Source organism: Orbicella franksi, chromosome 1 (assembly GCF_964199315.1).
Source record: "Orbicella franksi chromosome 1, jaOrbFran1.1, whole genome shotgun sequence".
Lineage (NCBI taxonomy): Eukaryota > Metazoa > Cnidaria > Anthozoa > Scleractinia > Merulinidae > Orbicella > Orbicella franksi.
In genome coordinates this window covers 6,544,740-6,603,616 of record NC_138145.1, presented here as the reverse complement: position 1 = coordinate 6,603,616, position 58,877 = coordinate 6,544,740, and the positions used below count along the sequence as shown (strand labels likewise).

At 38.8% G+C, this 58,877-nt stretch overlaps 4 protein-coding genes, 2 long non-coding RNA genes and 1 other non-coding gene across 9 annotated transcripts in view; 3 read left to right on the top strand and 4 right to left on the bottom strand.

Annotated features, from left to right (window-relative positions):
* Positions 1-3,749: 3,749 nt before the first annotated feature.
* Positions 3,750-5,007, top strand: LOC145493396 (uncharacterized). The gene is made up of 2 exons (XM_081473162.1): positions 3,750-4,243; positions 4,602-5,007. Exons 1-2 carry the CDS (start codon positions 3,750-3,752, stop codon positions 5,005-5,007), a joined length of 900 nt encoding a protein of 299 aa, XP_081329288.1.
* Positions 5,008-14,568: 9,561 nt separating this feature from the next.
* LOC145472375 (vesicle-associated membrane protein 4-like) lies at positions 14,569-21,693 on the top strand. Of its 2 annotated transcripts, XM_081454960.1 has the most exons (6): positions 14,569-15,182; positions 16,467-16,510; positions 17,906-18,072; positions 18,758-18,837; positions 20,131-20,182; positions 21,323-21,693. In XM_081454960.1, the coding sequence occupies exons 1-6, from the start codon at positions 15,120-15,122 to the stop codon at positions 21,370-21,372; spliced, it is 456 nt and encodes a 151-aa protein (XP_081311086.1). In that variant the 5' UTR covers positions 14,569-15,119; the 3' UTR covers positions 21,373-21,693. The 2 variants fall into 2 exon arrangements, with proteins under 2 accessions (XP_081311086.1, XP_081311081.1); XM_081454955.1 differs by lacking the exons at positions 20,131-20,182; positions 21,323-21,693 and having other exon boundaries at positions 18,758-20,118.
* A 2,195-nt stretch (positions 21,694-23,888) lies between these two features.
* On the bottom strand, positions 23,889-23,975 carry Trnastop-uca (transfer RNA opal suppressor (anticodon UCA)). Its single transcript has one exon. It is a non-coding gene; the product is annotated as a tRNA-Sec (tRNA).
* A 435-nt stretch (positions 23,976-24,410) lies between these two features.
* Positions 24,411-29,502, bottom strand: LOC145473101 (allograft inflammatory factor 1-like). The gene is made up of 7 exons (XM_081455016.1): positions 29,419-29,502; positions 29,292-29,353; positions 28,893-28,968; positions 28,672-28,713; positions 26,981-27,079; positions 26,240-26,303; positions 24,411-25,790 (listed from the first exon to the last, which is right to left on the bottom strand). The coding sequence occupies exons 1-7, from the start codon at positions 29,435-29,437 to the stop codon at positions 25,706-25,708; spliced, it is 447 nt and encodes a 148-aa protein (XP_081311142.1). The 5' UTR covers positions 29,438-29,502; the 3' UTR covers positions 24,411-25,705.
* Positions 29,503-33,021: 3,519 nt separating this feature from the next.
* LOC145474109 (uncharacterized) lies at positions 33,022-35,173 on the bottom strand. Its single transcript, XR_014045210.1, has 2 exons — positions 34,546-35,173; positions 33,022-33,570 (listed from the first exon to the last, which is right to left on the bottom strand). It is a non-coding gene; the product is annotated as an uncharacterized LOC145474109 (long non-coding RNA).
* Positions 35,174-38,174: 3,001 nt separating this feature from the next.
* LOC145473954 (uncharacterized) lies at positions 38,175-40,360 on the top strand. Its single transcript, XR_014045083.1, has 3 exons — positions 38,175-38,392; positions 38,523-38,593; positions 39,415-40,360. It is a non-coding gene; the product is annotated as an uncharacterized LOC145473954 (long non-coding RNA).
* An 11,911-nt stretch (positions 40,361-52,271) lies between these two features.
* LOC145463661 (uncharacterized) overlaps positions 52,272-58,877 on the bottom strand; it is a 21,537-nt gene continuing 14,931 nt past the window's right edge. Inside the window, exons 10-14 of one of the 2 annotated variants that reach the window (XM_081447469.1) lie at positions 58,616-58,783; positions 55,740-55,907; positions 54,799-55,082; positions 54,208-54,346; positions 52,272-53,897 (exon numbers count right to left, since the gene is read on the bottom strand). In XM_081447469.1, coding sequence (XP_081303595.1) covers positions 53,542-53,897; positions 54,208-54,346; positions 54,799-55,082; positions 55,740-55,907; positions 58,616-58,783 — 1,115 coding nt within the window. In that variant the 3' untranslated portion in view covers positions 52,272-53,541. Of the gene's footprint in view, positions 53,898-54,207; positions 54,549-54,798; positions 55,083-55,739; positions 55,908-58,615; positions 58,784-58,877 lie in introns of those variants that run through there. The other variant, XM_081447539.1, reaches the window with a different exon arrangement.

The window sequence follows — 58,877 nt, the reverse complement described above, 5'->3', positions numbered from 1 at the left end:
ATAATCGAAAACCTCGAAATATGAGAAAGTATTCGATGGAAAACGCTCCCTTACAAAGAAATTTAAGCTATCAAGTCATATGCTGAGTTGGAAAGTAAATAATGCACCAAAGAATTATTTTTCTGCCCTAAATTATCCGCAAAACCGTCGAAGATAACATTTTCTTCTGCGAGGCCAACCAACTGACGCAAGCTTCCGAGCAGACGTGTGGATATTTTAGATGGTAAAATGAAACAAAATCATTGTATGGGAGACCTAGATGAAACAGATGATATTCAGAATAACAGAAAGGTGCTTCATTTCATGTGAAAATGTTCGTCAAATATGAGATCGGAGCAGGATCTGTTTCCTCGGGCGTCCGCATGCAGTGCAAAGCTCTTTCATGTCTCGCAGCTTCTTCTGAACTTCTAATAATAATAATAATAATAATAAAATATTTATATAGCGCCAATATCCTAAAAGTTCAAAAGCGCTTTACAGTTAGAAATATTAAAAACACTTAAGACTAATAAAGTAAAAATTAAAAAATGTCGCTAAAGAGTTATAAAAATGCTTTCCTAAAAAGGAACGTTTTTAGTTTATGTTTAAAAAGGGACACTGAGGAGCTGTTCTTGATGTCAGACGGAAGAGTGTTCCAGAGTGTAGGAGCTGCTACAGAGAAAGATCTTGCGCCATATGTTTTCAAATTGAAGTGCGGAATGGAAAGAAGTTCTTTAAAACTTCTGACAAGAAAGGCATCCTAAACTGTTGCTTTGGGTTCTAATTTTTTTTGTTAATTTCTCAGTGAGTTCACTTAAACCTGTATAGACTGTAAAAGAAAACTGTGAAGGATGTTACATGGAAAGAACTAAAAAATAGAGAATCTGGTTCCAAGCAGCAAGTGAATTGAAGAGGAAAGAAAATATGCAATGGGACACTTCTTATGCTAAGCCATTGGCAATAAGAGTTAACTTATCCAGGAGAAACCTGTTGAGCCAAAATGACTTACCGCCAAAACAGAGTTCAGTACCCTAAGGAAGGTTGTGACAAAGGTGATCTCTTATTGTAACCAAACCCCTTGTTTTCTAATAGTATCTGTCTTGAGACACCGTGAAAGCTTTACTGCCTCTAAGTTTGAAATAATCAATTCTTTTCTTTATACTTAATGCTTTTAATTTTCATCACAGTAAATCGTATGTAAATAAAGATAGCTTCAACAGTTATTTTACATTAAGTTTAAACTGACCTACAAAGAAATATTGTAAAGAAGAGTGTCACAGAGGTTGTACTTTTAAACATGAACCCCAAGCTTGATTTCTCCCTAGCTCCATCCATCCTAGGTTCCCTGTTGCTTTTTGCATTGATGACTTTATTTTTGGCTTCAAGAGAATGCATCATGCAAGTGATAAGCGTACATTTTCCACAAATAACAAAAAAAAAAACACACAAGATTGGGTTTTAAATGTTTAATTGACAGTACATTGACAATAAATAGATAGCTTTATATGGTCAGAAAATGGGCCTGCTTGGATGGTCTTGCAGAGGTAGTGGAAGATGGTAACCTACAATCAAATAAAACTCCCCTTAATATTCACCAGTTGAAAATTGAAGTAAATGTTGATGTGACCTCCCTTCCCTCTTTGGTTTTTATTTCGCCCCTAACTCTTTTCAACACAAAATGTAAACTAAAAGATAGATTTCCTAATGAGATCTAGCACCAGGAACTCAATATGTATTTACCATTAAAAAAACTAATTCTCACAATTAAATGATCCAACCCCATCCACCGTTTAAGTCCCGTCCAAGCAGATACAATGCGGTAATGTACATGGAGCTAATATCATAATTTATAAAACATTATATAGCTCATTTCCGGTATCAATGTATTGAATTGAGGTCTTCAGATTTTCACATAAAGAATTTTTTTCAGCGCCCTCACCTGCACAAAGAAAAAATAAAATTTCTGAAGCATGTCAAACAAACTACAACAAACACTCTGCATAAAGCATTTTTGGATCCTGACATAAACAAAAGTTACAATATTGTTTAGGAATTAAAATAAATCAAACTTCAAATTCCTAAATTGTTGATCCAGTTGTGCCAATTTTGTAAACATCATAAGATCAGCAACAGGAACTCAAGGTGCCAGAGTTTGGATCTCAAGTTTTGTTATATAAGCATACATGTACATGATTACAGCCGACAGTGAGGTCCCTTATTTGGTCATAGGTAACAAAGAAAGCCCTCCCCCCAGTGACCCTAGATGAGTTAACTTTCACACCATTTTGTTGAGAAAGCGAAACACAAGTCACCCTTAGCAACATAACCAGGGTAACCCTGGTAGGCCTGATAACCTGTTTTCGTCAAAATACTGGCCTACCTGGGACAACTCATGGTATGAAGAAATCAAAATTAACTCACAAAACCCCACAGTGATCAAATGACTGAAAGGAAGCCAAAGGAAGAAGGACAACTGAGCATTAGAATATGAAAAAAGGCTTAAGTAATCCTGGAGGGACAACTTCATTTCATATAAATACTTGATAAAGTTGCCTCAGAAGGGTCTGATAGTGTTGTCTCCAGTACCCAAGACCATATAAATGGGGCCTTGTACTCTCTCCTCCGTAGAGGCTCCCTAAGGGAAATTGAATATACTATGAACTACCAGCCTAAGGTCAAAGCAGCACAAGAGAGGCCTATGCAGAGGAGAGAGGGCCTTGTATGTCATTATGTTTAAAGAAAAGTCTTACAAGGCTAGACTGCAAACCATGGGTAAAATGTAGACTGCAGGCTTTTTAAGAATATCATATTCCCATTTTCATTTATAGAGAGATCGAGCTAACCATACACTGGCTAATTTGAGCCGTATACTTCAGGCTAACAGGAGAACTAAACTCTCTATAAAGGAAATGGAAATACAATATTCTAAAAAAGTCCGCAGTCTTCATTTTTATCCTCTGTCTGCATTTTAACCACCGTTGTGCAGTAGGTAGGCTTTAAGTCTTATTTAAATAATTGAAGTTAAGTTCTTGTTTGTGAAAATTCTCATTTCTGTCATTGTGGATAATATTTCTGTTTGCTAGGCCTGTTGCGGAAAATGTCGAAAGGTCTTAGTTTTCTGAAAGAACACTCCGAGCTCGAGACCGCAGATATTTCATACTCAAATGGACTGATCATTTTTACTGCTCACTCTTCAAAATCATCCTCAATTACAATGTTTTCCTATACATATAAACTATTCTGTGACCAAGTTACACGTTTCTTTAGGCTACCGATCACGTAAAAAACGCAATTTTACAGGGCGGACAGTCAAAATTTTGCCCCACATAGTTCCACCACAGAGCGATGACTGTAACTCTTTAAATGCACTTTGTGCGAGATTGTTCGGTCATAATTAAAATCTACTTACCTCTCAAGAAAGAAAAATGATAGTTACTCCTTGAGATCCAACTACAATACCATTTGAAGCTGGAATGATCGGAGAAATCTGCCTCAAAAAGTTGTATCAGCGAGAGGCGACGACGCCATTTTCGAAAATTTTGTGCATTTGCGCGCTTCTTTCGCCGTGACGTCATAATAGCCATGATCATAGGGTCAGCCAAATCTGACGTGTTCACCTCTCCCTCCTGGAACGATCCGATTCAAGCACATTCTCGACCCCAGACCCTTCGCTTTCTTGATCGCGCGCGAAGGCTCTGGGGAACTCTACGCAAGCGTAGCCAAAATCTGGCTATGCTGGCGTCACAGCGCATGCTCATTGAAAAACTAAAATGGCGCCTTACTTGGACGCAGCTGTTGTGTCTGCCTTAAAGAAAGCTGGAAAAGACGAAAACTTTCGCTTAAAAGCTGAGCAAAAGGCAATTATCGAAGCCGTAGTTTGTTCTAAAAAAGACGTTTTAGGTGTTTTGCCGACGGGTTTCGGAAAGTCCCTCGTTTTCCATCTTTTAAGTGATGTTTTTGACTTTGTTGATGCTAAAGGTCCACCTACACAGACAAAAGCCATCACCATTGTCGTATCGCCACTAAATGCCCTGATGAGAGATCAGATAGGAAAATTGGATCACTTGGGAGCCATTATTCTCGACGGAACGAAAAGTACCAACCATTTAGCAATGTCCTTAGTAACAGACGGCAAACTACAACTGATATTTTCACACCCAGAACTTCTGCTCGAGAACAACACAAAAACGATGCTGAAAACAACCAACTTTCAGAGGAATGTGCGTTGCATTGTAGTAGATGAGGCGCATTTAGTGGACGACTGGTGAGTGCTTTTCTTTTAGTGATTTCGTTTGGTTTACACAGATACAACTTCTGTTATAAATTAACTAAAACGTATTAAAGCATACTTTAATTTCAACTGAACTTCAATTTGTTCTACCTTACATCTAACTTAATTACTTGTCAAATTTATGCTACAAATTTCAAAACCGTTTAGTGGCAGGTTAATGTGTGTACATGCACAGTTTGGCGTTAACTCAAATATATGGAAGGTTGCAAACTTTTAAACCAAGAGAATAATGTTAATCATTTCAATTCAATCAAAGAAAACAAAGCATAGTATAAAATGGATGTGACCCCTTTTCTTAAAACCCATCTATTATATTTTTTGTGCAACTCAGGAAAGGGTTTCGCCCAGCATTTGGGAAGCTTGATACCATCTGCAGTATTTTCCCTGATGTGCCCATCGTGGCTCTAACTGCCACAGCTACCAAAAGCAAGAAAGAAAAGATTGTTAGCTCCATTGGTCTTCAGCTTCCTTTTGTTGTTGAGGTTAATCCAGACAGAGAAAATATTTTCTTTGAGTCAAAACCCCGACCAGCTGCTAAAGAAGAAAGAATAACAATTCTAACACCTTATGCTCAGGAGTTAAAAGCTAAAAGATCTGCCATGCCGTTAACAATATTTTATGGGGACCTGGAGGGCTGTGCTGAAAGCTTTCTTTATTTCAGCTCTGAGCTAGGTGATAATCAGTATGAGCCACTCCATGCAGACAAAGTGGCCAAGAAGAGGCTATTTACACAATAGCATGCACAATACCCAAAACATGAACAAGAGCGCATTATGGAAGAACTTACTAACAATAAATGTAAGCACAGAGTTTTTTTTGTGACCATTGCATTTGGTATTGGCATAGACTGCCCTAACATTAGAAGGGTAATTCATCTCGGTGTACCTTACACCATGGAGGAGTACTTCCAGGAAGCTGGCCGTGCTGGAAGGGATGGTCTACCAGCCAAAGCTACAATTTACTACAATGCATATGACATTAGTAAAGCGAAACGTGGCCTACAAGATATTATGATTAAGTTTGTGAAATCAACATCTGACTGCAAACGCGAAATTATTCTCCAATATTTTGGGTATCAAGCCCCAGACAGAACTGATGGTGGTCATGATTGCTGTGACTACCACAGAAACATATGCTCCTGTGAACTTTGTGTAAGTGAAGCTAAGAAACCAAAATTTGTCACTGAAGTTGATCTGCAGAGTACAGCACCTACTGGTTCCATCACTGTTTCCAAAGAACAGAGAGACCTTTTTCGTCAGAGGCTTCTTAGTTTTCGAGATACCCTGGGTACTTCCAGGTCTTGTGTTGGCAGTGTGAGCTTGTCAACTGGTTTCAGCTTAGAGTTAGTTGATAAAGCAGTGCAAAACTTTGAGCACTTAGATTCCATTGGGAGTATTTTATCCTATTAACCTGTTTTCAGTGAAGACAATGCTAAAACTATTTTTGACATCCTACAAAGTGTCCTAGGTGAGCTACAGACCTAGATGGAGTTATGTTCCATTCTTATTTTTTAATAAGTCATAGTGAAGTGGCTGGTTATAAACTATGCAAATGTCAACTCGGAGATGGGAGGTGCTCTAGTTTACTTGGGTGGCATCACAATATTCTTGTCAAACCTTTACACTAAACTTCATGTGTAATTCATTAATATTTAAGACAGAGAAAACATGGTCTGTTTTTCTATCAAGTTTTAGTATGAATCTACTAGTGTTCTATCATGAATGCCATTCTCTGATTGGCTACGCTACTCACTGTCTATTCTGTGATAGATAGTGAGTAGCGTAGCAGTGTGCCCTTGTTAACAAAATGACTGCTGCTTCTTGGCATTTTCTAAGTGTCTGTGAAGAGGATTTAGATAGAGTTTAGAACGACTAATAGATTTATACTAAAACAATTAGATTATTCGCTCTCAATTTCTATGCGTGATAGTTGACTCTGGCTGCACCCTCGTCAATTATCACATGATAGAAATCTCAACCTCAAAAACACAAAAGGAAGTTTGGGAGAACTAGAAATGTTGTGTGACCACAAGCTGACAGGCGAGTGTTTCCACGGCTTTTTCACATCCTCCCAAACTTTCACAAGTTTTTCTAATGTATACCCCAATAGAAACACCAAGAAAATGTTTTTATCTTATTTAGAAAAGAGCCCAAAGAAAATAATAAACAATGTGACTAGGACAACTTTTTTGTTTTCCTATTGAGTTACAGAAATATGATTTTTAACCATTTAGGGCACGTATTTTCTTTGGGCTATTTTCTAAAATATGCATTGTTATTCATGGTTTACCCTAAAGAATGTTAGGATAAATGTGAGTGGATGGAAATGGCTTCCTTGGAGGTTATAAGTACATTTATGTGGATTACCTGTTGTTCTCAAAATATCAATGGTACATGTACTTACTCAATTATCTTGGAAAACTGAGCACATTTAAGATACTATGTGTATGCAAGTGTGTAAACTTACATAATTTGTAAAATTCTTATAACAATGTAAGATGGCTGAAGTTATGTTGGACTGACAATAAACTTTGTCCTTTTTAGGTAATGTGCTTATGATTTCTAACTTTACACTTTTTGTGTGACTAATCAGGACTGATCTCATCCACATCCGACTCTTCATCAAAGTCGTTGTCACTCTCATCCTCAATATCACTGCTGCTATCCCCATCACTGTCAGCTCCCGCAAATCTACAGGCTGCCAGTTTCCTTTTATGTCTAGTTAACCAAGCATCCAGTTTTACAATGTCCAACTGGTCGAGGGGACTTTTTGGGATGGTGGGGAAAGAGTTGTGTTTACGACCTGAAGTAAACACAAATGGTCTTCTGCTATGTATAAGTTCAATCATTTCCCTCTCGTCATCTTGCTTACTCAGAGATGTGTGAAGGGTGTAGTCAGGAGCAATTTGACACTGTCTATCAAAATTATCTGAAACACCTTTCAAACCACAAGAAGCTTTTGTAGCTCTCTCTACTGCTGCGAGTGTCTTGTTAGCTACAAGATCCTTCAGAACAGTTTTGTGGCCTTTAACAAAGTGCTCTTGTTTAAGGTCATTGGCAACATTCTTCCCTTCACCACCTCTCCAGTTAACAAACTGTCCATGTATAATCCTATGGGCTACTTTCTGAGTGTAAAGGGCCTTAACACATGTTATAAACCGCATCATTTCAAATGCATACTTCATTCCTCTTGGTCTAGATCTGAAATAAAGCATTAATAGTTTTGCATTTCTTAGATTACGTTCACCATCCCCCTCCTTTTCTGTATCATGCAGTTGCATCAGTAATGTGCCAAGTTGTATCACTTGCAAGCCATAGTTGAGTACCCTGTCATCCTTCTGTGGATCCTGTGGTGGTATGTTTGATATTGTAGGTTCTGGCTCAGTAAATGGTTCAGACTGAGGTTGTTGTTTGTTGTCTTCTTGACTTGCTTTGTTCTGACCACATAATGCTAAGAGGTTTTCTGCCAAATCACGTACTGTCCAACATGTAGGTTGTGTGTGTTTCTTTCAGGACTTACAGCCTCAACATGAGCTACATACACCAATGCAGTCTCAGTGTTGGTCACAATGGTGGGTGGAGGAGTTATTACTTTCCCCACTCCTAGTACTATAGGTCCCTGGTTAGGTACTTGTTGGAGAAGAGCAACAATGTGACCTGCAAAATGCATAACAGTGAATGCAAGATGCATTTTATTCTTGCTCAAAAAGTGTATCTTAGTACTACATGTATATATTAAATATTACAAATTTTTAAAACTTCTCAGCAATTAAGTCATCTGTATTACCATTAGTTTTATCTGAAGAGTGAAATACATGTAGCAGTTGTACCATGAAATCTTTAAATAATATCGTGAATTAAAAAGCCAATGACCTGTAACAAAAAAGAGCCAAAACCATTTGTTTTTAGTGTACATAAATTTAACTTCATATAAAATGTAATATATGTAATATGCACCTGGTTGGATGGATGGTCTCTTTGCTATGTTCAATGAATCTGTGTTTACTTCCCTTTGCTCTTGATCTTTTTGAAACATAAACAACAATGAGCCAAAAAAAATGCCTATGTGTAGTTGATTTAATTAGTGAGGTTTTAAGTATGTTTTATCATGTATTATTATATGCATATTGTTGTGCACATTTATTAACTCATTTTCAAAATTATGAGAGCTATTAAAAAAAATTGTCTTTCACTCGGTGATATCCCTGATTAATTATTATCAGTAACAGATTGGGTAAAAACTATTTTAATGTCCACAAAAAGTTTTGACATGGTTTAAGTGATTATATTGTATAATTTCAAAGTGTTTTGTGGGTGTTTAATTTATTTAACTTACCCTTACATATGCATGTAGCTGTCCCTTTCTCTACCCATCTCCCTTGTTTGTTCCTGACAAGCCCCTTAAGTAATTAGTAGCTAATGGCTGTCTCTTTCAGATCCGAGCCAACAGAAAATTATTGTTCCTTCTTAGGCTTGTCAGAAGTACCCAGCTACCAGCAAAAATCACTATCTACTTCATGATCTCCCCCAGCTACTCTACTTGCTAATCACCTGATTCTTTAAGCGAGATGGCAAAATCAGCTGCCTACTCCAACAATAAAGCTGCCTACTTCAAACCTATGTAACAACTGCCTCTTATTTCTTTAACTGATGACCAAGAATGTTAACCTCAGCTAATAATTAACAAAATAATGCAGATAAAAACACGGCTCAATAATAAATTTCATAAGTATTCAATTCTGTACCTGCTGAGTAGATGGGTGATTGCTGAAACCTGGGTTCTGTAGCAGCAGCTTCAGCCTGTGGCTGCTGCAGTGCTTGCTCTTTCTGTTGTCTCAGAGCTTTTTCAACATCAAATTCAAGCATCACGTACTCATCCACAAAACAACCAATGATCCTTTCCAAGTCCTTCGGGTCTGAGGAAGTAATTTTCTTTGGAGCACCATCCAATCGTTCTAGACCAGCATATTCCATGAAAGCACTACACAAGTAGGCTTTTGTTGCTGATAACATAAGGGAATTGGCACTCTCAAAGTTGCTCTTAACTTTGGTGGAAACATTTACTAAGCCAAAACGTTGCCTCAAGTTGTAGAGGGAACCTACATCTCGTGCAGACTGTGTATTGTACAGCTGCTCCCAGATGTACTAAAGAGAGAATTAATTAAAAGAAAGCAGTGACTTAATGCATCAATCTCACACCAATTGATTGTATGATAGCTAGACTACTACTAAAACTGGTCAGTAACATGGAGGACTTAGGACTGTGATCTGGTAATGTAACATGATTGAAATTCAAAAGTCATACTGACATTTCAATCTCATACATGTACCTGCGTAGTTTTATAATATCATTGAAAATATTAAAGTCGATCATTTATGATGTTAAATCATCATCATTATTATCATTAGTTTCACCTCCTATTACAGTACATTTGACAGTTGCAATAAGTGATTATAGCCTGAGAACTGAAAGTCCTCTGAGCTGGTAGCAGGACAGAAATCTCGAGTCCAGATGTAGGCTACGCTAGGCTTTGCATTAAATGCATATAGAATTGTTATTTTTTATATTCATTAAATAGCTTTTTTTTTTTCTTGACCATCTAAAAACCAGTACATCAAGTTGGGAAAACATATTGTAAGCAGCTGTGCATGTATACATGTAAATAATGTTACAAAGTACAATTTAGTCCCTTTTACTTTGTAAAAATCTTATGCACTGCTTGCACAAGGGTCAAACAACCTATATCTTCAGGAGGGGTTAGGGAGTTAGGATATCAGAAGGAAAAAGCATCAATGGGATTTTTGTTTACTTTAAATTCAGTTCCACCACCTCCACCCACAGAGGTATTTCAGTCTTACCCCAAGGAATGACTGCTTAGCATGCCAGACAGCTGCAGCTTCTATAACACATTCAAACTTTTCACATGAATAGTCGCAGCCTGCTCTAGTTTTCTTCGCTCCAGTCACTTGTTCCCGACCAAGAAGGTCACCAAACAGTGGGATATGCTTTCCTACCAGTTGTAGAACACCAGAAAATTACTTTTTGAAAACAAAATTCATGTATTGAAGTAAATCTATTTCACTGTTTATACATTCAATACATATATTCAAAGCAAATAATTTCTATGTTAAAATATTTCATATTTTATTATATACATTAATTTCTGTCATAAATTTACCCAACTGATTATTGACAGAAACACATTAATTTAAGGTGGCTGAACACAGTTTTTGATATCTGTGTTCATTCACCTTTTTCTCTAAAACCCTTAATCCTTCGCTCGCCAAAAATAGCAGCAGGCAAGTTAACATCACAAACTTTGGTTTTTTGATGGTTAAGCTGACGTAAGTGCCATTGCCATGGCAACATGAATAAATATAAACAGGCCTTTAAAATCAGTTTTGTTTATTTATAGAAAATCTAATCATTAGATTTTCTTTACAATTTGCATGCAACAAGCTTGTAGCGATTCTCACAAGTTAACACCATTTTGCTAATAATTTAACAGAGAGATCCTTAATTATCCGTTGTTGAAGGTTCACTGGAATATCTAGAATTTCCTTTGTTAAAGTTCAATCACTTTTAATACTCCAGTTACTTATTTCCTTAAGTATTTTTGTGCCAAATTTTGTGAAATTCTAATGAGTGGTTTTCGAGTAAAAGGCGTATTTCCGAGAGTGCAATTTTCATTCAATCGCAATTTTTTGACCTACTATGCATGCGCTGCATTTAACTGGGTTCTTTCAGTAACAAAGAAAAAGCTGAGAATTGCTGGGTTCTTTGCAGCGTTACCTTTCCTAACATATCTTTGTAATAAAAGACTAAAGCCATCAACACTCCGGGTTCAATTATAGAGAAAAATAACGCAGATAGTAAATAAAATGATCGTTCTATTGATGGCATGCTTGTTTTTAGCAATCCTTGTGCGTGCGCTGAATGGCATCAGCAAAAGCACGCATGAAAACTGTTCGGCCACCTTAATTGTTGTGTGTAAATATTTTTTGCAAATTCATTAAGACGGGAAAATGAAGAAGCAAGCATTGTCTCAGAAAGAATTCCATGTGACAGAATTTAATACCTCATTTAATAAAAATTGCTCTTTTTTTCTTGTTGTTATAACTATAGTTAAAACAGAAAATTTTAAGGTACACACCTAGGGCAGATCTAGGGGGTTTTGGTTGAACCTCCTAAATTAAAAGAAAAAAGACATTTATAACATGCTGACTTGGTCTCAGATTGCTGGAAATTCTCAATTTAAAAAAAAAATTGAGGGAGGATGCCCCCGGGCCCCCTACAGGGGGGTGCCTTTGGTAGTCCCCTTCTCAAACCCCCTTCTCTAAAATCCTGTACTCACCCCTGATACACTACAGGTTAGTAATTGATTGTCAAAAAAATAAATAAAACTTATTGTGATATTCTTTTCACACACCTTTTAGAAGTGTTTCTGTTCTTTCCAGTTTTTCAAACTGTGAAACTTCTTCTGCGATACTTCCCTCATCAGGGGCGTACACCTCAGTGAGTAGCTCCTGCAGCACTTCAAGATACTGCACAACATCGGAATGCTTCGACTGATTGTATGGAACAATTGGTAGGTTGATGACAATAGATTTCTTTGCCATTTCTGCAGAGAAGCGATGCTTTATATGCTTAGGGATAAAAGATTCCAAGGAACTGAGACATGGAAAGAATTCTACCAGTATTCTGCTAACAAGGACAATGAACTCTTTTCTGAAAAGCTGAAGCTCATCCTTACAAAGCAAGTAATTGGAATTGCTGAAAGTGCTAATGTCATTCACCAGTGGCTTTGTATCATCAAGCCCAGCACTTGAGATCCGATCAAATGTTAAATAATGCGTTATCCAGTGAAAATCAGAGTTCCTATGATTTTTCAGGATGACATTTGCTAAAATTTTGAAATCAAAATTGTCAAATGTAGCTCGTAATTCCATAGAACTGTTTTCCTTCATTACGTCACGAACCTTTTGTACAAGCCCATCACCTGCAAAGAAGGGAAGAAAAAGTCCTTAATTTTCAAGAAGGAAAATAACAATAATACATATATTTTATGCCCTTTAAAATAATTTATGATTTAAGAAAAACTGTTGTAAATGAATGCTTACCAATGGCATCCATAGTTTTCGAGTAATTTGCCCTTGACTGGCAGATACCAAGACTCCTCATTCTTTCAAAGGTCTGCATGGTACATATTGCAAGAAATAAAAAAAAAAAACAGATAAATGTGAAACAAGAACTTAATTAAAAGCTATACATCAGCACCTATAAAAAACTTGTTAATAACTTTTGAGATGATTGCTAAATGAAAAAGTCTGTGAGTACCAGTAAGTCTTGACACAGTTTTCTTATAAAACTTCATCCCTAACAGAAGCTAAGGTATCTCTGTCTTAGACACTCTACATTTTAAACTTCTCTGACCAAAAAGGTGGACACCCCCAAGCAGACACTTCTATGTAGTTTCATTGGGTTTTACTTGTGGCTAGGGAATGGTTATAATTACATTTTGATGAGAGGTAATGTACTTCTTGGAAAAAAAAAAAGTACAGCACAATACAGTTTACCACTAAGTGATCAAATATATTGATAAACATCACCTTTGTCCACCCCTTTTTTTCTTGTATTTTTAAAAAAAAATCCAACCATCTTTAGAGGGGATTTTTTCATTCTGTTTGGGGGGGGGGGGGGGTTGGCTTGCACTCTGCAACAATTCCTTTGGCCCCTTCTGTTTGAATATTTTGGATCTGCCCATGGCTAAATTTACCTTTTTGCTGCTGTGCCCAACTCCAAGAATAATTGTAGCAATTTTTTTGGACCAAGCTAAGCTCTTGCCACCTCTGGTTCATCATCATTGCATAAACCATGCACACTGGAGGGACTTGAGCATCCACATTTTTCTTTAGTCTGGGAGCAGCCACTGTTGCAATGAAGTCTAGTATATCTGGTGCCCTGTTCTTCATTTCTTTCATAACATTGCACCACTCAACACTTTCCAAAGCTTCCACTGATGTGTCTTTAAGGACCGACGGCTCACCACGAGTCCTTACACACAGTGATTGGCACTGGTCATTGATTTCTTTAAGTAGCTGTAACTTGATGGCCCCCTTGATGCTATCAACACTGAGAACTTCTTTGGCAATGTCCTCTGGAATTCCACACTGCACAGTACTCAATACCTTTGTAACTGTTGCTTTTGGTATGGCGTCTTTGCATGACTTGATGAGCTGGAAGGTCATTAAATGAAAACAATTTTGTCCATTATGTTTCTTTTCTTAATTTAACTTACGTATAATATCAACAGGGGTAGTTTATCCAGACTCGGATGGAAATACCGGCGTAACAATTTTGTCGAAAATCGCACAAGTTCTTCTTTCCTGGAACTTTTTTCACGAGCTCCGTTTAATTTATTTTAAATTTTAAAAATAATATAATAAAACGAACCTGTGAGTTTCGAAGACCAGCATCGGTTAATATCTCCGAGGCCTGTTGTTTGTTTAATTCGTTGTCTGGACTCGAGGCGCTTCTCGCGCTTACCACAGGTAAGGCAAGGATATCGCGACTGTTTGTAGGAACTTGCTCGCCGGAGAAAAGTGAAGAAATCTGAACTCTCAACTCAGAGCTACACTCTTCATCAGCCGCTTGATCGGCCGGAGTAAAGGTGGTGGTGTCAAAGTGCCGTGTCGTAAACTCAGTGGGAACTGTAGGCCTTCGTTTTCCATGCGGTTCTTGTGTTGGTGTTGAAGGCTTTCTGCCACGTTTAAGCCGAGCGTTATCTAAATCCGCTATCTGGATTTCTTTGGATTGCGAGCAAATGTTTCGGAAGTCATCGATAGCTTTCGCAAGTCCTGTGACCTTTCGGAAACATTTCCTGCAGATTTTTGTTGTTAGGAAATCTTCATCGCTCTCTTGCACCTGGATCTTTCCCACTTCTTTTAGTTTCTCGATCACATTTTCCCTTTGAGCCGTTTTTCCAAACAAATCTATGCTATCATATACGTTGGACAAATGAGAATTGCAGCAACGGCAAATTTTGACCTTCCGATTGCACAGTTTTTTCGGTGTTCCGTCCATTTCTTTCACTGTTCCCTGCACGCACTGTAAGTTTTCCCGTAAATTCACTACAAGTAGCGCGTAATAAATTGACCAATCAGAAACGTTTTTATTGTTTCACTCATAAACCAATCAGAACAGACTTTCTGGCCCAGTTCCCCAGAGCTCTTCTCGCCGTCCGTCATGCGCAAAAGAGAAGAGCTCTGGGGTCGAGAATGATTCAAGCATAGTCGAAGGAGATGAGCGCGCGGTATAGGCAAACCAACAACGACCCTCCCGAGTATAGAGAGTAGAGTTTCCCTAATTGCATTGTTTTAGATTCTTCTTGGTATTTTAAATAATATGACATCCATTTCACATGTTTAAATAAAACTTTAGAATTAACGAATGCCAAAAAGTAAGAATCTTTGGTATTTCTGAAGTTTTTCGGTGGGAACAAGTTTCCCAGCATCCCTCCCAACGGAAAAGCACTGATCTAGGGAGAGGTTACCTAGCTCTTTTTTGTGCAATCTGTTATTTTTCGTCCTGACTTTGGAGATTTGTTTTCGAAATTGTGAAATCGCGAATCAAGCTATTAAGTAGAGCAAAAAGTAGAAGAAACGTTTCTCTTTTCGCTAAGTTGATCGTGATTTCGGTAATTTTGTTGCTTCTGTCGCGTTGGTGTGAACTCTAGTGACTGCCACGTGGATCGTTGAAAAATGGCCGAGTCCCAATATTTCAGCGCATGACGTGAGATACCGAGGAAACACGACTAATAGTTCCTTTTTATGTAAATCAATCAGCAGTTATGCCTCCCAAGTTTAGTCGAGTTAACGGCGAGGACAGAGGATCTGCAAGACCTTCTGAAAGGGTAAGCACTGCGTAGAAAAATAAGGTTACTTAATTCTTTTAATGTCTGGAACACAACGATCGATCGTTTTTGAAACGTCAAATTGATTATGACTTTCCCGTTACAGTAACTTCACGATTGTAGTACGTGTATTGAGTAGCTTCAGCATTTTTCATACTCTCACGGATCGTTTTGGTTGGATTTAAACATGCACTTGTAAGCTTCTTCAATGATTAGCACACGAACAGGCCAGTGCATGTACCTGTAGTTTGATCCCTACCACCGTTTAAACACGTACTATCGTTTGATTCATTTGATATTTAGCAACTAATGACTGATCCTGAGGGAAATGGTTGACATTGAGATTCAAGGGAAACAAAATTAACTACATGTAGGGACCAGTCATCGATTTGTTATTTAGCACAACAAAGACATAAAAAGAATTTGTTGCAATGGCAGTCATCAGACGAGTTAACATTTGCAGAAAACAATGCACTGTTACCCTCTGACTCAGGGCTAAAGCTAAAGCTGTTCAGTAGTCTGAGCCATGTACAGTCGACTCCCAATAACTCGAACCTTCGAGTGAAATTCAAAAAGGTTTGAGTTATTGGGAGTTTGAGTTATCAGGAGTTGAGAACAAATGACTGGAAATAAAGAAAAAAAGGGTGTTCAATGTTTTTCTCTTCGTGCAGTGTACATTTTAACCAAATTTAATTGCAGAATAGAGAATTCAAGTGAAAATAAAACAACACATCTCTAAATAAATATTATTACTCTATAAATCGGAATGTAATGTAATGTGAAAAATATAGCAAAGGGAGCAAGAGGGAGAAGTCCAGGAACTGTGAACTGTACAGGTTTTTTCACACGCTTGCCTCAAAATAAATTTAATGTTTTGGACTAAATGTACAGTACAGTGTTTGTTTTGACTTGTCACGTATTGACAGATATGGTTCGAGTTACTGAGAGTAAACTTATATAGAAAATGATCTGAAGTAAACGAAAATTGCTTCGAGTTAGCGGGAGGTTCGAGTTATCAAGGGTTCAAGTTACCAAGGGTAAAATTAAAGTAAATGTACGACGGAAATCCAGGGGAAATCGATTTTGGTTTGAGTTAGCGCGAGATACGAGTTAGCGAGGGTTTGAGTTATCCGGAGTTGACTGTATATGTTCCAGCCAAACAAGTAACTTTTTATTCTCACTTGCCCCCAAGCCAACATGTACATGTACAGTCATGTAGATCCATAAAGACTAAACTAAGACTTGCTGGGTATCAGTGGCTCAGTGATGCTTTTTCTATGACAGGCAGGTTTGCTTGACGACTCAGATGATGAAGATGGCTCCAACATGTAAGTAGAATGATCCTCTTGTGTCAGAAGTTCTTATTTTTGAAGTGGTCTCTAGACAGTTTGTAACTCTGGCCTGTTGGGTCAAATCTCAACACACTAACTCTTTGTCCACTTCAATACCTGTAGTTGTTATCCCAGTTATCGGTGGTTTGTCAAACAAACAAGGCAAATCGGGTCAAATCTGCCTTGTGAGGACCCTTTCACCTCATTTGTTCAAAAGGATGACTGACTGCAGACTCAATTGCATGAATAATAGCAGCTATTCTTTCGTTATGTACACATATTTAACAATTATGGGATGAGGTTCAGCAAAATATCGTGATTTGTCAGTGGGGAGCAGATCAGTTATTTGCTGAAGCCAAATGCTGAGGCAAATAATCAATCTGCAAGACACTAACAAATAACTATATTTTCTAACAACCAGGTTCAAGAATAGGCCAATTTCAATATATTAGAATTCAACCTAAAACAGTAGACCTCAGCACGAGGCTCTTGGGAATACATGTAAACCTCACAAACTCTGTAGTTACATGTATTCCCCAGAGCCTCATGCAGACGTCTGTTGTTTTAGGCTGAATTTTAGTATACTGAAATTGGTCTATTGTTTTTAATTATCATTGGATCACCAAATTTGTTTTCTTATTTAAATCACTCTCTGGCAGCTCAGGGGAGCAGTCTGTCATTTTGACCAGAAATTATGGTTGTAATTTGCATGAGCAGAATATCATTTGCAGTAAAACACATCTAGACAGTACTTTGCATGAGTGGACCATTATTTGTAGGCAGTTATTTGCAGGTCATGTCGTTGGTTCTTGGCCAATGAAAGGGAAGAAAAAAAAATGCATCGAATGATACATTTATTAACTATTGAAAAATTATATAGAGTTCTATAGAGATTTAGAGGGTAACTATTAAGCTCTATTTATTTAACACAAATGGTGTCTTTTTGACGTCAATAAATTGATATAATTTGGTTGCTCATGTATAATGGATAATTTTGAAAGTGTTGATTAGAACATATGGGTTATTGACCAAGCATGAGGTTAAGATGGATATTTTTTGTCTAGGGCAATATCTTGCCTTCATGACCAAAATTGTAAGCTTGATCAACAAGACTTAGTGATTTTTTTCTATAGCATACATGTAAATAATAACATTTTCTTGCAGGAAACAGGAGCTACTGTAATCCTGAATGGGTGAGATACATGTAAGTTGAACATCTTGCCCACTCAGGTAGCCAATGACAACACAGAATTTGATTTATATTGCATGCTAGCGCAGCTAGCCATATTATAAACATGTACATGTATGCCTGTAATAAATTGCACTAATCAAATCTGTTCAATCAGCAATTAATTTTCCTAAAATACCTTTATTGTGTTCTGTCTTGTTAAGTTTTGCAGCACCAGATGGATTCCATCACATAAAACCAAAGCCCACAATGAAGGATGGCATATCCAAAGTCAAATCTGAAATTAAAGGTGTCATGGGAATAATGCAAGGCAATATATCTAAAGTCCTTGACAGGGGTGCGAAATTAGAAGACCTGCAAGACAAGTCAGGTAATGTATGTAGCATGGTGTTGACAGTGTGCATACATACATGTAATATACAGGTATATTGCATGTTTTGATGGTTACGTTTACTTTGCTGGTAGTGTTTTGGGTTGGCTGTTACGTTCTTGTTTCTAGAAATTTAAAACCCAAGCAGCAGGTACATGAACATTGTTGTCAAAGATGTTGTCAGGACATATGCAGAGCTGTCTTATCAGTTGGATATTTTTTGAAGTGAAATCTTAGATATCTCTCAGATAGACAGCAGGGGTTTCTAGAACATTTTCAGCAAGATGGAAACTGGTTTTCATGTATTTGAACTGAACTTCTTTATAAGAAAAACTTTTCTCCAGGGGGTCAAACCTGGTGGGAAAGATCATCCTCTGTTGTCTGGTGCCCAGTCCTTAATGAAACCCCTGGGTAGCGGGAGAATTCAGTAACTGAGAGAAAAGATGAAAAACTATCATTCTGTACTTTTAATAAAATTACATACATGTACATGAATGTGTGCATGTGCAATCATTATGTAATTTATTCTCCTCTCACTCTGTTTGTTACAAAATGAATCCCTTGCTTTTCCTTTGGACCATTTTTGTTAGTTGACTTTAGCTTTTAAACTGTTGGATAATAACACACACCTCCAGAGATTTTTACAGTGTAATGAGTTATACTGTACTCTTTTGGGTCTCTTCAGAGGATCTTGAGATGAGTGCATCACACTTTAGATCTGGATCAAGACGACTACAGAGAAAGTTATGGTGGCAAAATTTCAGAGTGAGTACTGTCTATAAAGCTTGTCAGAGTTACGCAAAATTGTTAATGTTTCTAGTCTGTAGTTTGTACTTTGTATTAGCCTTCTCTGAGTCATTATTACTGTTATCAGCCAGCTGGGAGGTCGGGAATAGTGAAAAACTGTGACCGAGGTGTTGAAATTGCTGCCAAGGCTGCAGGCAAAGGGCGGCATTTCAAGTGTGTAGTCATAGCTTTTCACTATACGAGCCAACCCTAAGCCGGTAAATAACAGTTTTTTCATTCCTCTAAAATATTATATGACTGAGAAAATTACGTCACTTGATTGGCTGAGAACAGGCCAATTTATTGTTGATTCTTAATATGCAATGCAGTGCAAATTAATCTGTGCATGTTCGCAATTTTCTCAGCCCTATAATAAATGAGTAATCATATGAAAGCTAAAGCGATTAAGGATTTACACTACTCGTGACATTTTGGAAATTCTTTCAAATTGCACTTGCTCAAAGGCTCGTGCAATTTTGAGAGAATTTTCAAATATTACTGTCTTGTAGTGTAAATCCTTAATTGCACTCACATTCATACGATTACCAATAAATACTAATTGCTGAGCTTTTCCACACACACATTGCATTTGTATTACTGTGATCGTGGTCAAAGGTAGGAAAATCCAGACTAAGCTGAAAACCAATCAGATCACCATATTCATTACCATGCCCTCTCGGAAAAAAATAATGCTTTTTATGACCGCACAGGACATTTAAGGTCAGCTTGATTGTGTTAAGTGTTGGTGAGAGTTCTTTGTACATGCATAGCCAGGATTGATGAATAATTGTCATCGTAGTTGATCAATTGATAAGGTTAATTTTGCATTGTCTGCTTTGACAGGCCAGACTTATTTTTCTTGAGATACTGTAAGTTGATGGGTTTGAGCACACATGCACTTGTAGCCACAAAAATTGCCATACATAAGGAGATCCAACCCTATTGCAGTTCTTTGACATATTGTGCAAAATGATTTTCGCATGTGCTTGCATGCATGCCCACTTGATTGACTCTGAACAAAATGAGGGACTATTGTACATGTAGAATAAGCCAGATTGGAGTTAAAATTATTTCAATTCTGTATCTAAATACAAATATCTTACTACATTGTACATTGTAGTACAACATAGAAGTGGCAGCGCTTAAAAAGGTCGCTATGTATGTTAAGGCCTTGTGCTTCTCATGACACGATAAGAGCTGATGATGATGATTATGACAATATGTACTAATAGGTTTTTGTCTTAATATCTTGCTTTTGGTCTTCCTTTTCAGCTCAAGTTGATCTTTGCCTTCATTTTTATCGTTATTCTAATTGTTATCATAGGTAAGTTCAGTTAACCCCATGCTACAACAAAATGGATTGACAGAATTGCACTGTTAAGAATCTTTTTTAAGATACCTATTTTTGTCAAGTATTTATATGAAAAAAAAAGGTTCCAGCTGACTGTGCCAAAACTTGGCCTTTCTTGGTTTGCACATGGTCTATATGTCTCCACTTGTCCCTGATACTTAAGATGAGACAAAGCCAGTCAAGTTGAAAGTTCAAACTGAGTGGCACTGTTCATCAGGTCAGCCTGCACGTTACGCCGACTTTGTGATTTGACCAGTATGCATTTTGTTGCTTTTGGTGTAAAAATATCAATGTATAATTATGACATGACACACTTGAAGTTCTTTTGCCTGGGTGCCTTGGGATGTAACCAAGGTCAACCCACCACATGGGAAAACTTTCCTCCATATGACAAGTCCCTTACTCAACTTTAAATTCACAAATTCCTGCCCTACAGCAACAGCACATTGCAGTTAATAGTTCATAAACCAGTGTTGTTACTGTGTGCATACATGTTTATGCTGTGGAACAGTAAGATATTTAAAAAGACAAATCACAAACCAAGCACTGGTGGTCTTTCTCAAACTACCTTAGTGATTCAATTTAGCACCCGAGGTGCTTATTACCTTTGGTACCTCAAGGGAGGGCGCTTATTCGCAACAGGGCGCTTATTTGGGACAGGGCGCTGATTTCTTTTTTTGAGAAACAACTGAATGCTCAAAACAAAACTTTAATACGGTAAGACCCTCAGTTGATAGGTACTCTGATGGCACTGTAATATTATGATATTAGAATAGGGGCCCCCTTTTGAAATGGGAACGCTTATTGGAATAGGGGTGCTTATTAAAAAAAAAACACATTAAAAAGGGGTGCATATTCAAAAGGGGGCGCTTATTGGAAGGAGGGCATTAAATTGAATCATTACAGGATTAAAACTAGTTGTGTCATGTAGTTCGTCTAGGCTGAGCATAATATAAACTGTAGGCTGCATGCATTGTGAAGCAAAACATAGTATAATATATCTGTAAAAAAATGAGTACCTTACCATCATTTTCATTGTACACTGACTGTACTTGGTTATTGATCATTTATCTATATTTCTTACTGATTTTTGTTTTGTTTCTTTGTTCGTAGTTCCAATCGTCCTCAAAAGTAAAAAGAAATCAGACGACCCCGGCAGTTGAAGAAGTGTTTAAGGAAATATTAATTATTTGTATAACTACATGGATATATTTACAGTGAGGGGGCCTACAGATTTGTCCCTGGCCTGCTGATGGCATATAGCAGAATTAATTACCCTGAAGTGTTGAAAAATTTATTGCAGACGTGTACTTGTACATAGAAATATTATTGTCAGAGTGTCAAGATCAAAGGAAAGATTGTCTTTTAAATGTTATGCAAGTCAGTTATTTATAGTAAAATGGATTTATTGGCCCTACATGACCCATACGTATAGTAAAATGTGATCGGTGATTTTCCAAACAGAAAGCAATCTTTTGAATGAGTGGGTTGAATGAGTGGGTGCTTCCCGAAAAGTGTAGCCTAATATTTCTTTTCAAGTTCATTGTGTATAAACCGTGTTAATCTTCTCAATCCTTAACCATCCTAGTTTCTCTATGGTTTATTACATGTATTATCTCTATTATTTCCGTCAATTTAAAGTTAATTTTGTACATGGGCAGAATAACTCAAAATGCCGTGACTGAACTCCTTTAAGTGTGAATGAAATGCATACAGTACATAGAACTCAACCTCGATGCCAGGCTTTCTCTCCTACTCCTCTCTTCTTGAGGGATAGAGGAAAGGACTCTGGAAACAAGGTTGTATACAACAGTATGAGTGGTACCATTTATCGCATTATGCAAGAATCTTTTCGTTGGGAGTGAGGATAGAGTAAAATGCAGTTTGAGATTATAAAGAGGTTGACGATGTGACCCAATGTAATTGTTAGGAACTTCCGCCGTAGAGCAACATAATGCTTTGTTTTTTGTTTGTTTGTTTCTGTTTTTGTTTTGTTTTTTGCCTTGCTGTTGTTAAGGGTTGCTTACCATGTGTGTTTGATCCAATCTGGGTCAGACAGCAATTGAAGTGGCTCATATCAATGAAAGAATAGTTTTCGGAAACGCAATGTCTCTTAAGATGTTTATTTTTTTCCGCCGTTTTTGGACTGTAAAGATCTTGTCAAACCAAAATGTTATTGCACGGAATGGTACAATGTCCATTTTCTCAGGGGGAAAAAATGTTCTGTTGCATTTGTCAAATAATTTTCACCTAAAAATGCTACGCATGTGGTAATCATACGGCATTTGTTTTTACCAGTATAGAGGTCCATATACAAGTAGACTGTAAAGGTTGCGTCAAACTTAAGTGTAAATGCACCGATTGGTACAATGTTCATTTTCCAAGGGGAAAAAAGTATGCATCGTTGCATTTGCCTAATGATATTTACTGAAAAAGTCCATGCATATTGTAATCATACGTCTTTTTCCAGAATACTCTCAACTTCACGTTAAAATCATAAGTTTTCTATTTTATAAGAGCGAAATCATATGAGCTCTTTTCGAGGACGATTTTTTTTTTTTTTTTGCACTTACACCTTTTCCTCTAATGAAGTAAATAGTTTCACTCGATAGGTTTACGTAATAATATCCAAACCTTGCTCCTTCATGGCAGGATTGCCACAAGGTAGCTATTTCAATGAGTCCTGAAACAATAAAAACAAACATTTTGAGTCAGTCAAGTTGCATTTCAATGCTTGATTTTTCATTTCAAGACTTCTCTGTTTGTGGTCTTGAACACCACATTGCAGTGAGTGTGAGTCATTTTTACCTGTCAGCTCCTCACAAACTGTGTTATCTTTTCTTAACTCTTTTCACGGTTATAGAGGGGAATAATTATGAAACCCGACAAATTTCTTTGTTGCAGGTTTTCGTTCGCTTTTTTGGCCTTGACCGTGTACAAAACACAATAGTTATTTACTCCGCACCAAGGATTTAACCAATATAAACGTTTCGGTTACGGAATTCATGCATAGTGTATGAGCCCGAAACATAAGATTGAGTACGGTCATATGGACCTTCCAACACAAATCTTGGCATATTTGTTTGTTCTACAAGTAGATTTTAAAAATAGTGTTAAGACACTTAATGGCGGTATAAATCAACCCACCACCACTATTAAACGTCATCAAGCGTCATTAAGCGTCTTCTTAACACTATTTTTAACATGTACTTGTAGTGTAAAAGACGCTACGCAGTTTCTTCAGTACTGTATTTGTTTGCTCCTTTGATGTTTGCCGGGCTTCATAACCATTTCTCTTTCAAAGCTCTGTCACGGTTAACTTTTCTCCATAGCATTTCATATAAATCCAACATGTATGTGAGGAATTTTTTTCAGTTTCTCCCTGAAATTGCAACGTTGGATCCATCAACGTTGGATCACATTGTAGTGCAAGTGACAAAAGTTGATCAACAAAAGGGCTATTGTTCCTGATCCTTTACGCAAAGGTTACCTGGTGCGAAGAGAAAACGGAGCAAGTACTTTCTTCTGGCATGGAAAACTATTTTATTAGACCATCGTTGTCACAAAAAAAGATTGTACTGATACATTAAAACTTGCGTCTAAGTCAACGATTCATTGTTGATCAGGACACCAGTCAAAATCCTCTTATTTTAACTTCGCTTGATGGATCAAAATTTAGCGCGCAGAAGGCGGAATCGAACCGCTCCGATGCTAATCGGCTACAGGTTTGAAGCCTGTACCCCACACCAGTGAGGGTCATCCGCGCACCCTTTCATAGTCTACACCTGCCTTTATATTTGTCACAATATTTAACACCTTACAATTGTGGTACGACAAATCCCACACAAGCCTTGTATTTTTTTTATTTTATTTATTTTATTTTATTTTATTTTATTTTATTTCTGCCTCGATGGTGAAGTGTTTGGCTACCAAAGGGATCTTTTGTTGTTGTTCTACTAAAAAAAAAAAACCTGAACCGATTGAAACAAAAATCTAATTCGGTTTGAAATTAATGATTGTGCGCATGCGCTTACAAAACAAGCTTGTTCAATCTCGTTCCCAGAGCCCAGATGTCTGTTGGTTGGCGCCAGCCAAAAGACACGTGGGCCCTGGGAACGGGATCGCCATGTTGTAAACCAAGGCACGCATGCGCCGTGAAACCGGAACTCCTAAAATCTTGGAGTCTGGAAATTGATTATCTAGAGCTCCGTGTCTTGGCGCTGACCAAAAGATACGTGGGCTCTGGGAACGAGATTGAGGCTTGTTTCGTCGGTTTCACCAGCAGGAAAAATAAAATAAAAAACGTTAAGGTGAAGTTTTCAAGTAATCTTTATTTCTTTGAGTTAATAGCATTCCAGAACATTTTTTGACCCACTATAAGCCGTGCAATCATAACTGCTGGCAGAGTGAGAAACAGCTGTCTTCTACCATTGGGGATTTGTCAATAGAATTGCCAGCTAGACTCCCAGTTCAGACTGAGGAAGGGAACATAGAAAAAGAACGGCGAAAAGTCTAGCCCATTTGTCACACCTCATCGAACCCAATTTCAAGTACATGTATGTCGACAAAGTCAACATTCTCCTCCCGAACGAGAAAGGGACGGAAATCCTACATTAGAGAATCGTATATGGGACTTCTAACGAACCTTCCTGATCTTATCAAGTCAATGATTCTCCAAGAAAACCGAACAGAAACAATTCGCAAATTTCATCACAGTACGGTCAGTGAAAAGAGTTGATACCGTTCTAAATCCAGTTTAAAAATGTGTCACAGACTTCATTTTAGGATGAACTAATTAAAGGGCTTTACAAGGTTGACACATAAAAAGAAAGTGACTAAGTTTGGATCGCGAAAATTACTTGGTCACAGAAAAGACTTTTGAGGGGTAGGGGCTCTGAGAGGCCAGTTGCACGCACCCAGCAAAAAATTGACCCGAGTACCCTCCCCCAAGGGTTCTTAAGTAGTTTACCGTCTTAAAAATTTGAGAAATAGATATTGAACAGTCTTACAGCGCCGTGAGAAAATAGAATTTTAATGTGTAAAACTCACACTCTGTCACAAAACGAATGAGATACGTAATTCATTTCATCTTCTTACTTTCTTTAAAGACGGATATTTCATTAAAGCTAACACGCATACAGCTTTCATAAAACATGACCGTCAAGTAGTCGTTAATGTTCTATTGACAAAACACAAGTTCAGTGTAATTTTTGACTAAGCTTTAAAAAAAAAAACTTGGATTCATTATAATTAATTTTCCTGAGCATGATCGTTGATTTCCGGATAAAACACGCATTTGTAAAAGGTTTCTCATCGTTAAAACGACTAAAATATCATTAGAAAATTACACGTAAAACGTTCAGCCCATCATTCTATCTGGTCTCCTCCGAATCCGATTTTGGTAGTCACGCAATATTTGTCCAGTTCCTCTAAAAGCGTGACCGCCCAGAAAAAGGTTACGAAACTATTACAGACTAACACCAGATACGTTAACGCTTAAGGTAAGCTAGCCAAATCTCTCTTTGGAGCCACGCCAGTTGGCTTCGCTTTCTCCTTCTTCTTTTCTTCGAACATCAAGATCCTACCAAGAGATTTGAGATGCAATAAGTTAAGTTTCGTTCCTCGACGGTCAATGGTGTGGTGTGTCGCACATGGAAAACAATTTTACACTTGTTCCATTAATTATATCGGGTGAAATGCCAAATGGTCTGGGCACAGATCGAAAAGTGTATACTTAAACGGCAGTTTTGGCGAGTTTTGGGGTCATTTTGGATGTTGGATACTCCTTTATAGGTCAACTCGAAGACTTTTTTTTTATACTTTCTGTGCTTGTCCGTTTTCAGGGTTGAATCTTGAAGCACCCCCTTACTATTATTACTGTTGTATTGTATTTTCTTTCTCTGCGCTGGAAACGTTTTTAAATAGATGCGAGAGGGTTGTCCCTTGTTTTTTTGTACAACACACTAACGTTAGGTGTTACCAGAATTATTGCCTTCCTATTTACAGAAGAAGTATTTAACATGGACTTACAATTTCAAAACAGATGACTTCTTTCCAAGCATCATAGTTAGAAACTCAGGATAAGTAATCGTTCCTGTAAGAAAAATAAACTTCTCCTTACTACGAATAAACTAAATATTCACATAATAATATGTAACGAAAAAGCGGCGATGTAAGAATTAGCGTTTTTATGCAGTACAAAGCCAATACAAGGACCAGTAAAGCGATATTCGGATTGGGGTGTTGGTGGGAAAACAAGCAGAATGAGGAAATAGATATCAGTAACGCAGTTGTAACCAAGACCTAAGGGTGTTCGCCATTTGTTAGAAGCAACCCCTCGGGATGACTGTTCAATAATGGTGACGGTTTCTCCAAAATCAGCAAACAAGCCGAAAGTGATGATTCTTATTACGGTGGAATCCCGATCTTTCGAACCTCTAAGAGAAACGAAAATTTGGTTCAAAAAATCGGATAGTTCGAGAAATCAGGGGTAAAATTGCAGTGTTTGACTGAGGAGGGGAAAGGACTTTTGGTTCGAGTTATCGCGGGGTTCGGAAAAAATGAGGGTTCGAGAAATCGGGATTCCACTGTATTTACAATTCGGATTTTGGTTATTGTTTCGCCTCGATGTGATATTGAAGTGATTCATTCCGGTCTCCAGAGGCTACAGTTCCTGGTGCTGACCAAAAGGACCGCGGTCTCTGAGGATATTGATTTTGACCAAGAAAGTGCGCATGCGCAACTTTCGGCCCGTCCCCTTTTAAAACGGACCTGAGTTTGTTGTGTCAACCTCAGCGATCATCTTCTTGAGTTCAAGGTGGGTCTTCGCTTGTCCGAGCTTTTCCATCATTCGTTTGAGCTCCATAATGTCTGAAATGAAAAGGATACAGATACTAATAGGGGAAATGAAAACGGGTAGGTTGGTGTTCTTTGCGCCTGTAAACTTTTTTACTTTACATCTTCAATCGGGTACACCAAGAATGATTATTGCTGCCGGCTGTTGAAAACCAGCCTTGATAGAAGTCTCTGCGTGGCGCATAAGCATAAGCCGAATTCCCGAGGACGCAGTATTAAGAGACTGATAATTAGCGCCTTTTGTAGAAAATTTCCCGAACAAAAGACGCTAATTATCAGCATCTTACTGCGTCTGCATATGTCGGCATGTGCTTACATGTATGCTTAAGCGCTGTGAAACCCAGCTTTAAGTAATCAAATCACAACAACATCAAATCTACAAGGGAAGGCGCATGCTGCAGCCGAGTTACAAAGCCACGCAGGAGAGAGGGAAGGGTGTTCCGGGTAGCTTTGTCTTGTGTCACTGCTTTCATGTGTAAATGTATATGACATGAATTTTTTTCCTGGTTTTTTGGTTCTTTGAAACATGCAATAAAGGTAAAAAAATAGGAAGGAAAGCTTTTTTTGTTATTTTCTGCCGTCTGATGAAGTTCACTAATTTCTGCATATAAAATTGTTCCGAAGACTGGGAACGAGAATGTCTGCCTGTGACGTTGTGCAATATTGATTGAAGTCTCTGCGCGGCGTAAAGCTTTGAGTCAGTTCACATTGCCCGTGGTTACATGTTGGGTTTTATTGCTTACAATGGCCAGTGACTCGAAATGTATGCCAGCTACCGTACAATGAAAGAAGGTTGTCGAAAGGAAGCGGTTTGCCACTTATTTCATTTTATCTGCTGTTGACTAGCTGTCAAGGATAGGGCATCTTTTGGTTGTTAATATTTATCATAAGTCAACTCAACTCGCAAATGCTTTAGTAAGAAGAGTTTTCATGACGCCACAGGGGGAATAAAAATGTCACGCCTTACATGTTTAATAGCGTGACGCATCACTCCCTCCTTGCTCGCCTTTTGTTTATATGCGTTTCACCTCCCTTGCGGTTTCGTAAAAAAACCCGAATGAATCAGTGGTCCGATTGCATTCTATCTCATGCTTCTTGAGATGGTCGAACTGGAAAAAGCGCGATCAGTTTTGCGGCTTTTGTTACAAGTGACAATCTGGATGAAACCTTTGTGCTTGGATATAGCGTTGAGAAAATTTTTCCCTTAGCGGCGCGTATTCCCGAGGGTAAAATGGCAGAAGTAGTTATTAGTTGCGTTTCAGACAAAGTTCGATCGATAACAAGCGGAGATGTATTGTTACTTCATACAAACCACACAAAACATAAAAATAACAAGCATTAAATTGCTCACCCGTTTTACTTCCTTTTCATCTATAAAGGTTCCGAAAATAAACACGGACTTAAATTACCATAAATGATAATGGCCTGGTTTGAAATACAAAACGAAATATCCAAATTTATCTGTTGATTCCAAACAAAGCTATATACATAATTGAGAATATTGCTCAAGAAAGAAGTAGTAAAATTTCCAAATATAGCTAGACGTCTCTATTGACATAACTTGTCATATTTACTTCGCATTTAGATCAATCAAGCGGACAACTCACCAATGTCACCCGAGTTATCTTCGTCGAATTCCATGAACTGTTCTGCAAACGACGAAAAGATAAAAATATAAAGAAAATAGATTAAAACCACGGATGAAATTACAAACATAGAAAACTTGAATAAAGGCGTTTTGTTTCACGGCAATCATCTTTTTGCATTTATATAAATTTAATTATTCAAGTGAATTTAAAACAACGTGACTCGCCCGGACAAGACTTACTTTTGTACGATTCCAAACGTTCATTGAGATCCGGATAGTCCTCCTCGTCATCGTAATCGCCGCTAGTCACGAATGACTGGAATTAAAAAATGAGGAATTTATCATTTGACTTATATGTAGGCCATTGACAAGAAATGATTAAAATGCAACTTTAACCCCGACGGGTTGAAATTACGATTAAGGTTTCAATTTCGAAAATCACTTGGCGTCATCTTCGCAGCTTAAGCTTTGGAGGCGTTTAATAGAAGCAATGTCTTGACCACAAATGCAGACCAAAGAGAATTAAAACACAGTTTAAAAGTTTGAGCTGAAGAAACCGGAAACGCAAAAGATCAATAGATGTGATGCGATTTATTGGTTTACATATGTGCTACTCGACACGCTTCCAATCTAAGTTACCTTGTTGATCTCATCAAGATCTGTCTCTTGTACTTTTCGAAGCTGGCCGTAGCGCTTTCCACCTAAAAGAACACATGATCAACACGAAAATTTATGAAACAAGCACTGATCGAAAACTCACACAAACCTTGATAATCAGAAGTCATCTCTTCGCTGGTTCGACTGGCCTCGGAACCTAAACAACTCTTGACTACCGCGGACTGGCCCTCAACTCGTCATTTAAAAGTTATAAATTAGGCATGGGCCAATGAAAAACGTACTTTGATTGGCTTCAGTTATAATTATGCAAACACCCTTGAGCTGTACCGGAAGTCATTTCATCCGTGACATGCCTTAATATTCGGTTTCTACAGCTGGCTTTCTGAGCTTACGAGGACTAGAAACTTTAAATATTTGATTGCTAAATTGTTTATATTGAAAAGTAGCGATGGTTGGAAAAGCGTTTTGTAAAGAATGTACACGTTTTAGTCCACTCCGAGTGAACCTGAAATGCGAGGAAACAGGAGACCGTGATATATTTCGGAAGAACGTCTGGGAGTTGAAAGTTGATCATCTCTTCTGGCAGAAGTTCAGCTAAAAACCACTAATATATTAAATTTCATGTCTTTGGAAGTATTGATCGGTCATATCACGAGCAACGTTATCTCATAACAGAAAGTAAAATATTTCTTGTGCTTCAGCAAATTTCTTCCGTCGCCTATTTAGTGAAAGACGTTTCGATACTTCCTTGTTTATTTTTTATTTCGGAAGGGGTGGGCGCCAGCTTGATTTTAGGGTTCCTTCAGTAAGATTGTTACCTTTTATGGTAAAGCTTTGTTTCGGAGCTGAATCCAATACTTTCCTTTCATAGTGTGTTAGAGAAAGAACCGGTGAATATATGCCTTGTATTGTTTGGCTACCTAATGGAAACCCCTTCAAGAATTGTGCATTTTGAATATATCTTTATCATTTATGTTTGTAACTTGGTACACTTCCATTTACATCATTCAAGTGACACTCGGCATGGGTGACGTTCTATGAATCATCTGATGGACAAGGGCGCTAGTCCGAAGTCACACGACGCTAGGAAGAGCGTTGCGTGACTTTAACTTGCTCTGCGTACGGCATGTTCTCTGACTGTAGCTTAACCTCTTCGTTGACCGCTTGCCGGCGGTCTTTTCTTGATTTTTTGGTCTCGACGAGTGTTTCTTTTGGCGAGCGCGAACACAAAAAGGGTGCATGGACGAAGAAAAGCTGGGATCGTCCAGCAATCTTTCCTTCCTCTGAGAAGGAAAAATGACGAACCCAGAAAGCGTCTGAGTAGCAAGCTATTAAGTCTATAAAAGGACAGAGTCTACACTGACACGCTTTCTGGGCCACAGCATACCCAAGCTCAAGCTGTGAATCGGCGAAATTCTCGCGCATTTAAAATATGAAAGAATGCGAAAACATGCGGACACTTGTTCACTGTGATGATAAAAAAAATGGGTGCCTCTCGGTATAACTGTATAAAATCTTAAAACAAAAACAAACTGAACGTAGAGTGGTTGCATCGCTGCACGGTTCCCACCAGGAACCCATCACTATGAGCGCGCAACTATCCCACATTCCTGTCACGTTCACAGACCTATCTATAGAGCGTTTTCATAGTCACGCAATAACAAATAAAATCAAAAACCATTCAGTGGATAAGGTCAAGAAATTGTAATAATACAGAAGATAAATAAAGAAGTTCTCCAATTTTAAGGTGTGTGCGTTATCCCAAAGTAGAGATATTCGTCGAAATGTTCGGCGCAAATTTACAGAGCCTAGTATGGAGCCGCCATGTTGGTGTTTCTAAGTGGTACACCAACATGCATGGTGGCCGGAAAAGAGTGTTAACATTTGGAACTTACTTTGGTTATCTGGAACAATGATTATCTGCACTGAACAAATAAACATTTAAATAAGCACTTTTCCAAATACGTCTTAAATGGCTAAAGATCATGAGATAAATACATATATTTCGACAAACGCGATCGTAGCTTTGTGTCACGCATCGCCATAACTTGGAAATTCAAAATGCGCTGGTTTCCAAACGAAGAGCGCTATTGAGCTGGAGAGTTGTAAACAGATATAACTTTAGTACCTCTTATGCCTAATGAGGATAAAAACTTTGGTGGCTCTTTAGGTTTGGATTTACTTAAGAATTAGATGACGTCACGTGAAAACGCTCTATTTTTATTTTAGCCTGCGTAACACGCGTTCCCTTTCAAAGAGCTTTTCCCCGTTCTGGCCGCACGTAAATTGGAGCGAGAGCAAAAATTCCACGAAGGTCCCTGCTTCGTCAAATTTTTGCTCTCACTCCAATTTACGGGCGCTCAGAATGCGGAAAAGCTCTTCGTACGAGAACACTTGCTACGTAGCCGGCTATTTTTAGTTTAAATTTACTGGGAATTCAGTCCCCCGCGGGAACCTCAGTGACCAATCACAAGCACGGAATTAAAAATAGAGAAGGAATTAGCGTGTTTTATTACTTATGTCCACCTGAGACCGCCATTTTTATCCGTTACCGACCGCGCTCTCATGCATAACTGAGCTGACTTATTCCGCGGGAAAAGAAGCTTAAAAATAGACCAGTCTGTAAAAATGCCGTGACATAGGCTTATTATGGAAGGAGCGCGCACGCTCCTAGTGATAGGCTCCTTGTTCCCGCGTAAAGAATTAAAAAAAAAAAAAAAAAAGAAAAGAAAACTGTATGCCATGCATGTAGTAACTGTGCAGTGGAATTCCGATTTCTTGACCCTGAATTTTTCGAACTTCCCGATAACTCGAAGCAAAAGTCGCTTCCATCTCCTCAGTCGAACACTGTAATTTTACCCTCGATTTCTCGAACCATCCAGTTTTTCGGACCAATTTTCGTTTCCCTTGGAAGTTTGAAAAATCGAGATTCCACTATAATTGCCAAAAAGGCAAAAAAAGATAAAAATCAGGTAGAGGTACTTATTTCAACGCAACTGAAAAGGTCTGGATGGGGTATGCAAATGTCAGTTGTCAGTTAAAATTTTGTCTATTTATCAGTTGTCAATTAAATTTTAGGCCATTTGTCAGTTGTCAGTGAAGTGACTGTTAATAATTAACTAAAGGCCTTAAATGGCTCAAACCTCTCCTAGTTGGCCCCTTTTATAGTCAACGAAGTCTACGAAGTAAACTTTTGCAGCTGATGTTGTTCCTTAAGGTAGAACAGGCTTTGAAAAATAATACATATTATACATATACTTACTCCTCCCTGGTCATCTATCTGGCACGAGATAGAAACCGAGATCGAATGATTGAATAGTCACACGGCAAACATACTTCCATTGGATAAACTGTAATGCAAGGACCACTTGTACAAACAGCAACGGAGTGAAGCCGGATCTTGGTTTGGATCAGGATCAGCAGTGTAAAATAAAGCATAAAACCGATTAAAAGGCTGACCGGACGGCTGAAAAGAATCCTTTTCAGCCGTCCGGTCAGCCTTTCAATCGGTTTTATACTTCCATTGAGTCATTACATTCCGATCTATTTATGTTTTTTCGTCAGTCCTCTATTGATCTTTCTTTCTGTGTCACAAAATAGTTTATGGTCATTTAAGTTCATGCACTCTGCGAACAGAGCCTCTTTTATAAGAAAAGGCTCTGCTTGCAGGGTGCTTATCATGATGCTGGTTCTTTACTCATAATGCTGCATTCAGCTTCTCCATACTACCACATGCAATGAGCTCAATTCCTGTTTCCAACTTTGCTGAGTCATATGTCAGTTTTCTGGCTTTGTTAACACGCACAGAAAAGTTGATCTCTTCAACGAGAATGAGTTAAGTAATGATAAAAAAACGAACAGCAGTGTTTTATCAAATTTAAAGACACTCGATAAACATTCATTTCTTTTATATTCCCTTTATGAATTATTTATGAGTTTTTGAAGCATTTTCAATTAATCATGTCAAATGCAAATTCAATATTCTGGACATAGATTAACCTCTTGGATATTCGTTTGTTATTAATGAAATTAACTGATGACAATTGTATTTTAAACTTTGTGATTTGTTTTTGTTTAATCAACTGCCTCGTCTACGCATTTTGTTTTAACAAATTCTTCTGTGACAACACCTGGAGATCATTTCAACTAGTATTGTTAATATTATTTGTATTTCCCCATTGTTTGGGCATCCAGTACAGAATTTGGAGTACTCCTTAAATTTGCCAAATGTTGGGGCTTCCTTCAGCCGAATGTTCTATTGTCATCTGATGTCCGCTACCCACTGGAGGTTCAGCTGAGCCTGAAAAACAAACATAAAACCTCCAAATGATTGTTCATTATCTTTTTAGTCTTTTGAAAAGTGTGTATTGACTCGACACTATGGTCGGTGTATGCCCGTTAATTGTATTTTGACCCGTCTACGAGCTCGTCAACTGATACATGTACAGTGCGAATTGCCTGCCGTACCAGACATTAAGCCACCTTCATTTGTATAATGACATCAAATAAGTTTAATTTTGATGTATATCGGTTATCCTAAGGAAAAATATTAAGCAATTAAACACAACAAGAAATAGCGTCTTTCTCTTCCTTAGAGTATGAACTTTTGTTTTCGAGGCATCTGTGACGGATTTTTGACCAAGTCATTTTAGAGCCCATTTTATAGGCATGATCCTCTCGTTTTCTTGAGATATTTTCGCATTTGAAGAGGTTAGATTTCCACAGCTTCCTTTTGTTAAATTCTCCTCGTTCACCTCGGTTACGTTACTTCACTAATCTTTATATTCGGGTGAAAGAATGGAAACACTTCCTTTTGAGAACAGAAACTGAAAGAGAGATGTAATTATTATATCGTGATCTCCCGGTTCACTCCCAGCAGTGAAGGATACTCATGATGCAGCCTTTTCAGTGTCCAGTGTTCACGCGGCATGTACCCAGTAATCATCAGGATATAATCTCTTGATGAAGGTTCTATTCAACACTGAATTAGATCATGAGATTGCTATCACGCATGGATGAGAGCGAGTAATCTAATTAGTTGAGTATAAATTTACTAGTAATTCAAAGCTATTATCTAAATCCTCTTCACATGCACTTTGAAAACGCAAAGAAGCGGCCGCCAGTTTTTTTTTTTAGAAAAAGCGCACACTGCTAGGCTACTCACCATCCACAACAGAATAGATAGCGAGTAGCGTAGCCAATCAGAGAACGGTATTCGTGATAGAACGCTAGTAGATTCATACTATTCAGAGATATTTCTTCCTAAACAAGCTACCTGAGGTTTGTTCTGCGTCAACTTCATTGAACAGTCCATTGAACCCAATCTGCAGTTGCCCGGTTTGTTGGCTATGTCCTCGGAGAAAGAATCCCTCAGGAGTCTGGATCGGACGTCCGTTAGCTGTGGACAAAAGGAGACACACGGCCAACGGAAGGACGGCAAGTTTCATGGCTTGACGTTGACGATAGAACTTAAATGTTTCTTGACTATGACTTGCGAAAAACTCGAAACAACTGGCAACTGGGTAGTTTATACAAATATGCGCGGACTTTATACTGACAAGCTATTCACCCAGGAGTCAATGTAAACTGACACTGTAAACTGACACTGTAACCTTTTTCTGTTTGAAAGGAATTATAAACATGTGTTCGTGGGCAGACGCAAACACGAACGTTGGGGAAACTGCGATAGCTTGAGTACACTCAGCCTGACTGCAGGCAAGGATTTTCAAAAATAGTTTTCCAATTCGCCCAAACTTTCTCAAGTGTTTGCATGACGCCCTTTATAACACAAACCCAAAAGAATCTTCTAGTGCAATCTGTGATATCATAACCACACAGAGTGCTCTCAATGCTGCGTGTGGCCAAAAGGGATGCTGGACAGGGTGGAACTCCCGGGGGGGGGGGGGGGGTGTACTCCCAGAAAAATTTGTTGGGGGTGTGCTGCCCGCTCCCAAAACCCTTCCCCTATTTATGACCAAAATGTGCGATTTTCCCTGCTCTATTTATGACCTGACCAAAAATTCGATACTCTATTCGTGGCCGTTGCGGCTTGCACAGTTGCTCTAAAAGTAATTTATGAAGGGCTATTGTTGATGGTTTAATCGATGAAGATGAAAAATTATCTTCTTCTTAAAAACATACTCAATTTAACACCAGAATACAAAAACCATAGCCTATTTCTGACCAAAATGGCCCAAATCGATTCCCTATTTATGACCAAAACGGCTGAAAAACCATGCCTGTGGGGCCGCATGTACCTATATAGCCCATATAAGGGAGTACCCCATCCCCCCGGGGGTGGAACTAAAACCAGAACTTTTCTTGATAACTGTACTGAGTATAAATTTGACGCAAATATTATACTTGTGTGATGTCAAAACGACCGTGACACTGTAGATCCCTTCATCAGAGCGCTTCAGAATCTATCATGGTTTAAAAAAAAAAAATTACAGCGCGAGATTTCCCGCTGATGTCCCCGCGAACTGCAAAATTGTAAACAAAGGGTATTGTTTTTCCATTAAAACTTCACGTCGTCTTCTCCTTTTCCTCGGACCTGCGTGAGTAAACAAGTAAATCGTGCTTTGTCCTACTAGTTTCTGGAAAGATGATTTACACAATGTACTTGTACCGACGTTAGGTCCTGACCTATTTATTCATTGAATTTTTGTTTGTTCACATGATAATCGACGAAAGTTACCCGATCCAAGCTTTTCGATCAGTGCAATAAAATTCTTTACAAGCGCCAGAGTACAGAAATGAACAATTGTTTATTTTCAACTATGATCCTTCTTTCGCTCAAAGCGAGCAAAATGGAAAATGAAGCGTTCTTATTCCCACTGGAGTGCATTAAAAGTGTAAGAAGATACAGTAATTTGATTGTATGATCGTAGGAAGCATTCAAGGCGATCAGTAATTTTGTCATGTCTTGTTACGAACGCCTCGCTTCGAGGCAGGGATTTATCAGTGCTTTACTTCCACTAAAACCTTAGTTTTCTACTTAATTATCAAGGAAATCAAGCAAGAAACTATAGTGTTATAGAAAGCAAGTAAAGGAGAAATTTGAGAGATCGGGGGCTATTCATATGTATATAACTCTTTTCTGTGTTTTAATCCCCCTTAACAATGATAAAATTCCTTTCAAGGGCTTATTAGTGAATGAGCATTGCTTGGAGGTGGGAATTTTTCAGGGGCTTGGCATGGTAAAGATTCCTTGTTGCAAAGTTTATTCACTTTGATTTCCTTCGGTGCAATAACTCGGCTCAATTAACAGTAATAACGGAATTTTGTGTTCAGACATGTTTACTTCAAAGTTGCTACTTTTCCTGGTATTAGCCTCTGGTGCGCCTTTTACATTTGGACGAAGCATTCCTCGTGGGGCTATTAAGCTCGATGAATCTTCTTACGAGGGTTTCAGAAATGATGGAGAAGAGACAGCAATTTGGAAAAATGATGGTTAGTGACAAGTTAGATTGATTTATGTTTAAGGAAATTCGTAGCCTTGCAACAACAGAAAAGTATTTTACCTGTGTATTCGGTGAATAGGGAGTTGTCAGGACTGAGTGAATTACATATAATTGTTATGTTGTACTGGTCGCAATGCAGGCAAATAACGTTGTGAACTAAAAGTATGGTTAGCGCGAAACATCCACAATGCAAACAGTTGTCACGTTATCAGTTTCTTCTTTACTATTTCCTTTCCCTTGGTTCAACCATAACCCATTTGGTGTGTATATACCTCACTGAGCCCTTATCGATGGTCTGGCCATCAAATCGAAGAGAACTAGTTTAATAATTATATGTTAAATAACCAGTTTATTTAGGGCGGCATATTTCCTTCAAAAACCGGGGTTTTCCTTTAAAATGGGACATTTTCTCCCCATTTTCTTTTGACTGACTGAGCAAACCATAGTTCGTGCTAGGTGGAGACAAGGCAAGCCACATTCTTTTCAAAACAAAAAGTAATCAAATATGCAAAATCCACGTGCTTGGATTCAACTCAACCATGGAGAAGTAATAAAGATTAAGGTTCATTGTTTACCGTGGACATAGAATTTTAATTATATTAACTGAATGCAAAGTGTTTTGTCGGCTCAGAGCGGAGTCAAGTATAATTTTTTGGTTGCCGCTAGGTGCCCAGGAAGACCAAGGCAGGGGATGAAGTGTTTATATAATAAAACTCTTACAATTTAATAAGAGGATTTTTTAACGGGAAAAGAGAAACTGTTTCTAGAACCAAAATAATTACTACTGACGAGAGATTTTCGTTTCATAAATGACCACCGATCCCAGAAGAAACAGAGAAAGGTGAGGTACAACTAATAGTCTACACTGAGAGAAGTTCGATGTTAAAATCGTTCCTGCTGTTGTTTAGTTTTAGGCCAAACCAATCTGGAACGTGAAGAAGATCTGTTGACGGCACGTGGTATTCTAGATAGAGTAACAAACAAAGCGAACCAGGTAAAACAGAAAGCTGAAGAGTACAAGGATAAAGCCAAAGGTGCGATTCCGATCAATTTTCTTCAAACGTTGCAGCCAAGAGTGCTATGAGATAACAAAGATATGCTATTAATTTTAACCAGGCAATCGACTTCCAAGTGACAATTTTTTATATTTTCGGGACAAGGCGCTTTGTTAAAATAAAATATCACTGTAGTGTACATGAATTTCTTTTCAGTTCCTACTTAAATGAGGACACTAGAAGCTTGAGCACCTCACATTTCTTTGAACATGGTTTTTCATGGTTATCTAACGGGGGCTCTTTCTCATAAACTAATGGTTTAGCCTAATTTTACTCTGTACAAATTAATCCTTTTATGTTTCATTGTAACTACAGCTATCCTAATAGTTATACTAAACCTAATCAACTTTAATTGAACGTACGCAGTATCTAGAATTCTAATCGTTCCAATTGTTATTGATGGAAGTGAGGCTTGAAGTGAAAACCCAATAATTCTTTGTATGTTCTACAGAGAAGATTAACGAAGTGAAGAACAAAGCTGGATCTGTGATGAACAACTTGCCAGGCTTGGTTCAACGAGAGTTTATTGACCTCATGAACGTCAGAGATGACAATATCGAGCCTTTAGTCGAAAGCGAGGATGGAATCTTGAACAACCTGGAGGGTAAGATAAAGCTAGGACTCGATTCTTTGTTTCTATGTGGTTAATATCACGAGCTTATTGACTGTTTGGAGGTGCCCTAAGGTGGATATTTCGTTGGTTGTTGAGCTCCTATCTTATACCTTTCGTTTAGACGTAAATCAAGAGGCAAACATAAATGATGCCAGAGAGGGAATAAGCGATGTCATGACGATCAACAACGAGGTATTTGATAAAACACACATTAATTAACTATGTTTTACCTTTTTACCGCATACATGTCCTTGGAACAGAGATTATCCTTCAAAAGATAACATTTGTCGTTCGGCCTGTGTGAAGGGGTCAGTTATTTAGAACAGCAGTGAAAGTTTGTAAAACTTCCATTTTGTTTTATTGATGATTATATCGGGATCTACGGATAAACATGTTGTGAAACGTAAAACTTTTCAAACATGAAAAATGTGATTAACATTTTTTTTGCTTGGCAAGTAAACTAATTATTAAATTCACGATTATTGCTACTGTGATAGCTACAAGGAAAGTTCAGCGATCGTTGCATTCACATGGAAACCGGTTGTCGTTAAGATTGCTTAACTTTTTCAGTGTAATGATCGCAGCCATTGTACTGATCACATGGAATCCAGCCTTCACTTAGTCTAGCTTTCTTATCCATGAATTTTGGGTTCCTTAAGCCCTTATTACCACTGGGGGCACGTTAAGCCAGTTGCGATCGATAAATATGCGCTGAAAGTTTTATCGATATTGTTTTAGATAATATCAGGTCCTGAATTGTTCTCGCATTTTGATTGCTTCATGCTTATGTTCAGTTGGAGGACAGACGGATAGATGACGTCAATAACGTTTTTTGGTTTCTTCATTATACATCAAAAATACTTTTCATGTTGCTCTGCGTCTGTTCAGTAATTGATCATAGATGACGTCAAAATTTGACAACAATACAAAAAGTGGTACACGAGGAGGTAACTGAGTGTGTCGATGACGTTCTTGCCGCATTTTGTTCTTTTTTTTTTTTTTCAAACATACAGGACGACTATAAAGCTGATGACACTAACAATGCACAACTGCATGAACATGCACGTTGCCGATACTGTGGACGGTGAGGTGGCAGGTGAAGGTTATGGGCTCTATGAAGACGAAGAACAGGATAACTACCTTGAAGACGAGGGAGAACTAAAGGATGAGACGCTGGAAGACGAATTTTTTGACAAGGAGAATGAAGAGTGATCATCAATTATGATGTCAGTCAAGAAACTGCTCATAAGTTATAGCTTGTAAATTTTCCCAAACACAGTAGCACACCGAAGTAACATTGCGCATAAATACAATAACGCTCTGAGATTTGTTATCTTTGTTTCCCAAAACGCGTCTCGCTTCTCTCCGAGACGCTATTCTCTTTTCCCTCTAGTCTCACTGCGATAAGCACTTCATGCACTTTCGGGTGATATTCGAAACTTTTGTATTCAAGGCTTGTTTTGCTTAACGTAATAAAGTTTCACAGTTTTAGATATTTCTGGTACACTGCATTACTACTGTATACAGGCCATATTAAGAATGATGACAGTTGTACTGAGTGAACAGAGAGAGAGAAAGAGAGTCCAGGTTTGGACGTTAGTGCTGGGCATTTTGGACCGAGAGTGAACCTATCCATTTTTATAAAAGTGTTCTTTTGAGAACGGCACACAAAAAGCAACAGAGTCCGTTTTCACTTGTACGTGTGACCACGGTAAAAAATTAAAAGCAAAATGAAGGAGATGGAATGCTTTTAGTCAAAGGCGTTTGAAACGTGATTTTCTCTGAGGCATTGTTTCTCTCTCCTAAACAATGTAGCAGGAAATGAAAACCGTAAAGAGGACAAAAGAAACAAACAAACAACAACAACAACATCAACAAACAAACAAACGAACGTTTCAACGCAACAGTCAAGTTAGAGAAAGCTTCATTTGATTTGTAATATTTTATACGTTTTGAAATTGTCCCCGAGCGTCAGTAACGTTAACTATGATGACTGGAGTCAAGTGGTTCTTGCGGCGGCAAATTTCAAATGGACATAAGGAGGAAGGGATCTGAAAGTATTCTGCCTGACAGACTGTCCCGTAGTTCAATATTCGAGGATGGTAAACCTTCTCAAAATCAGGATCATTATAATAAATATGTTACCATTTTATGACATAAACAACTGCTGAATTACTAGTTCATTAACCTCTTTCATGAACGGACAAAACTCGGTCTGCGTTTGTTGCCTGTTGCAGTCGAGATATACACAGATTTTTCTCGTTGCTATAGCTTTAGAGTTTTTGTCGTCTTAAAAGACAGTTTTCCGTTTGTAACTTGAATTCTGCAATTCAGAGCTCTGGATGAAAAGATGCGTTTCTTAAACCATGAAAGTGTTCCCAAAACTCGCTCAGTTTGTTCAGTGGTGCGTTTGTAATTAAAAATGCAAATACGTGCGCTGTAACACGCCAGATAAAGTGTAAGAAAGCTTTCCCTTTTCATTAGTGTTCCCTATGTTTTAAGGTTTTGCAGCCCCTGCCCAGGCAAATTGAGATAAGCGCCTCAAAAAAGACACTAAGAACTTGATTTACAGTGTATGTGGTTGAAAGGGACTTACAAACCATATGAAAATAACATTAGATAACAACTGGTACAACTCACTTTGTAACGTGGTGCATTAGTACTGATCGACTAAACCTCATACTATTCCTTTAAAATCACCTCCAGGACCTATTTACCCTCGGCAATGTTTATAGCACAAGTGCTAGTGGGGCCTATCAAACAACTGAAACAAATAATTGAAAATGAACATAACATCTGTTACACATCTGTTAAGAAAAGAGAAAACTTCTGGAACCGTGGAACCCAGTAAGCTGCCTTCTCTCTGTACCCTACGTCCATTTCGTTTGTTATAAACAACACGTCCACTGGTTGTAGGATTCTTCGGGTCCAACTAGGGGCATTAGTTATTGTGGCGTGCGCAAGCCGTAAATCTGGGGGGATTAAACGCATTTTCTGGCATTTACATGCAGGCGCACACACACGCGCAAGTTGTATTTCAAATGCGGGGCAGTAATGTTGACTTCCTCATAAACAAAGCGTATCTCTGAATTTTAATAAACGCTTTCACTCTGAAAACGCATCAAACGTTTTCCGTCCACACTACGCCGGAGAAATTTGAAAACGCATCAATAACCAGCCATTTTGGATGTGTACTCGAGTAGGACGCTGGCAGGGGAATCACGTGATTATCTTGGCGCCATTGTTTCGAAAAACTCTGTTTCCAAGTGTTTCCCGTCCACATTAAAACGCAGAGCCGGTGTCTTCCAATTCCTCTGGTTTGTAAGGCGTTTTCGACAAGCTCCGTTTCCTTGACCAACTAGTGTGGAATGTACACCTAACCGTAGAAATAAAGCTGCTTTTTCAAATTTCTCCGGCGTAGTGTGGACGGGGCTCATATTGGATCAGCGGTTGAGCCTGAGGAAAGACTCCACCCATTTTATCATTCATTCCAAACAATTAGAAGAAGAAGAAGAAGAAGAAGAAGAAGAAGAAGAAGAAGAAGAAGAAGAAGAAGAGGAAGATGATGATGATGATGAAAAAGAAGAAAAAAGAAGAAGAAGAAGATGGTGAAGAAGAAGAAGAAGAAGAAGAACACCAACAACAAGAACAACAAGAGCAAGAACAACGAGAACAACAAGAACAACAAAAAGAACAAGAAGAGCAAGTAAAACGAAATGTCGTATCATTCAAACGGAATATTGCAGTTAGATGATTATAAGACTATTTTGACCCTGATCTAAAACCATAAAATTGGTCTTAGAAAAAAAACTCTATTAAAAACAAAGTAGTTCAGTTGTAGTCAGATTTTCTTATCAAGTTCATCACAACAAAAGAGGAGAACGGATTTGCTAATCTTTACCCCTAATAACAGATACATTCAGTGCTGTACAATAAAGAATAGTCGAAATTTGATCATGTTTCCGTCCTTCTCTGTTCTTTTATATCACTCAGAGCTTTCTTGTCTCCAATATTGATCTTGCTAAATGGGAGAACTTCCTTCCCGTCGAGTGATCGGTCAAGTGATCGGCCGAGAGAGCAGAGCGATCGGACGGGCGATTAGCCGAGTCATCGGCGGAGTGATCGGCGGAGTGATCGGCGGATTGATCAATTCCACTTCCCCCACTTCCACTTAGGGTCTCGACAGGCTCACCTAGTAGGCGAAATAAACAATAACAATAACTAGCACGCCTCGGGAAGAAAAATCAAAAGATAACAAAAGAAAAGAAAAGAAAACAAACAAACAAACAAATAAACACCAATCAACTAATTTATTGTAACCGTGAATTGAAAAAGGATGCCATGCCTTTTTCTCATTTCCCCCAAACCACCAAAAATACCCGCCATTTGCCAGAATCTCCTCCTTCTTCCCCGCCAAAATAGAAAACAGCGAAACAAAGATGGGAAATGGTTTATAAAAATGAAGCTTTTTTCCCAGCAGGGCATTGATCGTAGTGTTGCCGCTCCGGAAAACCTGCTGTGCAAGCAACGTACTTTTGAGGCTTTGTTTTTTCCTGTTACTGAACTGAAAGGCCGTCACAGCGGTCAAAGTGAACGAAAGAAAAAAAAACCCTCTGGTTCCTAGACTGCTGACACGAAATCATGGCAGGGATTGCGAGGCGAGACGTTTCAGAATAGAAAGAATTCCCACGACAACCCTATTGTATTTGTGTTCTGATCGAATAGAGATCTGATTGATTGCACACACAGTTCAACTCACACAACACCCGAGGGGCAGTGGGTCTCTTTGTCACGTCTCGAAGTGTTTCGCTTTTGTTTCGTTCAGAATCTCCTTTCTCAAGCCATTAATAAGTTAACTCATCAAGTGTTTGGAGATAATGGATATCTGATCTAAATTAGCATAGATTTTTACGATTTTATTTTTCCGTTTTCTCTTTAGTTTTAGTTCCGATTGAGAATATATATAGATTTTTACGATTTTATTTTTCCGTTTTCTCTTTAGTTTTAGTTCCGATTGAGAATATATAGACAGTGATACTGTTTGACCACATTTCCAGATACCTTTAAGTTCGTCAAAAATAACCCGCTGCGCGTTTTATTTTCAACTCTCTTCTCGGTATTTGGAAATGTGGTCAAACACGATCTTTGTTGCTTGACATATTACATGAATTCAGTTCCTGAAAGGTTTGGAGAAAGACGGAAGCTCTACCGACCTTCTAAAGAAATCCTGGTTCGCATACTGTCACCAGAATCATAAAATTAGCAAGTGAATACAGTGAAACCTGTATTAAGCGGATACCCTTGGGACCACTGAATAGTGTCCACTAATATACAGTGTGTCCGCTCTAAACAGGCCCTAGTATGTTGTGCAATACACTGCGTGAAAGCCAAAATATTCTAGAGTATTCTAGACTCAAATATGTGATTGTGACGTAGTAGAATCCCAGAGTATTCAAGCCGCACACAACACGTGACGTACACCTGGAATATTCGTGTCGAATATGGTGGAATACGCTCCGTTCATAATCGTTCGTGGATTTTTGTTTAAGTATACTACACATCTGTCGTACTCCTGGAGTATGATGGCGAACCCTTTGTAAAAGAAAATTTATGAAAGAAGGTAACAGTTCGGGTGCATAGCATTCTCCTGCATATAACAGTGAATTATTAATTAAAACCTTTTGTAACACAGTGTACAATCAAAGACTACTCCGGGGGGTGGGTGGGTGGGGGGGTTACTCCCTTATATGGGCTATATAGGTATGTGCGGCCCCAAAGGGTAAGGTTTTTCAGCCGTTTTGGTCATAAATAGGGTATTGATTTTAGCTGGTTTCGGCCGTTTTGGTCATAAATAGGGTATGGTTTCTGCACTCTAACCTTGATATGGGTATGTTTTTAAGAAGCCACTTTTTCATCATTATCGAAAAGAAAATCAACAAAAGCCCTTCACAGATTACGTTTACGGTAATTTAACATTGGTCTGAACTAGGGAACTAATTACTACGCAGGTCTGAAACAAGGTTTTGATTTAATATAAGGGCCAGGTCATAAATAGGGTTTCGAATTTTTGGTCAGGCTACAAATAGTGTAAGGTTTTGGGAAGCGGGCCACACACTCCCACCCAATTTTTCCGGGAGAACCCCTCCGGGGGGACTGCTCATAGCCCTGGTCATAGCACAATTTCCAGTCAGTCAAAGCATCAATCTGGATTAATCTACGTAGCTTTAAAACGACATCGCTGAACAATATTAAAGGACTCTAAGCTGAGCTTTTAGAAGTAAAAAGCTTTTGAGGTGTCCGCCTGTATTATATTCTAGGTTTTGTGCGACAAAATGGCTTAATCTTGGTGTCCGCGTCCGCTTAACGGAGGTGTTCGCTGAATGCAGGTTTATTTCACAGTAAATTTGGGACAAAAATTTACATTTAGGGACTCAAGCGCTCAAGCTGGTGTCCATTTAATAGGGTTTCCTCTTAAAAAGGGGCCCGCTTAATACAGTTTGCACTGTATATGTCACTGCGTGTAGATCTACCCGGTTCCCGGAGGAATTCAACATTCGTCCTTCTACTGAAGGACCCAGAGAAGAGACTCTGTGAAGGACCTGAAGGATTTGGAAGGTTCTGAAATAATTGACTGGTTTCTTGCACTACAGGCAGCCCAAGCTCCAGCTGTGAGACGATCATCTTGCGTAATAGTGGTCATGGAGAAAATTATAATAGTTTTCAGTGTAAGGGACTATTTACGATCGGTGTAAGCATATGGAAAGAAAGACGCAGTAAAGTTCTTAATAAAGATAACTTCCTTACTCTCACGCTTTATTACTTGTTTTCTATTTGTTTGCTTTGCTGACTAGGGGGAATTTTAGCGACATTAAAACCCAGAGGTAAATTGGCCTCGAGTCTGTAAAGTAAGCGAATTGACGGGAAACAATACAACGTGGAAGTAAAGTATTAGCCGGGGGGGGGGGGGAGGTACTCCCAAAAAAGTTGGGTGGGGGTGTGCGGCCCACTTCCCAGAGCCCTTGCGCTATTTAAGACCAGACCAAAAATTCGATACCCTATTTATGACCGTTGCGGCTGGCACAGTTGCCCTAAACATACGTTATGAAGAGCTTTTGTTGACGGTCTTATCGATAATGATGAAAAAGTAGTCTCTTCTAGGAAACATATCCAATTCAAGACTAGGGTGCTAAAACCATACCTATATAAGATCAAAATGGCCAAAATCGATACCCTATTTATGACCAAAACGGCTGAAAACCCTACCCTTTGGGGCCGCACATAACTATATAGCCCTATCAGGCCTGTAGCCCTGTATAGGGGAGTAACCCACCCCCCAGGGGGTAATGGTATTTTCATTAAGAACTTTACTTCCTAAGGCCGAAAGTAAATATTTTCAAACAAACTCTTATATTTTCGACATTGTGACGATAGGTTTTCTCGGTAAGCTACTGTGACGATAAGTTTTTCCTGCAACACTGTAAATTTCGGACTGAACGGACACTTGAACTGACAACTGGGGGAATCTAACTCTGGAGAGCACTGCTTGGCTGCGGGAACGGAAATTCGTCACGATTTCCTGGTACACGAGGATCTACTTCAATGGTCTTCACTACGGACGTCAAGGAAGAGACATAACTTGGTCCAACAGTAGTTTATTCTGCACTCTAACGTCGAGGGTGAAATTGACATACTCGGCGGAGTAGCCGCTGTAAAATCGTAACGATGTAACCGATGTAATCGATGTAATCGAAAAAGCTTTACAAACGTACTTGCTTATATATCATCCTTTACACGTCAAGTGTTTACAATATGATAATGTAACTTCAAGTATACAATACGAGCGGAAAGTACTTAATTAAGGAAGCGAATTCTAATCAACACCACGAGGCTTCCAAAATCAAAAATAGAGTGCTAGGATTAAAATTACACAGGCTGAGATTAAGATAGACAAACTTAGGAAATTAAAAGTGAGATACTTAAATTTGAAATTCTGAATTGGTGTTACCGACAGCAAGGAAAAATTATCCTTTGAATAGAAAGCATTAAAAACTCCATTAGTGAAAAGTAGTGTAGCTGGCTAACTTCCGAGAAAACTAATAAAACTTCATTAGTGAAAAGTAGTTCAGCTGGCTAGTTTCTGGGGGAACGGAAAGTAGATTGTAATAATAAAAGAAACTCAAATGACCCGATAACGAACTACTTGTTTTCTAAACGAAAGTTAGTGGAACAGCGTTACACACGCTCAGGTGTACAAAGAGTCGGCGAAGTACAATGAAGAACAAAACTTAAGATCTCTAGCTGTTAATTGAAAAGAGGCTACGGACGGTTTTTTCCTATAATTTTCCAAATAATAAAGAATTGTCTGTGGAACGGCGAATTCTCTCATAACAACATGACCCACTAATGGGGTACAATATACAGTAAATATGTGAGGTGACATTCGGGAATTTGAATGGTGACCTCTTTAATAATAGAGGGTGGCTTCTTAACAGGGGGCTGCTTAATAGAGGTTTGACTGTGTTACGCAAGATGATCATCTCACGATCATTGCTGGAGAAGTGATCGTGGTATGCACGTGGACAGGCGCCTGGTATACACGTGCTACGCCGATTGCTATTGGTCGACAGCTAGCTTCAGCATGAACGTCACGAGAGATTCAAGCTTGCCAGGGGTTTACGCCCACCTAGGCTTTTTACTCTCCTGGGATTGAGAGAAAGGAGGAAAAAACCTAACAAACTTTAAAAAGTCGTTAACTCAGTAAAATAGCTTCAAATCAGCAGAAAAAAAACGAACAAACAAAGAGCAATTAACTGTTGAAGTAACATAAGACATTTTTATCAAGATCTTTCTAATACGTCTACCTCTTACAAAGTCTTCTAATTTTGCAATGACCATTATACAAGATGATTGTCGCTCACAGCTTGAACGTGCTGTTACGCGACAACGATTCTTACTCATTCGTGATGTTGTAGCAGGAGGGTTTATTACTCCTGTTTCTAACAGTTTGACCCAAATTTGGATTTCGTTTTTTCCTGACTTTTTCATTTGCCGTTTCTGTAATCTTTCCATAACCTGGTTCCAGAGGTTTCTTATTTCTGCTGCTCAATAAAATGTGAACCGCGAAGCGGCGATGTAGAAGAAAGGAAAAGGAAAAAAAAAACTCTTTCGGACCAAGGAATCTTTCCCTAGTTTATCAGCGACGTTTTTCTCGGTTAATGTATCTTTGTACCTCGCATATTGAGTGATCCGACAGACCTTATCTTGTTTTGCCCTGTGTATCATTGGGTATTTCCTTGCGTCATTGATGTTATTAAATTTTTTGTTTACGAAATATCGGAAACATTCCCCAAATATTCCAATTTCTTGTACGAAACTGCCCCGTCCTACGGCTCATATTATAAATGGTCGTGGTAACTTAGAATGGATTCATATATACAAACACCAATGTTATTTCTACGCAACTGGAATACCTGTGCCATCGCTTCGGTTTGGCACTCCTCTTATGCTGAAGGGGAGTTTCCTTATTTTACAAAGGCGTTTCACTCCATGGAATGGCTTGGGGGACCTGGCCGGAAGCCCATTAGTTGTAGACCAAAATATAAACCCAACCAGCAAAACTAAGGCAACTTTCATGGTTTGTCCGTCAGACGAAGAAATGAAGCAACGTTCTCTACAACACTTACATCACCACTTAACCATTCGTAAACTAGCAGGGGTTAATATTGACAAGGTAATGATAAGGGCGGGCGCATGCAATTGGACAAATTTGACTGGACAAGGTAAGGAAAAGGTGACAAAACCCCGAAAGAGCAGTGAAAACTCCTTGTTCCGAGCCAGCTCTTTCTAGATGTTTTCCACCGGAGACTCCTGCAGACTTATGCTACCCCACCAACAAAACAATACCATCGCAGGTGACTGCAGGCTATTTTTGGCCACGAGAGAAGTTTCATTTGTTATTTGAAACGAGGACTGGGTACATTTGAGCTTTGAACTTACAGTAACAGAAATTCTCAAAAAAAAAAACTTCAGTACCTTAAGATTCAAATTCCGATAAAAAAAAACTTCGAGTTTTTTATACAGAATTTTAGGTTAAGTCCCGCCTTAAGAGGTGCCCGTAACATGACCGCCATTTTTTCTGGCTTACGTTTTCTGTGGCTAGTCACGTATCCGCGGCGTAGCTACTTTTGTAGCCATTTTGCAGGAGAAACCGTAAAAGCTCTTTGGTGTACTAAATCTAGCAGTTTTGAGCGAACAAAGAGAACTTTTGCTCTTCTGTTTTGTGTGCGGTCAGATCGTTTGACTTTTCCTCGACAACTTGTTGCGTAACAGCGAATGTTACACTAAGGTATGGGTTGCACTTGGGAAAAGTGTTACACGTTGCTGTGTAAAATGATCGAATGATTTATTATTCAAGAAACTACATTATACATACTCATTATGCATACATAGTGCGTGCCGATGTGATAGAATGTGCTGATGCACCTGATTACACGCGCATATTACTACATGTGCAACAAAAGTTTTCATCTTTGCCGGCTAAAAAAACACAAAAATTTGAAACCGCAACCGGAAAGGAAAACTTTAAGACAGAAACGGAGGGTCGCACTAGTTGGAGGTAATTGTCAGTACCAAATTTCAAATTTATTTGCTTGGCGATGTCATCCAAAGCTTTGCGGGCTTGACTGCTGTTGATGCGATCGAATTCTCGGCCCACAGGGTTGATTAGCACTTTTTCTTCGTAATCTGACTATCTTTCATAAGTTCGTTTTCCAGTATCAATGGGTTCATGATCAGGAGACGATTGGGAAGACGAAGACGCATGTGAAGCGCTTGTTTGTATGGACCCGGCCGGTAGAGTGTTTTCCTGCGCAATCCTCACATGTTAAGTGCTCGGTTGCGTTCCCCTTCCAGTCATATCATGGTAGACGGGAGCAGACTGCGGGTTTTCCATGCTATCGTCGTAAAAACCTTGAAAACCTTGAAATTAATTGTGCGGGATTATAATAATAGCCACGTCCGTTCATGATGAAAGACCGCGAACTAGAACTGAACTTCCCGCGCGTATCGTTTTTCATGTCACGCTGACAAGCTTTAACAGTTACCGCTGTGATTCCCATTGTTTGGCTCGACTTTTCGAAAATCTGCCTGCCCCACCCAAGCACTACGGCGTCTTTGATGTTTTGCCGATTCGCAAAGTTTTTGCCAAAGCGAAAAACCTGCGGTCGCAATAGGCAAAGGCCCGCGATGACAGATTTCCACCGCAAAGTAAACAAATTCTGGCAAAGATTTCCCAAGTGCGACCCATACCTAAATACGAAAACTTTTGTTGCATGATTTATGGTGAGAGATCGCTTGACATTTCTGTGGCAACTTGTTACATAACGGTGAGTGTCAACTTTCAACTTTATTACAGTTGAACCCCACAGGGTTCGAACTCTCAGGGGAAACGAAAAATGGTTCGAAGTAGCGGGAGTTCGAAATAGAAGATTGTAAGTGCCCAGGGAGGTGGGCGGGGGGCTACTCCCAGAAAAATTTGGTGGGGCTGGTCGAGCCGCTTTCCAAAACACTTACCTTATTTATGACCAAAATCTGCGATTTTTCCTACCCTATTTTATATTTATGACCAGACCAAAAATTCGATACCCTATTTATGACCGTTACGGCTGACACAGCTGCCCTATACATAATTTTTGAAGGGCTTTTGTCAATGGTCTTATCGATAATGAAATAGCCTGCGAACAGGCTCCCAGTGAGTCCTAACGAAGCTTCGCTCTCCGAATTCTTCAGTCTCGCGCTTGCCGAATCTTTTAACCGTCCTCGCCGGGAGCCTGTTGGTAATATAATGGTAATGTTAACTATATTTATTCACGGTAAATCCTTCAGCAAAGATTATAAAAGGATAAAAGATCAACTAATTATCGCTAACTAAGCTAACTAACCTAACCTACATACTAAAAGCTACTTTACAAGGATGCCGTGTTAAGGCCGCCGCACACTAGCCGATTTTTTTTCGGCCGACAGAAAATCTTTACTTGTTGGCTAGTGTGCGGTGAATTCAGACAAGTCTGCGACAAAATCGGGGCTTGTCGGGCGATATCTGACAGTGCTAGATCTCAAAACGTCTTGTCAAGCCTTGTCGGCTGGTGTGCGGTGGACCAAGACAATTTGTCGGGGCGCGCGCGCGCCTCAACCAATTAGGAAATATCATGACAGTCACGCCAGTGGAATAGGCGCCATCTTGATTTTGGTTGACTCGGCCCTAAGCCTCAACGCGATTAGTCGCGACAAAAAATCGGCTAGTGTGCGGCAAGTTGATGGCCCGACAAATTTAAACCCGATCTGACCCCGACAAAAAGTCTGTAGTTCTACTACGGCTAGTGTGCGGCAGCCTTTAGATGTCTTTGAGGTGTTCACAGGTTTATGATGAAAAAGTAGCTTCTTCTAAAAAAACATACCCAATTCATGACTGCAGTACAAAAGACCATACCAAAATGGCCAAATCGATAGCCTATTTATGCCAAAACGGCTGAAAACCCGTAACTTTTGGGCCGCACATACCTATATAGCCCGTATGAGGGGTACCTCCCCCCCCCCCCCGGGAGTAAATGACTAAAGGTCAAATCCAAGGAAAATGGTTTTGAGTCCGAAGTAGCGAGGTACTCGAAATAACAGAGTTCGAATTAGCGGGGTCCAACTGTACTTCCATCAATTTTATATTCCGTATATTATAAATAATCTTACAGGCAGGCTTTAACATAAAAAAGAGATGAGGAGTCTATAAAAAAGCAGGGATGCTTGAGGTAACAGACCCCTTTCAACGGTCATCACCTAACTTTCTTTAGGTTAAAAATGCTTACCTCAAAATCAGTCATGTCACTTACATTTTGTTTTAGAAAGCCCTCCAGAGAGGTTTTTCCTTTTATACGAAGGGATAGGTTATTATTTTTTTTCTTTTTCAGGGAACTGTCATTTTTCGTTTTAACCATTCGTCCAAGGACATTTTTGCTTTGGAATTTTCCGTTTGAGAGCGAACGCAAAGGGTTTCAGCATCTGCTAATTTTGTCAAATGCTGAATGTAAACAATACCATATAACATGTACCGTAATGATTCAATTTGGCGCCTGAGGCGCTTATTTACGTTTGGTACCTCAAGGGAGGGCGCTTACTCCTTTTTTTGAGAAGCAACCGAATGTTAAAAAAAAATTGATACGGTATTTATTTTAAAAAGGAGCAATAACAGAAACAGTAACAGTAACAAATATACTGTGAATGTTGAGTTAAGGTGAGGGCATTCAAAAAAGGGGGGGGGGCGCTTATCGGAAGGAGGGCGCTAGATCGAATTACTACGGTGCTACGAGCTCCAAGATGAACAGTTGCCTCGAAAATTCCTGCGGCGACTTCGAGATAGCCTGGCCGCTTTTTAAAAGTTTGATTATCATTCTTTTTTTGTGTAAACTTTATGTAAAAAAAAAAAATGGCCTTAAGTTTTGTCCAATAGAGGAAAAAGAAAAAAAAAGAAGGATTTTTCCGCCTTTGAAGGTGGGAAGTAGCCTAAAGATCAAAGAAGCCCCTCGTACTGAATGGAAACGACCCTTACTGAACAAACAACTTCACTGTTTTCCATTTCATCATTGATTTTTGTAATACTGTATCCGTTCCACGTCATTTGTAATTCACTAGTGGTGTGTTGCAGTCGCCTTGTAATATATTCACTGATTGATACCCTTATCTCGCTAATTGCAATTAGCTATTTTTCAACAATAACCGGTCATTTTGACTTTGTGTTTAAGGCAATCTCATGCAGGGAAACCTCTTGATTAGCGAAACGTCATCGTTTTCGAAAACTGGCTCCGGTTTCAAAATTGACATAGTCAATCAAACAACCGAACTCACTCAATCGAACCCAATCCGTGCGTGGATTGAGTTCGGCAGTCAAACGAAATCGAGTGACACCGAATTTTTTGTGAGTTCGATTTCCGGACCAGTCGAACAAATCAAACCTAATCGTAATCAGACAACTGAACTAAATCAATTTTATTTGTGCGAGTTCGATTGAGTTTGATTGAGTTCGATTGAAATTCAGCTCGATTGGGTATGAGATACTATGCCTATGGCGGAAGACTAAAACCTTAGGCGGGTGTTTTCAAGTCCTCCGGTTTGAAGGGCGTCTTCGAAAAGCTCCGTTTTCGTGACAGATAAGTGTGGAGGGTAGGCCTAACCGTAGAAATAAAGCTGCGTTTTCAAATTTCACTAAAAACTGCTAAAAATAGTGTGGATATTGATGAAAGACTGCCTGCTATCCAGCCTGGGGACCACCAAAGCTAGCACGTCTTTCCAAAAAGAGGAGAGGAGTAGAGGGGAAACGACATGACAACATAGTGAAGCGTGAGCACTTGCAATTGGTTAGTTATGCAACGAGCACGATAGATAAAATACACAGAACACTTTATGAAAAAATGACCTTTACACATATGGCTCAAAATTCTCAACTGTAGCTCTGTGATCCGTACGTTTAGGTTCTCTGTGTTGGAAAGAAGTCACAAACGAGGCTGATTATAATATACCATTAAGATTGCATGGCGCTGGAAATCATTCAAAAAGCAAGCATCCCCCTAGGATGCTACAACTGTTCGTCGATCTTTTGAGGGAGGGAGAAGGGAGGGGAATGTTTGCTGTACCTTGCCATGGCAACCGCTCTCGAAAATACTCATTGGCCAATTTTTCTCCTTTTTAGATATCATTCTCCTTTTAATTTTCTTGTTTAAGTTGTCGCGATCGTTTCTTCGTTAACATGTTTATACATAGTGATAAAAGAGTTTACCAATCCTTATATTTTGCCATCAAGGTGTCCTGTCGTTAGCCTGGGCACAGCGATTCTGTTACAACATATTTATCAAGAGCAGAAATCAACATTGTTCAGTGGCTGTTTATCAGTCTTTGATAAGATACAAATGTGCCAAGTTTTTCTACATTTTAGATATAATTATTGGTTGTAATACCTTTATCTTTAATGTTGTCGCTATCGTGTTTTCGCTAACATGTCTATACACAGTGACAACAGACTTCATAAATCTGTACATTTTGCCATCGAGTAGTCCTGCCGTTAGCCTGGGCACAGTGGCATTAATACAAATTATTTATCATGAGCAAAAATCTGATATTTTGACGATACGAATCTTGTTAAAATCACTCTTCCAAATTTCATCGTTACTTTTTATGGTACAAACTGAGTTTGCTATTCGTTCTATTTTGCCCTCTCTAATTTGGCCTGGTGAAGTTACATCCTCTCCAAGGACTAAGGTTCCAATAGCTAAGTCATAGACGCTTGGTTTCTCATCTAGAATCATGTGTTCCCTATTCATTATCATGCTCCTTTTTTTCCCGGGAAGAAAGACTTCCAGACGGTTATTCTCCACATCGATGTATTCTCCTACAAATCTAGGCTGATATCTACCGTTTTCCTTGATAAGAACAGCAGAGCCTCGCATGATACAAACTACGAAAAGTAAGACATGCAATGAGCCTAGTTGATCCGAGCGTCAAGGCTTGACTTGTTAGAAAAAAAGTTAAATAGTTTGTAAGGAAGGATTGCTTACCCAGGAGAGGAGTTATGTATGTAACAGTGTGTACTCTCAAAATATCTCAAATGTGAAAGCGAGTAGTCTTCCGATGTTGAAATTTCCACAACATCTCCTAATTGCTTTGTCGCACTTCCATCAAAGTTGGTAAAGCGATCGTAGGATAAAGAAGGCCTCAGGGTCATATATACAAGTCTTTGTCTTCGTCAATAGATTATAGACTCTTACCTTTGGGAATTCCACAGCCATAGACTTCGGCTCTTAGACAAATCGATTCCTTTATATTTTTTAACACTCTGATTCGTACAGACTGAGTAATAAAAGGATGTATTGGTTTTATTTGTTCCTCGTCTTCATTATAAGGTGGCTGTCAGATAAAACCAAATACAAATATTAGAAGTGAAAATTCTGTTCTCTGCAATGTCTCTAAAATGGATTGATTTTACAAAGATAAACAACTTGCAGCATTCGATTACAACTAACATTAACTCCATTTCTCTTCACTACTCCCTGCCTCTCCCTTTTCCTTCCTTCTTCTCTCTCTGTTGACGAATACGATACGCCAGGTCCTATATTGTAATAAAGTTGATTTGTTATATGCTATTCTCATTTATCGTGTTTATTTAACTATTGTATAGAGCACGAGTTTGCGTTTAAGACTAGTGACTAAGCAACGCTGTTTAGACGTGTAAAAGTTCGAAAAATCGAGCATGTTTGGTCGTGTTTTTTTTATTCGCTTTTTTCTCGTTTATATTTATGTCGTTCTCATTTAAGAATTATGTAGTTTCTGTTTTCTACAAATGATAAAGCAAATTATGCCTCTTCATAATGGAAATTCCACCACTGTTTGAAAATATGGCCTTTCAAGATTATACCTTTGATCTTGTATTCGCTTTTGAGATGAATTCTTGCTCCAGTAATCTTGTACTTTTTTGGTAAGTAAATCTGAATAAAATCAGCATATCCCTCCTCTGAGCACCAATAGTTGCCTCCACCAAGTTGGCCATGGTGAGCTGTATGTTTACCTCTATGACTGGAAGCTTTGATGAATGCATCTGGGATCTTTCTACTTTCCATTCCAAGAGGAAGCCCTGTGCCACAATCTTAAATATTGAAATAACGCTAACATGAGCTTCTAAAACTCCAGCAGCGAGACATTCTACATCTAGATAGAACTGATGGCAGAATCAAAGCCAAATTAATTACGCAGGCGCACGAAATCTAACAGATAAATCAGAGGACACATTACTGTACTCAGGCCGCGAGAAACTGATTAACTTGCTGTGATAGGCTAAAGAAAGAGTTTATATCGAATCATCCACTTGTAGAGCTCCGCCAGGACAAAGTCAAAAGAAACACATACATAAACATACAAAAAGATATAGACGGGAAAACGTAAAGAAGGACGTGCAGTGGATCACTGAATGCAAGTGCACGAATTCTGATAATTATCAATGGACTGGCTACCAAACGGTTTAAATACTTTTAAAAGCGCATATTCTTTCCTAGAATTTTGGAACAGTTTTCTTTCGCGTGAAATTAGACCAAAAATGTCTGCCTTGCAATGTTAGCTCTAACTTGGAATTCTAACTCAAACTCCAGATCAAAATTGTATAAGGTGCGCTATTGAGCAGGGAGTAACGGAGCACTGGGTCTGGACGCCTTTTATGACCAGGTTCTTAAGTAAATAAATTCAAAAGAAGTTCATATATTGGAGGGAAAAGGAAAGTATATTTAGTTATCATTGGTTAATCAGTTACCTCGGCATGTTGGCAATGCTTGGTTCCACTGTCCATTGTTGCATTTTGCCTGAGAGGAACCTTGTAACAAACGATCTCCCAAACATTCAAACTCGACAACTGAGGTATGTCTAAAAACTCTTCCGATGGTTTGTCCATTTTTTGGATGACCGGGATCAGGGCAGGATGCTGTGAAACATGAAAATTAACCAGAGTACGAAAAGACTATTACGTGTATATAAAAGAGCATCAGAATAAACTTACTTAGATTAAAAGCACAATCGTTCACAATTTGAAAAACATGCTGATCAAAATACGGTTGTCATGGTTATATCAAGTTCCTTGAACAAATACATGCCATCCCAAATAGCATACAGACAAATTTCAGATGAAACAAGGGCTATTCTCTTAGAAACGCTGACTTCGATCTGTCTCGTTTCTCTTCAGTTCGTTATGGAAAACACTCCATTAGATACCTTGGTCCTTACCTCTGGTCAAAACTGAGCGCAATTGACAAAAATAGACTGACCATCGGTAACTTTAGAAAGAATATTAGAGACTAAGACCTCAATGCTCTAATCGAGGATGCGTGTTCAAACTGTCTTATATGCACTTCTTAATTCTTGAACTACTCACTTAAACATCAATTTTTATTTCTCTCTTGTATTATATTGTATTTGTAATTTTAGAAACAGTTTTTAAATTATTTATCCTTATTTATTCATCCTAATCTTCAGTATAGCAAATTATCGCATTTTTTTTTAATTGTATAATGTAAATTTTAATATATTGTAAAGTAGTCTAATGTACCCAATTAATTCTTAATTTCGTATTCTTAACTGTACATTTTAAATCTTAAGCCATTGTAACGTAGTAGTGTCCCCAATTAGCTTCTGTAAGCTAAATACCTACCCTGACACTTAAATAAAGTTATTATTATTATGTTTTCAATTAAATATCGACAAAATCGTAAATGGTTAAATTCAGCAAAGGGCAGTCCACCCTTGGACTGATTTCTGGGATGAGAGGGGTTAAAAGAAATTGCACAGTTGAGATTGTACTTGTAACGAAAGATTAACCTGAGCACTTCGGTATTTCTCCATTCCACTTCTTGCTTTTGAGACAAGTAAGTTTGCCGCTTCCCACCATGGTGTAGTTTTCACTGCACTTAGTCCGCACGAATCCGCCGACAGCAAAGCGAAACGTAATTGTAAGGAAAAGCATGTATGGTAGGCTTCGCAAAAAAGGCATCCATAAACTTAGACCACTCTATCTATGGGTTTACCAGCGCAATAAACTCACGCGGAATATTGGGAGAACACAAGAAAGCTTGTCACGAGCTGTTTGGCGATTGATTTACAAACTTTTTCGTGTTAAAAGGCTTCTCCTTCAAGCTAATTCATAATTCTCGTTACATCTAAAGGTTGCTGATTTAACAGGTCTGAAATCATCACCGCCTGTAATTCCATTGTCTGGGGCTACGGGATCTGAACATTGAGGTAAGGGTAGACGAGAAAGTCTAGACTGTTCACAGCTTCTCTATTTACGCACGCGGAAGAATAAGCGAGAGATGCGAGCGCAAATCAAGCGGGAGTGGGGTTGGGGTTTGCGGACGAAGCGAGCAAGAAGAATAGAAAGACTGTAGACATCTTTAGAAAAAAGTGGACTTATTAGGCTCCTCCCCCATCATCGCCTTGCTACTAACAGCTCCAACCCTTGACAAATTAATTAAATCGGACCAATAAAATTTGAGCGGTAAATTTCATGTCTAATTGATTACAAGTATCAGTTTGCAAACAACAACACGTACTTGCATTTGGGTGTTAAGAATGTCGTCTCAGACGACTTCGTCAACTGCGGCTCCAAAAAAAAAAAACAACGACAACAACAAAAAAAACGCTGCTGAAAGAGGGAGAAAGCCGAAATCATGCGGGCTTTCTGATTTTTGTAGGATATGCGCTTGTGCTTTTGCTGTTCACTTGGGGAATCTTGGCAAGACGTCTCGCATATCTGCGGAAAATTTATTCCGAAGGTGTTACACGGTGTGACACTCTTCAACTACAATGAGCGTGACACAATTGTTTAACGAGGAATCTTCGTTCTATAACATGTTTTGGAATTTCAAGTGCATCAACAAAGTCTTCCGCTGTCTTCCGAAAACAGGCCTGTACATGTATTTCACTTCTCCAATCAGCAGAAGCACGTCGTCCTTTGTTGACAAAACGATGGAAGGAATCCTCTTCCATCTCTTCTATTTGTTCTTTTAAAATCTCATGATGCTTTTGGTTGGCGAAACAATGAGAACGACAACATTCGCACCATTTGCATTTCTTTTGCGGTTGCGTAGAGTTGGTTCATTAGACTTTCCTCAAACCTCCATTACGAATCAAGACGCGTGTCAGTGATGACAACTGCTGCAAGCCGCAAAACGCGCCTGGACTTAATCATGATCGGCTGTTGTCAAGGTGATGACACTTTTGTCACCTTTCAACTAATGGGAATTGTCCTTTTCTGGAGAAAAGGGGAATTCACTCTTTTCCAAAGATGTCTACAGCCCCTCTACTCTTCTCGGTCTCCTCTCCCTACCCGATCAAGTCTTCCGTTTTGCGCTGGAGTCCAGTTCTCTCGCGATTCTATCTGCGCGTTCAACGATCGAATGAAAATAACAGAAAACAGAGGGCTGTGAACAGTCTAAAAAGTCAAACCAGTTCAATGTCGAAGTCGTGTTAAGTTCAATGTGCTAATTTTACCTTTTTTTCCTTTTTGTTCAGGTCCCGGAACTTTGTACCCATTGCTTTTTTGAGTTTAATGTCGTCGACCAGATGTGATTACTTTAGTTTTCGTTTCACTTTAATTAGAAAGCCTATTAACACGGTCAAATAGAAAATAAAACTAACCTTTACAACTTGGTGTTTCATTGCTCCAGCGACCGTCTGAGCACGTTATTGTTCGCACACCCTCCATACGGTAATCTCTAGGACACGTGAACATAACTGTTTTGTCATGACGAAAGTCATCACCAACCCTGTTTCCTTGATAGGGAAGGCCAGGGTCTGGGCAAGGCTCTGTTCAAACAGAAGGGTTAATCCAAGCCAGTCTTAACTTATACCAACGGTAACAACTGCAATGTAACTAGGCACTAACACCCAATTACCAACT

What these genes read in the sequence shown, in the direction of transcription:
- LOC145473101 (XM_081455016.1), bottom strand. An exon ending in ATCTTGATGAGATCAACAAG is followed by an intron (nt 28,969 to 29,291) that starts GTAACTTAGATT and finishes TTTTAATTCCAG; the next exon opens with TCATTCGTGACTAGCGGCGA. An exon ending in AAGTCATCTGTTTTGAAATT is followed by an intron (nt 25,791 to 26,239) that starts GTAAGTCCATGT and finishes ATCTCTTGGTAG; the next exon opens with GATCTTGATGTTCGAAGAAA.
- LOC145472375 (XM_081454955.1), top strand. Translation starts at nt 15,120, where the DNA reads ATGCCTCCCAAGTTTAGTCGAGTTAACGGCGAGGACAGAGGATCTGCA. An exon ending in GATGAAGATGGCTCCAACAT is followed by an intron (nt 16,511 to 17,905) that starts GTAAGTAGAATG and finishes TGTCTTGTTAAG; the next exon opens with TTTTGCAGCACCAGATGGAT. An exon ending in AGACCTGCAAGACAAGTCAG is followed by an intron (nt 18,073 to 18,757) that starts GTAATGTATGTA and finishes GGGTCTCTTCAG; the next exon opens with AGGATCTTGAGATGAGTGCA.
- LOC145493396 (XM_081473162.1), top strand. Translation starts at nt 3,750, where the DNA reads ATGGCGCCTTACTTGGACGCAGCTGTTGTGTCTGCCTTAAAGAAAGCT. An exon ending in GCGCATTTAGTGGACGACTG is followed by an intron (nt 4,244 to 4,601) that starts GTGAGTGCTTTT and finishes TGTGCAACTCAG; the next exon opens with GAAAGGGTTTCGCCCAGCAT.